The sequence below is a fragment of the Pipistrellus hanaki genome (assembly GCF_964339955.1).
Source record: "Pipistrellus hanaki genome assembly, chromosome: 11".
In the NCBI taxonomy this organism is placed as follows: Eukaryota; Metazoa; Chordata; class Mammalia; order Chiroptera; family Vespertilionidae; genus Pipistrellus; species Pipistrellus hanaki.
The window spans coordinates 4,688,789-4,741,654 of record NC_140513.1 but is presented as its reverse complement, the minus strand read 5'-3'; the positions used below and the strand labels follow the sequence as shown (position 1 = coordinate 4,741,654).

At 59.4% G+C, this 52,866-nt stretch overlaps 3 protein-coding genes across 4 annotated transcripts; all 3 read right to left on the bottom strand.

The window, feature by feature from the left end:
- Nucleotides 1-3,016: 3,016 nt before the first annotated feature.
- Nucleotides 3,017-10,250, bottom strand: PIP5KL1 (phosphatidylinositol-4-phosphate 5-kinase like 1). 2 transcript variants are annotated; one of them, XR_014796295.1, is made up of 12 exons: nt 10,171-10,250; nt 9,174-9,377; nt 7,766-7,816; nt 7,430-7,584; nt 7,126-7,250; nt 6,050-6,084; nt 5,914-5,969; nt 5,578-5,690; nt 5,161-5,285; nt 3,770-4,256; nt 3,472-3,733; nt 3,017-3,206 (listed from the first exon to the last, which is right to left on the bottom strand). XR_014796295.1 is itself a non-coding variant. In XM_084898618.1 (10 exons), exons 1-10 carry the CDS (start codon nt 10,198-10,200, stop codon nt 3,989-3,991), a joined length of 1,191 nt encoding a protein of 396 aa, XP_084754744.1. In that variant the 5' UTR covers nt 10,201-10,224; the 3' UTR covers nt 3,772-3,988. The 2 variants fall into 2 exon arrangements, 1 of the variants encoding a protein (XP_084754744.1); XM_084898618.1 differs by lacking the exons at nt 3,017-3,206; nt 3,472-3,733 and having other exon boundaries at nt 3,772-4,256; nt 5,161-5,314; nt 10,171-10,224.
- Nucleotides 10,251-13,046: 2,796 nt separating this feature from the next.
- On the bottom strand, nt 13,047-16,091 carry DPM2 (dolichyl-phosphate mannosyltransferase subunit 2, regulatory). The gene is made up of 4 exons (XM_084899918.1): nt 15,591-16,091; nt 15,284-15,373; nt 14,436-14,538; nt 13,047-13,696 (listed from the first exon to the last, which is right to left on the bottom strand). The coding sequence occupies exons 1-4, from the start codon at nt 15,591-15,593 to the stop codon at nt 13,638-13,640; spliced, it is 255 nt and encodes an 84-aa protein (XP_084756044.1). The 5' UTR covers nt 15,594-16,091; the 3' UTR covers nt 13,047-13,637.
- Nucleotides 16,092-17,977: 1,886 nt separating this feature from the next.
- Nucleotides 17,978-51,798, bottom strand: EEIG1 (estrogen-induced osteoclastogenesis regulator 1). Its single transcript, XM_084899917.1, has 11 exons — nt 50,731-51,798; nt 29,151-29,271; nt 28,912-28,941; nt 26,537-26,653; nt 24,898-24,944; nt 24,656-24,813; nt 22,742-22,846; nt 22,040-22,235; nt 21,523-21,644; nt 21,345-21,414; nt 17,978-20,613 (listed from the first exon to the last, which is right to left on the bottom strand). Exons 1-11 carry the CDS (start codon nt 50,874-50,876, stop codon nt 20,568-20,570), a joined length of 1,158 nt encoding a protein of 385 aa, XP_084756043.1. The 5' UTR covers nt 50,877-51,798; the 3' UTR covers nt 17,978-20,567.
- Nucleotides 51,799-52,866: the final 1,068 nt, after the last annotated feature.

The window sequence follows — 52,866 nt, the reverse complement described above, 5'->3', positions numbered from 1 at the left end:
AAGTTCCGGTGGAACTGGGTGTCCTGCATCTTCTGGGGCAGCCCTCCTGGCACGGTCTCTGATGGCGTAACCTTCCCCGGAGCATCAGCACTTCTCTGAGAAGCGGGGTAACAGCACTTGCCTCCCTCCTCGTGAGGGGGTGCAGGACAGCTTGTGGCCGTCAGATCCACCCTCTGGGCAGTCTCACTCCAGATCCAGGGCTCCGACCACCATCTTCACTTCCCAAAGCGCCCTCCGAATCCAACACAACTCAGTGCAGGCCCCGGCGGGTGCTGAAACATGTCCCATCTGAAGGCTCAGGTGGGGTCCCTTAGAAATTTCAAACTCAAGTGCCTTCAGGGGTCAGATATGGGACAATGGGGAGGGGTAGGCCCATGGTGATGTGAAAGCATACTTTCCCTTTAAAGTGTTGTTTTTTCAAAATATTTCATGGTCCAGAGAGCTCACCTTACCACCCCACCACACCCACCACCCTCTGTGGGGCCTGGCCTGGGCATCAGCCTGTGCTCTGGCTCTGCCCCCATTCCAAAGTCCAGGTTCCTGTTTCTCAGAGGCTCTGGTGTGGGCACAACCGCAGGGTATTCACGCTGGGTGTCTGCACTCAGCTCGGTAACCTCTCCAGGCTCCCCTGCTCGGGGTGCCAAGCCAAGTGGCCCGAGCTGGGGTTCCAGGCCTCTGGGTCTCTGCCCATCCCGCTGAAGCAGCTCTGCCCTCCTGCCTCCCCCGCCCCGCCCCCGCCCTGGGCACCCCTCTAGGGTAGCGGTCCAGGCTCAGCCTCTCTCTGGGGCCTGTCACTCGCACAGTGAGTCCCCAAACCTGAACCGGCAGCCTCCCCAGGGTCCTCATCGGCCCAGTTTCTGTTTTCACAGACCCAGCCCCTCGGGGGCAATGGTGAGAAGTTCGCTCACCACCCGCTCTGGCTGGTGAAGTGACATCTCCTCCAGGGAAGAGGCAGCTCCCTCCTCGCGAGGGCTGCGTGGAGGCGGGGACATGCCCGGATGGCCGGCTCCAGAGCAGGTGAGGATCCTGCACCTACAGACGGACCCTGGCAGTCCCGCCCCCGTTTCAGACACAGCTCTTCAGTTGGGTTTTGACAAAAGCCTACACTCCTTCAAAGGCTCTGCAGTTTGAGCTCCTGCCTCCCACATGCACCCACCTCAGTCACCTCTCCAACCCCCGATCACACTGAGCTCAGGGACTTTGCATGTGCTTCATCCTCTCCCGGGGCGGCTCTGGTCACGGGGCCAGCTCCTTGTCACTCAGTTCAAATGTCACCTCCTTGGCAACCACTCTGTCCAACACTGAACCCCATCCCTCCTGACCCACCTTGGTTCATCTTTTCCAAGTACTTGTCACACTCTGAAATCATCCTGTGTGTTAACTGGTTTTCTTGCTTACGGTCTACCCCAGTGGTCAGCAAACTCATTAGTCCACAGAGCCGAATATCAACAGGACAATTGAAATTTCTTCTGAGAGCCACATTTTTTTTTAACTTACACTTCTTCTAACGCCGCTTCTTCAAAATAGACTCGCCCAGGCCGTGGTATTTTGTGGAAGAGCCACACTCAAGGGGCCAAAGAGCCGCAGTTTGCCGACCACTGGTCTATCCACCTATTATACTACTCTAAGCTCTGTGTGGGCACTCAGGTCCGCCATGTCCTCAAGGCATTTCTAGCACCTGCACAGAGCCCAGCACATACGATGTCTGTGGAATGAGCAACTTAGGGGAGTCAAGAGTCTGGGCCCGGAGAGATCTTGGGCAGGTCATTTCCCTGCCCAGCGCCAGGCCCTGCCTCAGCTCGCTGCCAGAGACCCAGAGGGAGTGGGGGCTGAACCATCCTTACCTAGGAGCGCAGGACTCCGGGGCTCAGACTCAGCCGTCTGGATACAACCCCCTGGGACATGTGGGGCCAAACCCGTTTCCTGCTGTGCAGCCTCACCACCAGGCGTTTCCACAGCCCGCCCGCCTCCGGGGGCAATAAGCCGCACACCCGCTGTCTCAACTTCCTGTGAGTCAGAACCAGAAGTTCTCACGGCTTTGCTAGCTCAGACAGATTGTCACCCAAGGCCACCCAGGGATCTAGGGGATGTCAATTATATACCGAGACCTACATCTGAATCTGTGTTTCTAGATCTGTACCTCCAGGACCCACACTCCAGGTCTGCAACATAAGCTCTCCCTTTCCTTGTCCTCCCTCATCAGCGATTCTTCTTCCTTTTCTCGGAAGGCCAGTGGAATGGCAGTGTTTGAGAGGCTTTCCCGAAATCCAGAGTCATCCAGTCCTGGCAACCAGCTCTTGGCCCACACAGCTCCCCACCCACCACGCTGTCCCCACCCACTCAGCACCAACCACTGGGAAATGTTTTTTTATTTCAAACTAGAGGCCCGGTGCATGAAAATGTGTGCACTCAGGGGGGGTGTGTCCCCTTCAGCCCGGCCTGCGCGCTCTCTCAGTCCAGGACCCCGGGGGGATGTCCACCTGCCAGCTCCCCAGGGGATCAGGCCTAAGCTGGCAGTCAGACATCCCTCTGGCAGCCTGGAGCGCTCAGATGTCAGACTCGCTCCTCACGGACATCCCAGTTGGACATCCCAGCTTCTGGCTGAGCAGTGAGAGCGCACTGACCACAGCTCCTGCATTGAGTGTCTGCCCCCTAGTGGTCAGTGCGCGTCATAGTGGCTGGTCCCTCCAGGTGGGGGTCCCCCCTCAGGGTCAATTTGCATATCACCCTTTTATTATATAGGATGTCACCGTGCTCTCACCCTAGCCCTTTGCTGTGCCCTTAGCTGTGCCCAGCGCCTGACATTTGGCTCTTGTGGTCTCAGTTTATAGGTTAGAAACAACCCCACCCATCAGCTACTGAGGTTCCCCTTCCCTGACCTCCGTGGCCCCAGGGTCCTTCACACCCGCCGCCTCTGTCACCGCCTCCCCCGCCCCCACCCCAGCCTGTGAGCTCTGTGAAGGTGGGGTCTGTGCTCCACTCCCAGCCCCCCGAGCCCAGCCCGTCACACAGCAGGAGCTCAGTAAATATTTAATGAGTGAATGAGGTCCATCTTCATCCTCCCACCTTACAGATTAGGCCGCCGAGGCACAGAGAGGGTTAACACCGTGCCCGGTCACACAGCCAGGCCCCGGAGCAGCACTAGAGGAGAGGCCTGCCTGGGCATGGTCGGATTGGGCTGAGGTCAGAGGCCGGGCTGGAGTCTCCTGGAGGAGGGAGAAGGGATGGTCAGGGGCTCTGCAGACACTTCGCTTCTCTGCTCCTGGGGATGTCTGTCTGGCCAGGGCCCTCGGTCTGCCCACCGCCCCTGCCCCCATTTCTCCGATGAGAAAAGTGACTAGCAGGGCAGCGCCTCCCGGAGCTGCAGGCCCCGCCCTGCCCACCTCTCCTACTGCACCCTCACAGGGGCCTCCTTGAGCCGGGGCAGGGGGAAGAGAGGCCTGGAGTTCTGGGGCTAGCCTTGCCACTTACCCGTGCATAAGCCCCTGAACATCTCTGGGCCTCAGTTTCCCCGTCTGTAGGACAAAGGGCCTGGGCTGGCGCCGTCAGCCTCCCCCCTTTCTGAGCCTGAGGACAGGGCTGTGGGAGCTGGTGCAAATACAGGCTCCTGAGTCCAAGAGGCACAGTCGAGTCCTGGCTCCAGCATTTATTGCTGAGTGATCCTGCTCAGTCCCTTCACCCCATGAGCCTCCATCTCATGGTCTGTAAAAAGAGGATAATAGCTTTTTTTTTTTTTTTTTTTTTTTTTTTTTTTTTTTTTTTTTTTTTTAGGATAAAATGAGCTAATATGGGGAGTCCCTGGCAAAATACCAGCCAGGCACAGCATCGCCATTAAATAAGGTGGTGATATTAGTTGGAGAATGCTGCCCTCTGGAGGCCGGCTGGAGGAACAGCAGGCTGGGGGAGCCCGGCCCAGCTGGCTCCTGCAGCCTGGCCCGTGCCCACTGTCCAGGCGGGAGGGCGAGCCCCGCGCCGGCCGGCCGGCCGGTCACTCGGTGTGCGCCTCCACCCACTGGCAGAGGCGCCGGGCGTACAGCGCGGGGCTGACGGTGGAGAAGGCCCGGTTGGGGTAGCGCAGCGCCTTCCACAGGTGCTCCAGCCGCTTGCGGAGCCCGTAGACGGTGGCCAGGTCCACGAGGCCCAGGAAGTAGCGCTGCTCCGGGCCGTCCACGATGTGAAGCGCGTTGGGGCCCTCGGGCAGCAGGCGGAGGTTCTGCGCTCCCGGCTCCGCCAGGCTCTGCAGCCCCTGCACAGACCTAGGGGCCGACAAGGGGCGGGGCTACCACCTCCCTCCGGGCTCCAGCCGCCCCGGGCCGGCACTCTGCCCTCACCCTGTGCTCTCCTTGCTGATCTTCCCGCCTCTGAGTGCCGGGCCTGTGGGGTCAGGTACACTGAGGAAAGTGTAGCTATTGGCCTAGAGTGGCACTGGCCACTATGTAGCCACCAGCCAGACACGCGTGGCCTTAAACGTGGCCAGTCCCAACCGAGATACCCTGTAAGTGTAAAATGCATTCCCAATTTCTGGGACAGGGGGAGCAAAAGAATGTGAAAGATCTCATGGATGTTTGTGTTGACTAGATGATGAAATGCTACAAATGTGAAAGTATGGAGTAAATGTATTTAAATTCCTTTCTACCCGTTTCTCTGTCTTTTAAGGAGGCTGCTAGAACATGTAAAACTCCTGTGTGGCCCTCTTTATGCTCCTAATGGGTCGCCCTGGTCCGAGCAGCGGGGCCACACAGACCCTGGCTCTGCAGGCGGTGCCACCTCACTCCGGGGAGGTCCGGGACTTGGGTATTTCCTAAACTTCCGTTTGGGGTCGTCCAACCCTGAAGTTTCAGTGTGGCAAAGCGGAAGCCTTGGGAACAAAGTCCGACCCCAGTTTGCAGATGGCATGCCTCCCCCACCCCCAAATCAGAAGATGCCTTGGACCGGCCGCCAGTCTCCCAGCCAGAGCAGGCTCAGGCCCCTGACTTTGCACTCCCGGGGGCGGGGAGAGGTGAAAGCGGGGAGCCGCTGAGGGGTTCTATTCCTGCCCCGCACACACGCACACCGCACCGTCCCGTCTTCAAGTCCTCGCCTGTTCCGCCCCCTCCTCCCCCACCGCCTGCCGGTCCCTCCCGCTCCCACCACCGCATTCTCGCCGTGCCCGGGGCCCACCTGGCCGAGCGGAAGAGCAGGCAGCCGCCCGGGCCCCGCGCGTCCTCCTGCAGCTGCTGGGAGGCCATCAGCAGGCTGTAGTCCAGCAGGTTGAGGTCCCGGAGGAAGGCGGTGTCCAGCTCCATCTGCCGGAGGAGCCAGCTCCGCTGGGGCCCTGCGGGAGCATCAGCACCGCCTGAGTGCCCGCCGTGTGCCGGCGGTGCTCCACCGCGTCCGCCCCCAACGTCAGGCGTGAGGACGCCCCACTTCCCAGACTCGGACGCTCATCCGTCACTGGCCGTGGCCAGCCAGCCGGTCAGTTGTGAGGCCGGAGTTTGAACCAGAACCTGGGTTCTTAGCAGCGTGGTCAGAGGGCGGTGCCAAGGACACCGGCTAACGTCACCCCGAGGGCGAGACAGCGTGTGGCCCGGGGCTCACCCAGGTCGATGGTCTTGCCCTGGAAGTTGAGGTCCTTCAGCACCAAGACCACGGGGCTGCCCTCCGGGGCGGGCTCCACCCAGCGGCTCACCTCGCAGCCCTTGATGTCATACCTGGAGGAGGGATGTGGGGGACCCGACAGAAGTCAGCTTTCCCTGGGCGTGAGACACGGGGACTCTCCAGGGTAATAACAAGACAGGGGCTCCCACTGGTGAGTGCCCGAACCCCAGCACACCCCCAGCCCCTGGCCCCGGGCCTCTGCCCCAGCATCTCTGCGAGTGTGGGCCTTGGGGCACATTCCCAGCGGGACGGGCAGGCCCTGCGCGGCCGGCTCACCTCTGGGCGATGCGGCCGGCGGGGTAGAAGACGCTCTGCATGATGATGAAGTATTTCTGGGGACAGCAGGGCGTGAGGAAGGCCAGACCTCCCCCTGCAGCCACCCCTCCGGCCGCCCCGCCTCGGCCTCACCCACCTTCTTGCCCCGGGCCACCCGCAGACTGTGCACTCCTGGAAGGGGACAGGGAGCCGGGTGAGGGGCCCCAAACTCTGCAGTCCGGGGTGCAAGGGGCCCTGGTCCCAGCTCCAGGCCGCGCCTCCTCAGTGCTGTCACATCCTGAGCCCATCCCTCCAGCTGAGCCCCCAAGCCCCATCCTCAGCATGGGCAGTGGTGCCCACTCGATCCAGCCCCAGAGATGCCGGGTCTGGCATGGCCTCGCCCACATGTCCGGCCCGGACTGTCCAATCCCAACCCCACCCTTTGGGCCCCGCCCGCCACCCCACCTGCCCACCCCTGTCCCACTTAGGACCTGCCCTGCAATGAACCCTGAGAGCAGCCGGATCTGCCTCTAGTCCAATCCCAGCCACCTGGCCAGGCTCGGTACCCCCCACCCGCATCCTGGAACACCCCACTCCCTCCCCCCCTCCCTCTCCCCTCCCCCTGGAACACCCCACTCCCTTCCCCCCCCCTTTCCCCTGGAACACCCCACTCCCTTCCCCCCTCCCCCCTTTCCCCTGGAACACCCCCACTCCCTTCCCCCCCCTCCCTTTCCCCTGGAACACCCCCACTCCCTTCCCCCCCCCTTTCCCCTGGAACACCCCCACTCCCTTCCCCCCCCTCCCTTTCCCCTGGAACACCCCACTCCCTTCCCCCCTCCCCCCTTTCCCCTGGAACACCCCACTCCCTTCCCCCCTCCCTCTCCCCTGGAACACCCCACTCCCTTCCCCCCCTCCCTCTCCCCTCCCCCTGGAACACCCCCACTCCCTTCCCCCCCCTCCCTTTCCCCTGGAACACCCCCACTCCCTTCCCCCCCCTCCCTCTCCCCTGGAACACCCCCACTCCCTTCCCCCCCCTCCCTTTCCCCTGGAACACCCCCACTCCCTTCCCCCCCCTCCCTCTCCCCTGGAACACCCCCATTCCCTCCCCCCCCCTCCCTCTCCCCTGGAACACCCCCACTCCCTTCCCCCCCCCCTTTCCCCTGGAACACCCCACTCCCTTCCCCCCTCCCCCTCCCTCCCCCTGCCCCCCAGGGCCGGTCCCTGGCCGCCTACCCAGCAGCCGCGCCAGCAGGGAGTGCGGGTGCCGCTGCAGGTGCTGCAGGTAGCGGGGCAGGTGGGCCAGCAGCACCCGCACCTCCCGGCGCCGCTGGGTCTTCAGGAAGAAGCGCTGGTCGTGGCTGGTGCGGGGCAGGGGGGGTCACTGCCTGGGCCCCGGGCCGGGCTGGGGGGGCTCCCACAGGCTCCCTGGCCCCTCTGTCCATGCGTGGCTCCGTCCCCCCAGGGCCAGGCCCTGCCCTCAGTCTCTCCTCTCCACCCCGGGACCCCACGCCCACCCTGCCTCCCGCTGCCCGCTCACGACAGGAAGAAGCTGGCGCTGCTCTTGGAGGTGCTGAGGAACTGCAGGTAGGGGCCGCCGGGCCCCAGGGCGGCCTGGTAGTCCTCCTCGGCCAGGCCCAGCGAGTGGCGCAGCCAGGCGAAGGCAGGGCCAGCCAGCGTGCCCAGCTCGAAGCCCTGCGGGAGAGGAGGAGCCCCAGGAGTGCCCGCCGGGGGCCCGGGGTGGGCACTGGCCCCAGTGGGGGACGGCCAGGGGAGCCACACCCTCTGGGAGGCCTTGAGGCTCCGGACCCGTGGGGGAACCGAGGAGGGAGAATGAAGGTGGCGTCCGCCCTCCCTCACAGGCTGAGGCTCCTACCTTGTGCACCTGGGTCAGGACCTCGGAGAAGTCCTCCTCCGTGGGCAGCCCCTGCGGGGAGGGCAGAGGGCTCAGAGCGAGTCTCAGCCGCCATTGCCAGCCCCAGTCCCGCACCCCTTCCCCCAGTGTGACTCCTGAGCTGGGCAGATGGGGCTGCAGACCCTCGCAGGCTGGAGGAGGAGGAGGGTGACCTGAGGCAGGTCCTGGGTGTGACGGCTCCCCAGCTGGGTGCCCAGCACCTGGCACACACATTGGCTAAGGGCAGCTGGATGCCATCTGAATAGAAGATGATGGCCTTGCCAAAACCGGTGTTGCCCAGTGGATAGAGCTTCGGCCTGTGGACTGAAGGGTCCCAGGTTCGATTCTGGTCAAGGCATGTACCTTGGTTGTGGGCATATCCCCAGTAAGGGGGTGGGGTTAGGGGTGGGGTGTGTACAGGAGGCAGCTGATTGATGTTTCTCTCTCATCGATGTTTCTGGCTCTCTGTCCCTCTCCCTTCCTCTCTGTAAAAAAAAAAAAATCAATAAAATATATATTTAAAAAAAAAAGATGATGATGGCCTTGAAGCCTGGGAGGGGCAGGATCAGAGAAGGCTCCCTGGGGGCAGTGACCTGTTAGCTGAAACCTGCAGGGCAGGGGCGAGGAGGAGGAGGGTGCCCAGGGCAGTGGGGGCTGCATGGTGGCTACCCTGAGGGGAAGGAGGGCCTGAGTGGCCCAGCTGAGTCAGGGAGGGAGGGCGAGTGAATGAGGCTGGACAGTTGGCCCTTGGGCTAGAACAGCAGGACCCCGAGGCCACGATGAGGCCTGGGGAGCACGGAGGTTGTCAGCAGGTGCTGGGGTCAGACTGTGATTTCCAGCAGAGGACGAGACTTAGAAGATGCCCTGTGGCTCCTCTGTTCTCCCTGGACCTCTAGGTCCCTGTGCCTCTGGGATGCGGTCACACTGTGCGCACACACACACACACACACACACACACACCCGGCCCGGCCAGCTGCTGAGCCTGCAGTCGGGCCCCGCTTTCTGCTGAGCCAGCCTGGCCCCTGCCTGAGCTCTGGGGAGGATGGCCGTGCTGGCGGAGTGGGGCCCCTTCTCAACCATAGCCCCTGGCAGAGCCGGGGGCTCAGACTAAGGCGTGCAACCCCCGCCCCCAAAGTCACATGACACACATGGGGACCCTGATGCCCAGAGAGGCAGAGGCCCATCCAGAGCCACACAGCCACCCCCGGGGGAGGGGTTCTCACATCCCCAGCACCCCCTGCACTTTCTGGCTCCCGGCCTCAGCCCCAAGCTTACCCTGTCCCCTCCCTCCCTGCACCCAGCCCCTGGTTTTCTCCCCTGATCGCCTTCCGATCCCCAACTCCGCAGTCCAGAAACAGGCACCGGCCTGCCCTTGCCATCGGCCACTCACCCTGGGCGGGTGGTCCATGGAGACCTGGGTGGCCGCCCACAGCCCCACTTGCATCATACACGTCAGCCGGTGCAGCTCGTGGCCCGGGCTGACCTCAAACAGGCCGAGGCGCAGCTGCTTGTCTCGGAGACGCCAGAGCAGGCCCCGGCAGCCAGAGCGCGAGGCGACTGCTTTGCATCCAGCCTCCGGGGAGGGGGCCAGGACCTGCTGGCAGAAGGCACAAGAAGCACCAAGCTGGTGGCAGCGTCGCAGAGGGGAAAGGCGTGGGCGTGAGCCCCGTCTTCACTACTCTGAGCCCTCCGCTCAGCTCTCTCTGCCTCAGTTTCCCCAGCTGTAAAACACGGCTGATGCTGGTGCCCAGCTCACGAGGTGTTAGGAGGGGCCACCCAGCCTCTGACATGCAGTCAGCATCCAACACAGAGGGACGGATGGTTGTTATTAGCAGCAGGTCAGAGCACGCAGCTCTGCAGCCAGCCCCGGCCCCAGACATCCTCTCACCAGCTGTGTGGCCCTGGGTAAGTCACCTAACCTTCTGGGCCTGGTTTTCTCATCTATACCATCTCGGCGGATATTAGCTGCCCTCACTGTTGAGTCTGAGCTCTGGGCACAGGGACCCTTGATAGGAGCTGTGATGCCAAGGGATTCGGCCAAGCACCAAGCACTCATCTATGCTGAGTCCCTCCCGGCCAGCTCGGAGGAAGCTGAGGTCAGCCGCTGACCCGTCCGCAGTGGGCACCCACTATGTGACCAGCCCTGGCTGAGAGCTTGACCTCCGAGCAGCGCTGTGAAGGAGAAGCTTCTAGTATCGTCTCCGTTTTCCCTGCCAGACTTTGCCTTCGAACCTGCGGTTCCCGCGTGGGGCGTGTCCTGGTCCCCGCCCAGGGCAGGACCCCTCCTGAGCGTGGATGGGGGTGTGTCCACCCCGCCCGGAGCGGGGAGGCCCGGCTCCTACCCACGAACCCTTCCTTCTCCTCTCCTCTCTGGGGTCCGCACCTACCTCGCGGGGCCCCGGGCTCGGGGCGGCCATGGCCCCCGCAGCAGCTCCCCGGGCTCCGGCCGCATCCCCGCCGCCGCCCCGCTGCCCCGCCGCAGGAGCCCGGCCCCGCCCCTGCTCCGCGCCGACCAATCGCGCGCTGCGGCTCACGGCGGCACCCAATCGGAGCTGGAGTCTCCGGCAGCCGGTCCCGCCCCCGGGGCTGCAGCATCCTTCGGCCAGCGGCGCAGGGCGGGTGGGGCTAGGGTCCCAGGGAGGGAGGCCCCCCCCCCCCCCATTCTCCCAGGGGTGGTGGCTCGGGCGCCGCTTGGGGAGGTGGTAAGCTAAATGCAATCCACCTCATTTCAATCCACGGTGAAATTCCCATCCGCCCGTCTTTCGGCCTAGAGAGAGAATGACTACCAGCACTACAGGTCACACTCGAAGTCGGGGGCATGCATTTAATCAACACGAGTATTTTAACACACATTATGGGCAGGAGCGGTGCTAGGCCCCGGGATTTAGTGGTGAATGAGAGGAACACAGCTGCCAGCCAGAGCTTTTGAAAGCATAACATTGGGTGATGTCACTCTCTGCTTAAAGCTTTCACCCCGCCCTGTGGTCCCAGGCCTTCTGCCCACCCCCAGCCCCGTCCCAACGTACTCTCCCTTCCCCGCCGCACAGCCACAGGGACTCCCCGCTCTTCCTCAGCCCCCCAAAGCTTCCACACCTCCGGGCTGTTGCAAGTGCTGTTCCCTCTGCTTGAAAACCTTTTCCTCAGACTTCCATTTCCTTATTCCTTCCTGTCACCATGGTTGAGATTTTATTTTATTTTTAAATTAAAAAAATATTTTATTGATTTTTTACAGAGAGGGAGAGGGATAGAGAGCCAGAAACATCGATGAGAAACATTGATCAGCTGCCTCCTGCACGCCCCCTACCGGGGATGTGCCCGCAACCAAGGTACATGCCCTTGACTGGAATTGAACCTGGGACCTTCCAGTCCTCAGGCTGACGCTCTATCCACTGAGCCAAACCGGTTTCGGCTTGGTTGAAATTTTATATAGTTGATTTCAGAGAGGGAGAAAGAGAGACAGAAACATCAACGATGAGAATCATTGGCCGCCTCCCGTATGCCCCCTACTGGGAATTGAACTCACAACCCGGGTATGTGCCCTGACCAGGAGTTGAACATTGACCTCCTGGTTCATAGGTTGACCCTCAACCAATGAGCCACACTGGCTGAGCCCCTCTCCTCATTCTTGATCACATGACCTTGTTTTATTTTGTCAGAGACTGTCTTGTCCACTTGTTTACTAAACCTCCTGGAATGGGGTACCAGCGCCAGGCAGGAACTGGTGTCTGCTAAGTATAGGTTGAACCACTGTGGTATGATGTGTACAGGACCTTGGTGAGTCCCAGGAAATGAAAGGCCAGCACGATAGTGGGTGGAGTGAGTGAGCAAGCAATGCAGATCCTTGTCGGCCATGTAGGGAGAGGGCTGGGGGCCTGGAGAAGCATTGAGTGAGAGAGATGCTCAAACGTTTTTAGGTTTTTTTTTTCTAAGAACAGTTTTTATTTTATTTTTTAAAATATATTTTATTGATTTTTTACAGAGAGGAAGGGAGAGAGCTAGAAACGTCGATGAGAGTGAAACATTGACCAGCTGCCTTTTGCACACCCCCTACCGGGGATGTGCCCGCAACCAATGTACATGTCCTTGACCGGAATCGAACCTGGGACCTTTCAGTCCCCAGTCCGTCGCTCTATCCACTGAGCCAAACCGGTTCTGGCCAGTTTTTATTTTTAGAGAGGGAGAGAAACATCAATGTGAGAGAGCAACATCAATTGGCTGCTTCCTGCATACCCACCAGAAATTAAGCCCACAACCTGGGCATGTGGCCTGACTGGGAATCAAACTGGCGACCTTCTGGTGATGGGATGATGCTCGAATGAACCACACTGCCCAGGGCGGCTCAGAGCTTTTGGAAAGGTCACTGGTTGTCAGTCAGCCAATTTGGAGGGAGCGGGGAGAGGGGCAGAGAGGACAGGAAGCCCTCTGTGATTTAGGGCAGTGGCGGCTTTGCACCCAGGTGTCTGGGTGTGTTAGAATTGACAGGATTTGGGGTCTTGTGGATGGAGGTGGGGAGGAAAGCCAATGCTTCTGGCTGGGGTCAGGGGCACAGGATAATGCGTCATGAGAGGGAGCTGGGCATGGGAGAGCCAGGTTGGGGGTGCGGTGTCAGAACTCAGATGACAGGATGAGTCTGAGGGGCCACTACCTTTGATGGTAATGTGATGTGGGTGGCTGGGGCCAGGTGAGCAGCTCTTCCCGGTCTGGAAGGTGAGAGGGTGGGACAGGTGAGCCTGCAGTTGGCCTTTGTCCTGCCAATGACACCACCACCAACTGGAGGAAGAGGGGAGGTCCAAGGTTTGATGGCCCAGAGACTGATGGAGGCACTGTGACGGGAGAGCTGGCTGCCGAGGGCTCGCTGGGGAGCCAGGGCGGGGCCTGTGCAGACTGATCACCCTGAACACCGCGGAGCCAGCTCTACTGCGGCTCAGCGCTGCACCAAGCTGGGCTGCTGGTGCAAGAGCTGGACAACAGGTCTGGGCTCTGAGGCGCCTGGGCTGAGGGCCCCTAAAACACTGGCGCATGCTGGCCGGGCTGACCCAGGGAGGTGTGCTGAGGCTGCTGTGGGGTCTGGCATGAGCTGCAGGGGTTGGAACCACGCCTGTCCCAGTTCCAGCTGTGCCGTGTGTCCAGCACAGGGTGACCCAGGAGGCAGAGGTGCTTCACTGCACAAACCAGCGTCTCCTGCCCTGAGACCAATGCAGGACCAGCGCCCAGCCCCTCTCCTGCCAGAGCCCGTTCCCCTGGTCAGGGATGGCACAGAGGAAAACACACCAACAACATTTATTGATCAGTTCTCCCCAGGAGGCCAGTGCCAGGGCCCAGGGGCTGGGACTCTATGAGAAGATCTGGGGCCCAGTGTGCCCCGTGGTCCCAAGGCCTGTTGGTCCTCCCGCTAAGCTTCCCAGGTCAAGTCCTGTGGAGTCCCTGGCTGTGTCAGACCGGAAAGCTGCCTTCGCGGAGAAAGAGGACATGTGGGGAGAGGCCACATGCTGCCTTAAAATGTGCCCATTCCAACATGAGCATGAGACGGGAGGGAAACTGAGGCAAGAGGGTAGAACCCACAGGAAAAAGTGACAGGGGGTCTGAAAGTGAGGTAGGGAGGACCAGCATCTTTCAGGCCCCGAGACAGAATGGGGAGAGAGGGAGATTTCCAGCTCCTTCCTCCTGGCTCCGGAAGAGTGAGCAGAAGAGAAGTGGGGGTTCTGGTCAGTCAGGGGTGAGTCCTGAACAGCTCCATCCCCAGGGGTGTCTGTGGGGCAGCCATGCTTGAGGGGCCGCAGTGCCTGCCCCGGTCCTGTGTGCCCCCGCCCGTGGCATGCACCAGAGGGGAGGCGGCCGCATCCTGGCTGGGCCCTCACTGAGCCTTTTTGGTCACCTTCTGGTTCTTCAGCATCACGTAGGTGATGAACAGCCCTGGAACACACAGACCAGGAAGGCCAGGTAAGAGCGTGGCAGTGACCCATACAGGGGGCCAAGGACCTCCCAACCACCCTCCAGCCACCTGGCCATCTCCCTAGTCACCCATCAAACCGCACCTCAGCCCACATTAATTCAACAAACATCACTGAGTGCTCACCACGGGCCATTCGCTGCATTTAGTGTTTCAGATTCTACAGGATACAAGATCCACCCAACTATCCATCTCACCAGCAACCACCTGTCCCCCTACCTACCTGTTTCCCACCTGCCCACTCAACATCCAGCACCCACTCACCCCCCTCCTCCATCATCCAGTCCTCTGATTGCTGACTCACTTAAACCACTTTCTTAAGCATCAGCTTAGTGCCGTGGCCTAGGTGGGAGCTGAGGACACAGTAATAATGAAGACAGTCCGAGCACACCCACACACTAAACCAGGGAGGCAAGAGAGGTACAGGAATTATGCACCAGGCTGACAAGGGGTGAGAGGTGGTTGAGGTGTGAGCAGTACAATGATGGCGGTATGGAGGGAGCAGGAAAGCGGGAGACATCCCAATAGAGCCCAGTGAGCCCAGGCATGTGGAAGGCTGACTGTGGCCCTGAGGGATGGACAGGGAAACCCCCAGGGTGAAGTGAAGGCAGAGAGCCCTAAGCAGATGTCCAGCAAGTTCAGGGGCGGGAGAGGATCATGGTTCTCTCCCCAAATGCCCTGTTCACAGGAATGATGACTTACCCACGAACAGGAGCAGCAGCAGGCCAGCAGCTAGCGGGATGGCAACAGCATAGGCTCGGGGCAGGAAATACTTGTGGATGACATGCTGGCTGTCGATGAATGGCTGGCATCCAGGGCAGAGGGCTGTGAGCATTCCCCAAGCCCAGACACCACCCCCCCCCCCCCATCTCAGGGGCTGGCCCCACCCAACCACTGGGACAGCATTTGCTTTTCTTTAAGGTGATGGCTATTGGGTGTCTTGGTTTGCTCCCTTCCTGCATTTATTTAATAGATGTTAACTGGGCACTCGCCCTAAGTTGGTGCTGGGGACCTGGCAGGGAACAGGAGAAAGGACTTGCTCTCAGGCCCTCACAGCCTATCAGGGGAAAAGCCTGGAGTGATCCCCAGCCTGGGCTCCAAGCTCCTCCTTACCAACATTTTTCTCCAAAGGACACCAAGTTCTGCGAGCCCTTGCCTCCCAGACACGCTGCCCTTCTTAAGCAGTAACAACAGACCACTGCCACCCCAATCCTAACGGCCCTCACAGAATCCATCGGGTCCCATCATGCCCAGGCGCCAGCAGGATGACCAGAAGGACTAGACCTCCCATCAAAGGCAGAGCAAACCAGGATCAGCGTAGCAGTTAAGGACATGGCCTTGGCTCAGCCCTTCTTCCTGAGCCTCAGCTTCCTCATCTATAAGATGGGGACGGCACTAGCATCTTCCTCATAGGGCTATTCTGGAGATTTCATGAGATATTTCATGAGGCACCTCGCACACTTCCTGACACGTAATAGCTGCTTAAGTGACGTCAGGGGTCGGCTGCAAGACGCACGCGTGGAGGCGAGAGGGGGCGGTGAGTCACATACCAAGAGGATCACCCAGGCGGTGTAGTAGGTGAAGATGATGAGGCTAACGGCGACGAGGCCGAGTCCCACCACCTGGTCGGTCCCCGTGGCCTGGAGAAAAGGAAGGGCTCAATTGACGAAGCGACTCCGCTTAGGTGTCATGGAGGGGGCGTCGCAGCCTGATTACGCTGGCACCGAGCGTGCCGGGCCTCGGCGTTTTCATCCGTACAATGGGCCGGCGGGAGAGCAATCCGGCTTCCGATTGCCCAAGCCCCGTCTCCAGAACAGACCTGGGGTCCCCAACCCCAACATCCCACCGCAAGCTCACCATTGCCCCACGCTCCTCTCCGGAGCACCAAGCCACATCCGGTTCCGGATCCGGGCCCTTCAGGCCTTCGGCCGCGTGGCACGCCGGGAATCGTAGTCCTTACGCCGGCCCGCCCAGGCCCACAATGTCCAAGAAAGGTAGGCACCGCCTCCCCGCTTTGCATGTCGGGAAATGTAGTTTCTCAAGAGCTTTGGGGGACAGGTTGTTCTTGAATCTTCCTAGGTAAGGGGCCGAATTGAGAATCCAGACTGAGTGGTACTCGTGGCCTCAGCCCTGCCGAACCCGCCCAGAAGAAAAGTCCATTTCTAAAGATCCCAAAGTCCCAAGGCCGGAGCAGGGTGGGGTTGGGGAGGGGTCAGAAGTCTCATTTTCTTTTCAGATGGGGAGAATGAGGCTCAGAGATGGCCGAGATCTTGCAGGAGATCACATTTCGAGTCGGTGGCGAAGCCAACACCAGAACCTAGGGCCCTACGTGCTGGTCCCGGGACCCTAACTCGGTGGAAGGGAGGATGCAGAGAAGGTCACACCCCGGCAGGGGGTGGGAGGAGGAGGGGCTGGCCCGCCCCGCGGGATGGGGAGGGTTTCGATCAGCTGTCAGGAGGAAGTGCTCAGAGGAGAGGCTTAGTGGGGGGCAGGGGCAGGAGCAGAGCCAGACAGCTCCCGGCCAGAAACCCCCAGGAAGGACCCCTGGCGTCCCTATCCTCCTTCCCTGCAGGGATGAGGCCAGGGTGACCCTCCCTCGCCTCACCGCCGCCTCTCCTGGTTGTCCCGACCACCCTAGGCAGCAGCTGACAGGTTTTCGGCAGCGTCTGCAGGCCACCTCCTCCCCCACCCCCCCTTCCCCGTCCCCGATTTGGAGGCCCTTTCCTCGGAGAGCAAGGGGAAGTGGGGCCTCATCATAGATCGTGGCCGGGCCCTCCAGTTGTGGGGTCTGGAACTCTGCCTTCCCACACCTCGGGGGCTAGCTGCTCCTCACTCAGCATGTCTCACTGGGATGCCGCCCATCACAGGGACACACCTTCACAGCTGGACAGGGTTCCTTCCCTCCTCTGTGCTCCGCAGCCCATGTGTCTCCATGGTGACTCTTGTCACCGCATTTTTTAAAATATATTTTTTATTGATTTTAGAGAGGAAGGGAGATGGAGATAGAAACATCAATGATGAGAATCATTGATCAGCTGCCTCCTGCACGCCCCTCTACTGGGGATTGAGCCTGCAACCTAGGCATGTGCCCTTGGCTGGAATCGAACCTGGGACCCTTCAGTCCACAGGCCGACACTCTATCCACTGAGCCTAACCAGCTAGGGCTGTCTCTGCATTTTCATTAGCTGATTAACTTGATCTGGCCCACTTGACTACGGGCTAGCTGAGGATAGAGTCTGTGGTCACTGCTGTATCCCCAGTGCCTAGAATGGGGCTTCGCACATAGCTTTGAATCAACCAACCAGCTTTAAGATTCCGTGGCTGTTTGGACCTTGAAATATAGCATCGGGGAGTGGGCGTGAGGCACCTAGATATGGCCTGAACCTGGCATGTTCCTTCCAGCTGCACCTGTCTCTGGGCTGAGACCACCTCTGACCGTGGGGACTGCCCTCCCAAAGCTGATAGAGCAATCTGATTTTTCACTTGGCAATACCGCGTTCCAAAGGAGCGACCCTTTTTGGCGAATAGCCCAGTTTCTTCCCTTGCCGTCTCAGGACAGACTCTGGGCTCAGCTGAGAGCCAGTGTTTCCTTCCCCAGGCGAGCACTGAGCAGGGGAAGGGACCGAGAATCAGCCTCCAGGGCTTCCAGGGGCTATGCCTGGGCACCAGCCCTGAGGGGCGGGAACAATGCAGTGGCAGCGACGAGGCCTGGTAGTCTGGTTCCTTCTGGCCTGTCCAAAGCCAGTGAGGTTTCCTGCCACTTCTGAGCTCCTAAAAGGTCCAGGGTGCCTCGTCTTTCTCAGAGATTGGTGCAGACTTCTCTGTAACTCTAACCCGGGCAGGAAGCGAGGGGCCCAGGCCTGGAAATTTACACAGGGTGGGGACATGCTTGGGACCTCCCGTAGGTCAAGCTGTACGCCCACTTTCTCATTTGCAGCGGAGAGAGACTCCAGCTTTCTGTCTCCGGGCACACTTGCTAGAGGACACCTGCTGGCTGGTTAGAACTGGGCTGAGGTCAGAGTGGCACTGCCTAGACCTGAGGCTGGCAGGAAACCACACCTGTGGGCTTCACTCCCTCCCCAGCCGCTGGTGTGAGAAAGCTGGTAATAACCGTGACTTCAGCCAGGACTTGGAAAAGTCCGGCCACTTACTTTGTCTCCAGCCCCGGAAGCATCACACTTGGTTTCCATCTGCTGCTGCCTTTGACCCCAAAGTCAAGTGGACAAAACAAACAAGAACCAATATGCCATAACAAACAAAAATTGCAACGTTTAATTATTCCCCCAAACCAAGACACTGACACTAGGCTGATTCCCCTTTACAATGTTATTTTCTACGGTAGAAGCTGGGACAGAGATACAAACACAGCCCACTGAATCAGGGTGTGGTGGTGGCAACATTCTGTTAGAAAAGAGGGGAATTAAAAAAAAAAAAAAAAAGGAAAAAAAAAAAAAAACCTCCCTCCACCCCCCCATTTCCCTGCTCTCCTCCCTCAAGAGGATGCGGGCATTGTCCATCCGGCAGGTTGTGCCATGTGGTCAGTTTGTGGGGTGACCAAAAATAATGACCTAAAAATATTGTAATTTTTATTTTCTTTAAATCTCCTAGTAAAAACGTTAAACTGTCTTCCAAGATTCCAAACTGACATTGCATAGACCAATTCCTTTCCAAAAAATATCTCTAATATATTCCTCTCTATCTCTATAGAATTTTAAGCCTAGGAGCTGCGGGCGCCTAGTGGGAAGTCACTGAGTTTGAGGGGACGGAGGGCTCCCCCGCGGGGCGGGGCCGGGGCTCGGGGCCCCCAGCCCCAGCCAGCGGGAATTTGGTCACGGCCGAGTGTGCAGTCCGATCACCCTGGCCCAGGGCCCGGCCTGGGAGGATGTGGCAGGCTCGGTCTCCTGGGGTCACTGTCAAGTTCAGACCTCATCTGGAGTGGGGCTGGGGTTCCCAGTTTGGGGAGTCTGCCACCAGCACCAAGGCCAGCTGTTTTATGCCCCACAGCCCCAGAACTGATTCAGACTTCCCGCTGGGCTGCAGTCCTGCAGACACAGGGGGGAAGGGCGGAACCCCATCTTCTGGGGTCACTACCTGTGGAGACGGTGCAGCCAATCCCCTTTTAAAGTGCCAGGTGTCCACGGGACGGAAGGGACCCACAGAGCCGAGCAGAGCCTTCTCCAGCCAGAGCAAATGCTCCAGCCTGCCTCGGCAGGCACCTTCTAGCATTCGTTTTTGAAAGGGTTAGGAGATTAAAAACAAAAAATCCGAGAAATGTTCTGGCCCAGCTGGGAGGTTCTAAGACCAAGACTCCAACTGGTGCCAGCTGGGGCAGAAAGACGGGGCCCTCCCAGCCTGGGGAGGACCCCACTCCCACCCCTGCCAGAGGGAGCAGCAGTATCCCACCCCGGCCAGATCACCAGCGCTGCTGGGACCGGCCAGTGGGCGGGGCAGAGAACAGAACCACCTCCCTCACCTGGAGGAGGAAAAATACCTAACTTCGAACCCAAAAAAGGGGGAGAAAAGGAGAAAAAAAAGAAGTGTAGGGTAAAGTAAACACCAGCCTGCTGGGTTTATACAAAAATGGTTAAATTGAGAGCGGCAGGGGATCTGTCCAGGGCCTGGCTGGCAGCCAGCACCACCTTCAAGCAAGTACTGAGGACAGGGAGGAAAGTGCTCGGAGCAGAGGCTCAGTGAGGGGCGGGGCGGGGGCAGGGCCAGACTGCTCCCCACCAGAACCCCATGAGGACCCCGTGCCCAGAGAGGGGAAGCTTCCAGAGGAGGGCTCAGGCTTTCTGGGCCAGTCCCAGCCCACCTGCCCCTCCAGCAGTGGCCTCAGCCTGGGCCAGCTGACCCTGAGGGGGGGAAAGGGGTGGTGCTCGCCCAGCCCCGTCGGGCCCCAGACCTCCGAGGGCTTGGGAGGCACCTTCCTGGCTTTCTACAAGAAACCAGCTGCTCAGGGCCCAGCCCCGGGCAGAGAGGAACCGTCTTCGAAGCTCAGACCTTTCTCAGCGTGGGTCTCGGGCCTGAGCAGCAGCTAACTAGAGGGAGGAGAGGTGGCGCCACGTGCCAGCCGGGCTGTGAGGGCCGGGCCGCTGGCTGCACAGCAGGCAGGGCCCAGGAATCCTTGGGAAGGGACCAGAGGAAGGGCGGGCGAGGGCCGGTGGGGCTGTGCTGGACACAAGCATGTGCAAAGTGCAGGCTGCCGGGCAGCAGGAGAACATTCGCCGGGGGAAGGAGTCTCAAACTGGAGTGTGGGTGGGGTCTGAGGTCTTGGCCCCCAGGAGGAGGCCGCCAGCAGGTCTCCCAGGGCACAGGGGAGGGGTAGCTGAAGCACTAAGCAGTCAGAGGGCCACGGTGGCAGGGTTCTGGGGGTGAACTGGCCCCCAAGGGCAGGGGGCAATGGGACAGAGCCTGCCAGGGCATGGTTGGGCTGGTGCTCCTAGAGCGAGCGGGGACACAGGGCAAGAGGCCCCTCGGCCACAAGCAGCTCCGTGTGTGTAGGAGCCGCTGCATGTCCTCATCAAGGGGCCAGGTGGGTCTCCAGCAGGGTGTCCTGGCCATCTCTGCCGTGCCCACCTACTTCATGGGCCTGCCCTCTAGTGGTTCAGAGAAGAATATTCACAGTGGTGCCCAGGCCCTAGGCCAGGAAGGTCCCAGCGCGGACAGGAGGACAATGGAATGATGCGGTGGGGCAGCAGTGGGGCTGGAGTGCATGGAGGAGGCACAGATGAGATGCAGAGTGGATGGTGGCCCAAAGGGGAAGGACCCTCGTGGAATGACGCGGACCTGGACGCCCGCGAAGGCAGGGCCTTCCTCCAGCTGGACACCGGCTCCTCAATGGCTTTCAATCACGACTGGCTCGTACACCCCAGAGGAGACCCTGTGGGGAGAGACAGATCAGCTCACCCAGGAGGCCATGGGGAGATGGCAGATGCAATTCTGAGCCTTGGCAGCAGGGGTCAGCAGAGCAATACCAGGGGGCAGGTCTGGGCCCCTGGGCAGCCCAGCCAAGTCTCCTCCAGCTCTGGCCCTGGATGTGAAAGGGGCACTTTCCCACCCTGCCCACAGGAGCCCTGCCGTGGGCATCGCCTCCACCCCTCCGCTCCTTCAGCGAGCCAGGCACACTATAGATTCATGGTTAGGAGGGCACTGGCACTCTATAAACTAGAGTTCAAGCCCAAGTTTGACCCTACCGCCCTTCCTCCTCATCTGGGACTATCACGAGGGCAAAAACACTGCTCACCGTCATATGCCCAGCACCTCACTCAGTGCCTGGTGCCCAGGGAACACCCGTCCATACATCATCACGGTTAAGGGGTTCCCAACCCAGGAGGAAGGGAAAGCAGAGTCCAAAATACAGACTAAAGCTGCCGCCCTGTGCTAGGCACTTTCCAAGGCTGCCTCTGATGCCCTGGGCGCCAACCCCGGAGCCCTGTCCCAGGTCACACCATTGGAGATGGAGAAACCGAGGCTCAGAGGGAGGTGACTGGCCCCAGGCCACTCTGTGGTGACAAGATCAGGCATTCGAAGCCAGGTCAGCAGGCGTCAGAGACCTTGCTCTGGGCACCACGCTCCCATGGCCATCCTGACCACCCCCGAGCCCTCACCTACCTGTTGGCCAGCTGGATGCCGCTCAGCGTGGTGGAGCCGTCGCGGCTCACGAACAGCCGGAGGTTGCTGTCTGCGGGAGCAGGGAGAGGCGGAGGCTGAGCAGGCGGGAGCCCCGGAGCAGGCGGCCCGGCCCCCGGCCCCCGCCCTCCCGCCCTCCCGCCCGGCGCAGGCCGCTCACCCTCCGTGTTGCTGCCGTCGGTGAAGTCCTGGCTCTGCATGATCTTCTCCACGATGTCGTCGGCGTCGATCCGAGTGTCATCCACCCAGGTCGGGTGGCTCTCCACCGAGTCCTTCTTCCGCCTGGAGCGGGGTGGGCGGAGGCACACGGTCAGGGTGGTAACAGCACAGGGACGGCAGCAGTGACCACCTACATCGCTTGGGATGCTCCCCGTGCACAGGACGTGACGCATGCCGCCCGGCTGTGCAGGTGCCACCACCACGGTCTCTCAGAGGAGGACGCAGAGGCTGAGAGGCCTGGCGGGGACCTCTGGCACACTAAGTCACACACAGCAACCGCGGCCGGAGCACGTGCACGCCAGTTAGGTCAGGGCCGACTCATGAACATCAACTGGCTGAGTCATCAGCACCCAGCCCTGAGGCGGGGACTCTGGTGTCCCGTGTCACAGGCAAAGGAGCAAAGGTTCAGGGAGCCCCCGGGAGGGGTCTGTTCTCCGGAAGGCTGAGCAGAGACTCACCGGAACGAGCGGTCTGACAGATGCGCAGGCCGGGGCGGCCGGGGCGGCTTCTCGGGGGGCCGGTGCTCACGCTCGCCCCCCTCGGGGCCCTCCACCGTCATGCTAAGGCCCCCGGAGGCGCTGCTGCTGGTGGACGTGTTGCGACGGTGCGTCAGGTCGGAGAGGCTGGAGGAGCGGGAGTGCTCCGTGCTGTAGCCTGGGGGGCAGGGCGTGCGTTACGAGGCAGCGGGCACTATGGGAGGCCGAGGGCGCGGCCAGGCGGGCACTATGGGAGGCCAAGGGCACGGCCAGGCGGGCACTATGGGAGGCCGAGGGCGCGGCCAGGCGGGCACTATGGGAGGCCAAGGGCACGGCCAGGCGGGCACTATGGGAGGCCGAGGGCGCGGCCAGGCGGGCACTATGGGAGGCCAAGGGCGCGGCCAGGCGGGCACTATGGGAGGCCGAGGGCGAGGCCAGGCGGGCACTATGAGAGGCCGAGGGCACAGGCCAGGCGGGCACTATGGGAGGCCGAGGGCACAGGCCAGGCGGGCACTATGGGAGGCCGAGGGCGCGGCCAGGCGGGCACTATGGGAGGCCGAGGGCGAGGCCAGGCGGGCACTATGGGAGGCCGAGGGCACAGGCCAGGCGGGCACTATGGGAGGCCAAGGGCACGGCCAGGCGGGCACTATGGGAGGCCGAGGGCGCGGCCAGGCGGGCACTCACCAGAGATCTTGGACTGCTGGCTGGCGTAGCTGGAGTTGCGGGAGTGGCCAGAGTGGAACACCTCCTCGGGGCTGGACAGGTTCTGGTCTGTCTCCTCCGGAAGCCCTGGACGGCGGGAGAGGGAGGGTTACCAGGTGTCCGTCCTCGCCCTGAGTCTGGCGGGGTGTCAGCGGGAGGAACACTGTGTAAACTGACGTTAGCAGGAGCGGCAATCTGCTCCCAGCCACAGTGCACCATCTGGACCCAGGGCCATTCATTCTACAAACATCTGCCAGGCACCGCCTCCATGCAGGTGCTCTGCTGGGTGCTCTGAGCAGGAGACAGGGTGTCCCAGGCCGCGGGGGAGAAAGAATATTTAACACACGACCCACAATTTCAGTGAGCGGTGCAGAGCAGTGTGTGAGAGTCTGACCCAGTCTGAGATCAGGGAGGGCTTCTCTGAGGCGGCGGCCTTAACGTGAGACCATCAGGAGGCGTGGGAGGAAGCAAGGCAGATAAGGCATCAAAGGGCCTTCTGGAGGGAACTAGGCAGAGGCCCTGAAGCTTGTGAGCTTCGGTCAATGCAGTTAGAAGAAAGCAAACCGGGGTGAGGGGAACTGGCTGACAGCCATGTCCAAGGTCACCCATAAGCCCAGCTACGGAACTAACATCCCAGCACTCCCAGCAGGAGGTGCAGGGGAACCCCCCAGGGCCGTGGGCACCACCCACCAGGCCTCCCGAGGTAAACACAGGAAGCGAGGCTTGCCCAGCCCCTTTGGAGATGAGCACAGCCAGGCCACCAGCAGGACGCCAGGCCTGACTGTGTCCCCACCCAAAGTCAAGTGGCTTTCTAAGCCAGCAGGTTCTGTGCAGAGCGGGACAGGGGTAGAGAAAGCCAGCCACAGAGGCATTTGGGGCTCCCGCCCCACGCTGCCTGGGAGAGGCATCTCTGCTAGTCTGCACAAAGGCTCATCTACATTGGGGTGGCCTGCTCCCCAGATCTCCGCTCTGGGGACCCACACCCAGAAGCTGCGGACAGTAATGATGCTGCATTCCCCCGTGCAAGCCCAGGCTGATGCAGCAAGCACCCCCGCTCTCCGCTCTGGGCTCACTGGCCGGGTCTCCAGGAAAAGTGCAAGGGAGTTGGCTTTTGAGGTCAGGGGTCCCTCCCTGCTGCCAGCCCCCGAGGGCAGAAACCAGCAAACATCTGCTGAGCCACCGGCTCTGTGCCCTAATTGCTCTTGCGACACAAATTAGGGCCAGCACGTGCTGTGCGGCCTTGCCAGAGCCTCCGCTCCTGGTGGCGCCTGCTCTCCTGCTGGCACCCCCTCTCCTAATCGCCAAGCAGCGCTTCTGGGGATGCAGGTTGGTCTGAAGTTTGTATAACATTAGTAATAGTGATAACTTAGTAGAAATACACAGAGTACATACTCTGTTAAGGCGAGGCGCACCCATTTGCTCAGTTCATCCCCCAAGCAACCCAAGATGTGGTTACTACTGCTGACCCCATTTTACAGGAGGACACTGAGGCCCAAAGAGGCAAAATGGCCAGCCAAGGTCACGCAGCACATGGGGGAGAACAAACGCTCACAGCACAAGTCCCTCTGCCAGGACACTATGCCCCGTGCCTAAGATTCAGCTCCAAGGCCATCACTTCAGGGAGACTTCCCTGACCCAGAGCTGCCTTCCGTGTCTCTCACGGCTCCTTCTCCGTTGGTAGACATGCCCCTGACTTAGTTATCGTCTGATTGACGCCTGTCTCTCCTGCTAGATGGGGAGGGCCCCGGGGTCAGGGACACCATGTCAGACTCTGTCCAGGGCCCCGCGTGGTGCTGGCACACGGTAGGGGCTTCCACAATGCCCGCCGTGGAAGCATGGACACCCCGGAGGCAAAGGGATGGCAGGTAAGGCGGGCAGGCAGGCAGGGAACGGTACCTGAGCTGAGAATGGTGGGCCGGGCCTTATGGGGCCGGGACCCTGTCAGGGAGCTGGTGCTGCTGCTGCAACTGCTGCTGGTCCCGCCTCCCTTACACGTCAGCTGCAAGGAGGAATCCTGGCCGGGGATGGAGATGGACTTGGCAGTGGACGGCGGCCTTGGAGGACAGAGAGGGGTATGACTGTGTGCCCCAGGCTTGGGGCCAGCTGAGCCCCACCCCTCAGCCTGCACCCACACTCACGTCTTGAAGCAGGGGTCTCCAGAGAGCAGGAACATCCCGATGGTGACCTGGGAGACAAGGAGAAGTCAGCCATACCACGTCCACTCACTCAGCCCAGGCGCCTGCACTCCTGTGGCCTCCCTGCTCCGGCTTCAGACAGGGCTCGGAGTCTGATCCTATCTCTGCCCCCTGATGGCCCCGGGGAAGCCATGCAGAAGGCAGACCTGAGCCTGACATCTGCTTCATGGGACAGTGAGAGGATGCAGCGAGGTGAGGGTCACTTGGCTTAGCACCTGGCTGGGAGTGACCAAGCAGCAGAAGCCAGCTACCACTACCTCCAACCACAGCCGGCCCGGGAGCCACTCTCCACCCTCAGCACCCAGGGGGCGTGGGGAGGGAAGGAGGCTGGAGAAGCTGGCCCAGTGAGTAGGGGGTTTGTAGTCCACACAGAGGGCAGGGCTTAGTGAAAGTGTCTTGAGTAAAGCACAAACCCATTAGAAACTTAAGGATTTAACGTCCACCTGGACAAAGGTTTTGGCAATGGCCCACACAAGGCAATGCTTGGCTTCCCAAATCTGGGCTGAGATGGAACGACGGGTGGGCATGAGGCTCAGATCCAAGGCACCATCAACAAAGAGAAGACCACTGGGTTAGGAGCTTTTTAAAACATTATGGATTATTTTTTTGGCCACGATAGCAGCCTACAAAGGAGGTGACGGTGCCAGGTTGTAGAGGAGGGACGAGACCCAGACTCGGAGGAAGTGACTGCTCAAGACAGGCTGAGGCCTTGGGGCCAAGGCCATCTCTCTCCCTCCCCCCGGTGCCCCTGCCCCGGCCTGAGGTGTATGGGCCACTGGGATGCGGCTGAAAGCTCCCAGCTCCCACCACAATCAGCCGATGCTTTCTCGGTGCCTCCGACTCCCTCTGCACAGGGTCGGGGAGACCCCGGAGCCTCTGCCCACCACTTCGGGCCCAGCTCCGCCTGGCACAGCGTGCTCCCCCTGGGTCAGCCGGCAGAGGTGCAGCTAGGGCAAGATGTTTGCTCAGCCAGGTGGGAGGGTGTGGAGACAAGGAAGAGAGGTGAGCGGGTGGCAGATGCCCAGATTATCTCTGTCCCGGGAGGCCACGGAGGCAGCTGCCCAGCCACAGGAAACCAGCACGTGGGTCCCTGGATCAGCCTTCTCAGCCTGCCAGGTGGAGGGGTGGGAGGTGCCGGTCACATGCTTCACCGGGACCTCAGGCTGCCTCGTGTCAGATGGGGCAATGGGAGGGCCTGAATGTGGTCTCAGTGCCAGCTTCGCCGTGACCCAGGCTGATGATCTAACCTCCGTGCCTCATCTCCTTCCTGTGCAAAACGGGGACTAATAACACACCCCAAACCCCACGGGGCTGTTGTCAGGCATCACAAGACAAGAGGTGGCCACACTCAGCAATGCTGATCTCACCAAACCCTCAAAGAGACTGTTGGGGTCCAGCCCCTGACTATGGATGGGGAAACTGAGGCCAGTGGCCGAGCCAGGCCTTTGGTGGTGGTTTCCTGACCCAGGACCCACATCCTCCCAGCACCCCTCACTGCTGTCTACAACCCTCAGGGAAGCTGGTGAGGAGCAGGCTGCCCGGTCCCCTGGTGAGGGCACAGAGGCGGCGGCAGGGCCAGTACCTTGAGGATCGAGTTGTCCTGGCGGGTGTTCTTCGTGTCATACCCCTCCAGCAGGCAGCAGCGCACGGTGGAGCCCGAGCCTGCAAACTCGGCCAGGTTCAAGTCGGCAAAGCCCAGCTGGAGGGAGAGAGGGGAGGAGACTGTGGACGGCTGCAGGGAGTGTGGGTGCCGGGCTGGCAGCACAAGGGTTAACTTGGCGGAGGGGGAGGGGGACGCACCGCAGCCCAGACGGCCTGTTGCATAACCTGCACCCAAGGACAGAGGCCGGGCTGGTGGCTGAGGTTGGCGGCTCCGACGTGGCAGAGCCAGGAGCTCACATCCCTGAGCCACACAAAGCGCCCTTTGTGCCGTGTCCCAGAGTGCACCGGGGCAGCGCCCGAGATGAAAGGACATTGTTGTCTGTGACACAGACACATTGTTCCCCGGGAAACAAGGCTGCGCTGTGGGAGCCGCCGGACAGCGGGCAGGGGAGGAAGTCCCGTGGGAACCTGGCGTTGGGCTGTGGGCGGGGGGCACTCTGCGGGGTGCGAGGAGCCCCTCCTGGAGCTGGAGTGAGGGTCCTCAGACACAGAGAGAGCAGCGGGGATGGGGAAGGAGGTGGAGAGAGTGCCAGAGCAGGGTCTGTGAGTTAAGGCCTTCTAGGTGGAAGCCGGTTCTGACAGGCCCGAGGGGCAGCAGAGGCCCAGGTGAGGGAGGCTGGGATTGGAACAGGGTGACCAACCCCACGCAGGACCCCACGTTTACCGAGCACCTGCTGCTGCAAGTCGGACTTCGGGGCGTGGGAGCCAGAATCAAGGACTAAGGCCACACTCCCGCCCCGCCACCAGCTCAGTGACCCCCTCTTACAGACAAGCAGGCCGGCTCAGAGAGGAGGCCACAGGCGCAGGCCCCGGAGGGCGTGACCAGGACAACCAGCCTGGACTCGGCCTGACCAGCCCCACGTCTGGCCACCTCTTTGGGCCTCAGTTTCCCCCTCTGTGTGAAGGAGCTGAGCCAGCGTGGACGTCTGATTGGAGATCAGGGAGGGAAGGGCCTGGCGGGTCTGACAGGTGCTGGGCGCCTGACCATCACTGCCGGGTGCACAGAGGATGCTCCAGCTGTTTGCTGGTAGTGTCTGTCCTGGCTGGGCAGCCGTCCGCACCCAGTGAGCCAGCGGGAGGGAAATTTCCACTCCGAGCACCTTCCCCAGGCCGGCTCTGGCCACCCTGCCCTCTGCCCCTGCGGGCACGTGAGCAGCAGCCGGGGCAGCGCACAGGGCCGAGCTTCCTGCCTCCGGTGGGTGGGAGGGAACCCGCCCTGCGCTCAGGGTGAGGTGAGGCAGAGGCATCTCCCCTCGGACCTCACTAAGCCCCCCTTCTCCAGCGTGCGACCCCCCGGAGCCCCCAGGGGGAGGGGCTCTAAGGGCCGAGCAAGCTTATTCACAGCCAGAGGTAACCCGCTTCTCCTGCCTTCCCCAGGGGAATGTGGGGCTGAGATGTGGGGGCTGAACCCTCTGTGGGCGCAGCGAGAACCTAGCAACGACACACATGCAGCAGCGGCACTGGCTGAGTCACCGTCCCCCAGCCACATAAAGGGACCTGCTGCTCTGAAAGCAACAGGGAACTGGTGATGACATGAAAACACGCCCATGACGTATTGGCAAGAACAGCAGCAGGCTGCAGAATCCACTCAGTGTGGTGAGAACAAGTCCCTTTTGTGTAGTGAAAAGTCACACACACAGGACTGCACACACCTCAGGACTGCACACACACACAGGACTGCGCACACATACACAGGACTGCACACACACACAGGACTGTACACACATACACAGGACTGCACACACCCCAGGACTGCACACACACACAGGACTGCACACACACATAGGACTGCACACACACAGGACTGCACACACCACAGGACTGCACACACCACAGGACTGCACACACAGGACTGCACACACCACAGGACTGCACACACACACAGGACTGCACATATCAGGGCTCATGTAAGATGCTCATTCTACGGTTCTCTACACTATATCGAACATTTTACTGACTGCTCTGTGTGTATATATTTCATAATACTTTTTCTTAAAAGGTCTGGAACAATCTAATGAATCCCAATGCTGGGATGGGGGAGGGCCTGGAAAGGAAGGGGGCATAAACCACCCTCTGCAGTCTACGGACGTCCACAAACATGCGCTGTGTGTCTGTGAAGTGTAAAGACAGTCAATAGAAATATTTCCAAAAAGCGATATGTCTCCTGTAGGGCTGAGTGTCTCCTGTTGGGGCAGAAATGGGGCTGGAGGTTCTTCTGGGAGCTTCTTTCATGCCTGGGCCCCCCATCCCAGCTCTGCACCCCCATCCCACAGCCCTTCACACCATTCCACTCACCTTGGAATAAGTCTTCCCGCCTTTCAGCTCCTGCACAGGGAGACAGACATAGCAGGTGACTAGGAAATCCAAGGGACCTCAGATGTCTCCCCATTTCCCCAATCCCCAGCCCCCCAAAAGTGACTACAAGCGGAGCGACTCACCCCATTATCCCTGAGGGGGAGAGGCCAGGGGATGGGCCTAAGGCCACCGGAGCAGTAGCCCACGCCCATCCCGCCCGGCCCAGAGCCCGGCCTCACCTTGCGAACCGACACCCGGAAGACGCAGGGGTCCAGCAGGCCGGTGGCCGGGTTGGCGCTCATCTTACACACGAAGGTGAACCGCTTCCGCCAGCGCACACAGTTCTCCTGCACCTCCTCCCTGCGGGCGGACGGACAGGTGAGCGGGGTGCAGGCCATCGCCTGGGGACTAGGAGGGACGCTCACCTCCAGGGAGGCAATGACGGAGGGGGGAGGAAGGAAGGCAGCGCTGGCTTTTCACTTTGTATCACAAAGTGACTGCAGTTTCATAACGAGAATGTGCCTGTGTGTGTTGTGAACACAAAATATGCAACAAAAAATGAAAAACAGGGCGGGTGCGGTCAGGCGGGGGGCAGCTGCCCCTCCCTCTGCTCCCAGTGCTGTGCACCCACCCCCTTGTCCAGTGGCCTTGGCTGACTCCGCCGCTGCCATTACCTCCCGCTGGCCATGCCAGGTGACCCTCCCAGCAGTGCTCCCAGCTGGACCACCTGCCCATTTCACAGGTGAAGAGACTGAGGCAGGCAAACTGCCCGGTCCCACCCAGTCAGGAAACAGCGGTCCTAAGCCCAGTGCCGCCGGCTCCAGAGCCCCTTCTTCACCCCCAGTAACAGCAGTAACAGCTAATGCTCACACAGCCCTCCCGTGTGCTTTACAAACCAGGGCCGGCCGGCCATGGTCACGCCGACCCTTCAGATGGGGACTCATTAATCCAATCCTACGTTCAAAGAAACCAGAGCTCCGGGGCGGAGACCCTAGCCCCGAGGCCCGCAGGTGGCAGAGCAGACCAGGGTCTGGAGCCCAAGCAGCCTGGCTCAGGTGCCACCCGTGCAACCCTCACCACCCCGGGCCTAAGACGCTCCTCGGGGCCCTCCGCTCTCCCGACAGGAGATGGGGAAGAACTTGCAGCCCCCTGAGTTCTTCCTGGGCCGGGGGGGGGGGGGGGGGGGGGGGGGCGGGGCATGACCAAGCCCCAAATTCAGAATCCACTTAAGAGGGACGCGCTCTGTGCCCAGGAGTGGGTGGGATTGGGGGAGCAACTCATCTGAGCCTTTCCCAGCTGCTGCGGGGGCCTGGCAGGAGCTGGGGCGGCGGAGGCACATGTCACAAGATGAGCTCTGCACCCCTGTGCTCATCTCCTCCACCCACCCCAACCCGCCCCCCACAGCCTGGCTGGCAGAACCGGTGCGCAGGAAGGGAGGGGCCGGCAGGAGAGACGTTATCTCCAGCCGCATCCCACCTAACAGGAGTGGCCGAGGGACAGTGAGGAAGTGACCGCACCACGCCCGGGTCCCGAGGAGTCAGGGCACTGCCAGGCTGGGGCCCGGGGGTGGAGGCTGGGTGCAGGATGCTGCAACCTCGGAAGGCAGGCTCTATGCCACCCCCCACCCTGCAGCTGAGGGCACTGAGGCAACAGACCGCCCAGGTCACACCCCCAGGGACTGATGAAGCAGGATTCAAACCCAGGACAGTCCGACTGCAGAGCCATGGGCCACGGAGCCGCAAAGCCTGGCAGGGACTGGCCCCGCAGTGGACTTACAGACCGACACCTGCCAGTGATGACTCAGTGTCACCGGAGAGGGGGAGGGCGACTAGGGAAGGTGACTGGCTGCAGGGAGGTGACATTCAAGCTCACACCCAGCTGCAGAATGAGGCGCAGCCAGTGGGGAGACAGTTCCAGGCTGCAGGGACAGACTGCGTGAGAAGCAGACGTACTCAGGTCTCCAGGCTGATGCAGGCCTGAGCAGAGCTTCTGTGCGGGGCTCCCTGCTCTGAGGACAGGCCAAGGCTTGTCCCACATCCGGCCAGGTCTGTGACCGGGGCAACAGGACTCAGGGCAAGCAGTCTTGGGGCACAGCCCTCACTCTCTGAGCAACTCAGCTGGGACTCGACCTCTCCACCCTCATTAGTAAACAGGTGCACCAGCCGCTCACTCGTGGGCACCTGGGAGCATTCAGTGATGTGAGCCGGGTGTGTGTGTGTGTCCATGAGATGTGTGTTATCTGGTGAAGGCACTCGGGATCTAGAGAGACTCAGTCACCAGAATGCTCCAGCCCAGTACAAAAATTAATTCAAAATGAAACGAAGACCTAAATATAAGATCTGAAACAATAAATTACATAGAACAAAACTATGGACTTTGGTCATAGAGAACATTTTATGAATTTGACCCTATGACCCCAAACACAGGGGAAGTAAAGGCAAAAATAAATGAGTGGGACCATATCAAACGAAAAAGCTTTTGTACAGAGAAGAAACAGACAACAAAATAAAAAGGCTACCAACCAAATGGGACATATTTGCAAAAAGTAGCTTCAGACAAGGGGTTAATATCCAAAAAATATACAGAACTCATACAACTCAATACCAAACAAACAACCCAGTTAGAAAATAGACAGATGGCCTCTCCCAAGAAGACATACAAACGGCCATCAGATATGTGAAGAGATGTTCAACTTCACTAGCCATTAGGAAAATGTAAATCAAAACTATGAGATACCACCTCACACCTGTTTGAATGGCTACAATCAACACGACAGGAAATAAGTGTTGGCGAGGTTGTGGAGAAAAGGAAGCCCTCATTCACTGCTGGTGGGGATGTAAACTGGTACAGCCACTATGGCAAACAGGATGGCGGCTCCTCAGGGATGAAATACTGCCATTGCGACAACAGGAATGCACCTTGAGAATGTTATGCTAAGTAAAATAAGTCAGTCAGAAAATGCTAAGAACAGCCGAAACCGGTTTGGCTCAGTGGTAGAGCGTTGGTCTGCGGACTCAGAGGTCCGGGTTTGATTCCGGTCAAGGGCATGTACATTGGTTGCGGGCACATCCCCGGTAGGGGGTGTGCAGGAGGCGGCTGGTCAATGTTTCTCTCTCATTGACGTTTCTGGCTCTCTATCTCTCTCCCTTCCTCTCTGTAAAAAATCAATAAAATATATTAAAAAAAAAAAAAAAAAGCTAAGAACAATCTGATCTCACTCATGAGTGGGATATAAAACTGAAACTCAAAGACACAGAGAGAGATCAGTGTGGTGTTTACCAGAAGGAGGGGGGTAGTAAAGAGTAAAGGGGACCAAAAAAATCTAAATAAATGAAAAGACATCCTGCCATCATGGATCAAAAGGTTTAACATTGTTAAGACACCAATACTCCCAAATTGATTTAAAAATTCAACATAATCATTATCAAAATCTCAACTGTTGTCTTTGTAGAATTTTGACAAGTTGAGCCTAAACATTGAAAAATCAAAAGACCAGAATAGTTAAAACAATCTAGAAAAAGTAGGACATAATTAAGGAATTCATATGTGTGAACTGCAAAACTTTTACAAAGCAACAATAATTAAGACAGCGTGGCTGTGGCATAAGGACAGACACACAGGTCGATAGGATAGAATTGAAAGTCTAAAAATAAACTTTCACATTTATGGTCAACTATTACAACAAAGGTGCCTGTGGTGGGGAACAGTCTTTATCTGGGACAACTGGATATCATATGCAAAAGAGGATCCCTTTCTCAAACCATGTAAAATAACTAGCTCAAAGTCAATCAAAGACCTGTGTTTAAGAGCTGAAACTATAAAATTCTTAGACAAAAACACAGGGGCAATGCTTTGTGATGTGGGATTAGGCAACTGTTTCTTAGTTATGACATCAAAAATACAAGTGACAAAAGAAAGATATAAATGTATTGAACTTCATCAAAATTAATAACTTCATCAAAATTAAACTCACAAAATTAAAAATGTTTGTGATTCGCCCTAACTGGTCTGGCTCAGTGGATAGAGCGTTGGCCTGCAGACTGAAGGGTCCCAGGTTTGATTCCGGTCAAGGGCATGTACCTTAGTTGCAGGCACATCCCCAGGAGGAGATGTGCAGGAGGCAGCTGATCAATTTTCTCTCTCATCAGTGTTTCTAACTCTCTATCCCTCTCTGTAAAATATCAATAAAATATATTTTTAAAAATGTTTGTGATTCAAAGAACAGCATCAAGAAAGTAAAAAGACAACCCACGGTTTGAAGGAAAATATTTACAAATCAAATGAATGATAAAGGACTTGTAACCAAAATATATAAAGAGGACTGACTTACAACTCAATAAAAAGACAAAAGCCCAATTAGAAAATGGGCAAAGGATCGGAATAGACCTTTCTCCAGAGACGATATACAAATGGCCAATAAATAAGCACATGAGAAGGTGCCCAGTATCATTACTCATCCGGGAAACACAAATCAAAACTATAATGAGCTACCACTTCACACCCACTAGGATGGCTATCATCAGCAGATAATAACAAGTGAAGTGCCAGCAAGAGTGTAAGCAACTGGAACCCTCATATACGCTGGTAGGAATGTAAAGTGGTGTAACCACTTTGGAAAAACAGTTCGGCAGATCTTCAAAAGGTTAAATATGGAGTTACCATGTGACCCAGCAATTTTACTCCTAGGTATCTATCCAAGAGAAATGAAAACCTACATCCACATAAAAACTTGTACATGGCCGAAACCAGTTTGGCTCAGTGGTAGAGCGTCGGTCTGCGGACTGAAAGGTCCAGGGTTCGATTCCGGTCAAGGGCATGTACATTGGTTGAGGGCACATCCCCGGTGTGGGGTGTGTAAGAGGCAGCTGGTCGATGTTTCTCTCTCATCGACGTTTCTAGCTCTCTATCTCTCTCCCTTCCTCTCTGTAAAAAATCAATAAAATATACTTTAAAAAAAAAAAAAAAAAACTTGTACACAGCAACATTATTCATAATAGCCAAGAAATTAAAAGCAACCCAAATGTCCATCAACTGAGGAATGGATATATATATATTGGAATCTTGTTCCGTAATAAAATCGCTTTACATGCTACAATGTAAATTAGCCTTGTAAACATTATGCTCAGTGAAAGAAGCCAGTCATAATGAACTGTGTATTATATGACTCCATTTACATGAAATGTCGAGAATAGGCAAATCCATAAGAGATAGAAAGATTAGGAGATGGGACAATAGGGAGAAATGGGGAATAACTGCTATGGGTATGGGGTTTCTTTTGGGGTGACGAAATGTTCTAAAATTGACTGTGCTGATGGTCACACTACTCAGAATATACAAAAATCACTAAACTGCCCACTTTAAATGGGGGGATTATGTGGCATGTGAATGACCTCTTAAAAAAAAACTGATGCAAACACACACACACACACACACACACACACACCAAAAACCCACCCATAAGTCAGATCAAGAGAGAAAAATAGAGAAGACAGATCAGGGAAGGGGTGTGGGTGGGGAGTGCTGGGTAGAGGTGAGAAGGTGGGGGCTGCTATGTCACGTGCATAGTTAGGGAAAGCCCTTAAGGCAGTGACTTCTAAGCAAGGCCTGGAGTGAAATGAGGCTGAGGGCTAAGCAAACACTGGGGAAGAGCTGTCCAGAAGCGTGAACTCCAAGTGCAAAGGCCCTGAGCAGACACATGCTTGGCACAGAGGTCTGCAGCTCATGGACGGGGGAGGAGGACAGAGGGGATGAGGCTGGCAAGGGAGCAGAGGTCAGGCCCCGGAGGGCCATGGTGAGGACTCTGGACCTTATTCTGACAGCGCTTCTGTCTTGCCACTACGGAGTCTGGCTTTCGGCCCGAGCAGCCCTGATGGAGCGGTAGAAGGGCAGAAAGTGGGAACACTTCCCAAGCAGCCGAAGTCCCCAGTCTAAAAGGGGGGGCAGCTGGGGCTACAGCTCCCACATGGACCCTCAGATGTCCTCCCTCCCCCTCTGCGGGACCCAGCCCAGGAGCTGGACGCAGCTGGAGACCTGGAGAGGAAGCTCAGTGCTGGGCGTGTTGGGACACCCGGAGGAATTGGGGATTAGTGTCTGGAACAAAAACTGATACCACACTGTGGGCTCCCTCTCCCTTCCCCTCTGTGAGCCTGCCAAGGAGCACCAGCCAGGAGGCCTGGGCCCCAGCGGTTCCCGGCAGCCCGGCCAGAGAAAGGCGCGTGGGGCCCTCCCGGCTCAGGTGACAGCGTCTTCCGTCTCCCGGGCAGGGCTCACCGGATCGGGTGCCGGCCCCCCTCTTGTTTCCACGGGGCTCAAACACACCGTTAAATGCCACACTCCCCAGGGAAGAGCTCCCACCCTTCCTGGGCCTCCCCCAGGAGGTCACAGCAAGGACAACACACATGCCCCAATGGTGGCCGTTTCCCAAGGCCTACTGTGAGCCACTGGAACTCTTCAGCACTGAAAGCTGGGTGCTACCCTGGTTCCCTGTACAGACGGGGAAAGTGGGGCTCGGGAAGGCTGAGTGACTCAGAGCCGTGAGCGGAGTGTGGTCTCAGCCCCGGGCCCATCTGTGCGCCAGAGATGGCACAGCCAGGACTCAGCCCTGCCGCCTCCTCAGGGCCCCTCAGTGCACACCCAGTGCGCGGCACGGGGTCCCAGGCACAGGACAGGGATAATGAGAAGGGAGGAACAGGGGTGGGGGGCAGATGTTCATTAAAAAAAAAGGGGGGGGGGCATGAGGATATCAAACAGGTGGCCATGAGCCCGGGGTGAGAGCTGGCCAGGCCAGGTTTGAGGAAATCTCAGAGACTCAAGTCTCTGAAAGACCTCTTATTAAGCACTTACTAAGTGCCCGGCACTGCCGAAGGCCCTAGCGACTTACACAGTAACCACAACAGACAGAAATGCCTGCCTGCAGGGGGCTTGTAGTCCGGCAGTGGGTAAGAGATAGACAAAACGAGGCGAGCACACCTCAGATGGTGAAAGTGCCGTTAAGGACGAGGAGCAGGGAAGGAGGCAGGCTGTGTCCAGGTGTGGGCTGAGTGAGGAAGAGGTGGTCAGGGGAGGCGTTACTGGGAAGGTGAGCACAGAGCTGGAGGAGGGGGAGTGGCCCGTGCAGATAACTGGGAAGAGCCCTCCAGGCATGAGGAACAGAAGGTGCAAAGGCCCTGAGGTGAGCACATGCCTGAGGTGCTCAGAAAGCCCAGGAGGCCAGTGTGGCTGGAGCAGTGAGGGGTGTGTGTGTGTGTGTGTGTGTGTGTGAAGTGGGGTTGGAGAGGGAGGTGTGTGTGTGTGTGTAAAGTGTGGCTGGAGCAGTGAAGGGTGTGTGTGTGTGTGTGTGTGTAAAGTGGGGTTGGAGAGGGAGGTGTGTGTGTGTGTGTGTGTGTAAAGTGGGGTTGGAGAGGGAGGTGTGTGTGTGTGTGTGTATGTATGTGTGAAGTGGGGTTGGAGAGGGAGGTGTGTGTGTGTGTGTGTGTGTGTGTATGTATGTGTGAAGTGGGGTTGGAGAGGGAGGTGTGTGTGTGTGTGTGTGTGTGTAAAGTGGGGTTGGAGAGGGAGGTGTGTGTGTGTGTGTGTGTGTGTGTGTGAAGTGGGGTTGGAGAGGGAATCTTGGCCCAAGCTTACAAAGTGGCCATATGAAGGTGCTTGAACCCCAGCGTCCACCTGTGTGCAGGCAGGTCAGGAAGAACAGAGGAGAATGAGGAGACAGAGGGGGAGGGGGGGAGTGTTGGACCCTTTCTGAGCTGGAAATATCAGTTGTGACTTTTTCTCGAAGCATGCCTGGGGGGAATCCACTCCTCTTGGAGTCCTCTGATGGCAATGAGGTCAGAGGCCAAAAAGCCACGGAGGGGACCCACTCGCAGAGCAGCACAGACCACGGAAGCAGTGCAAGGTTAGGCTGGGGTGAGGGGCTGCATTTCTGTCTAAAAACTGTTTCTGAGTGACATTTAAGTTAAAAGATGAAAAGAGGTTGTGAGGTTAGAAGGGCTGGTCAAAAGCAAAAGAAATTTGAACCTCCACCTGCCTGAGCCCAGGACCGGGCCCACCTGGCCCTGCCCTCTGGGCAGCACCGGGTCCCCCCGGGGAAGAGATGGAGGAGGCCGGACACTCCCTAGCCCGGGGCTCCAGGGCCTGAGCCTCCAGCTCCGGGCGCCTGCCAGCGACAGGTAATTACAGGTTTTCGGGGCAGCTTCAGGGGAGTCTCGTTTTCAGCTTTAAGATATACAATTAGACATCCAAACACCAGAGGCAGGGTGAGCCCTCCACCCTCCACCGCGGTGGCCATCACAGCAGCAGCATTCAGCTATTTCTAGGCTGTCCTGAAATAGAGCAGAGCACCCACAGACCAGCATCCTCAGGCCAGAGCTCCCCGGAGCACCCACGGCCCCAGACCCGGACCTCTATTCCGCACCCACAAACTGGGCACTGGCTCCATCATGCAGGTGACACGGGTCAGTCCAGCGGGAGCCGCCTCCTGGCCACGGCTGCCACGCCCGCAGACAGGCACCATTCAGGGCCCCGCCCTGGAGTTCACACGGGAGCACAGGCTCAGCATGGCAGCAGCGGTCAGGGGCCGGGGACCCAGTGGGACAGCCCAGGACACAGGCTACAGGGAGGCCCCACACCCACACTTGGCACTCCACCTCCCCCGCTGCCCGGCTACAAGGACTCTCTGCATGTCTGCCTTGTCACCAAGGCCAGAAAGGGAGATCAACCTTTTTGGCATTTCTCAACCTGGGCACCCGTGACGTTTTGAACCAGATAATTCTGTTTGTTTTTCCAGGGGTGCCCTATGCATTGCGGGATGTTTAGCAGCACCTGCCAGCTGTGACAACCAAACATGTCTCAGACATCGCCGGTGTTCCCCTGGGGAGGGGTGGCGGCAGAATCACCCCCTGTTGGGGACCAGCGAAGCAGGCCTTTGACTAAACAAGCTCCCAGGTGATGGAAGCAGGGGCTGGCACCAGGACTGAGTAGGACCCCAGGGACTCCAGCCCCAGCTGTGCTCTGGGCTCCTGAGAAGGCACCCTGCTTCCTCCCATCCGGCCCCTGTAATGAGAGGTAACCAGAACGAGGCTGCATCAGGAGTCCCTCCTCCCGGCTGGTGGGCCCTGGGGGACTGCCACAGCATCCAGCCCGCACCCCCACCCCCGCCACTCTGTGATCTCCAGTCCTCGGCCAGGTTCCTAGAGAAGGGAGGGGTCCTGATGATGCAATCAGAGTTCCCGGCTGAAAAAACTCAGCCATGGAAAGGCAGGATTCTAATAAGGAAACAATTTAAATTGACAACATCTGCCTGTGCTTCCCCGAAGAGAGGCGAGCACGGCCGCCTGGGGAGGGGCCCGCCAGGGGACCAGCCCAGGCGTCCATCCAGGGGCCGCGGGGCAGGGCAGCCTCAGCTGGCGACGTGGCCAACGTGGCAGCCCGGCAGTGTCTGGCTCCTGCCAGGAATTCAGGGCCGTGTGCAGGGGAAGCAGCTTGTTGCAGCTCTGACACAGCCAGCCAGCACCCCCTCCTGCAACACCATGAGGCAGCAAGACGTTCCTCGAAGCCGAGCCGCTTGTGCTGGAGACTGAAGGAGCCGCCTGGCGCCCCAAGACCCTTCTCTGTTCTGTCAAAAATGTGAGGCCTGAGGGTGGCCAGGGGGTTGGCAGGTGGGCTGGGAGGAAAGGCTAGAGGCAGCAAGTGACCTGAGAAGGACACAGTGGACAGCACACTGAGCACTTCAGATCGCTCGGGCTTGGTGGGGAAGCATCAAGATAAGCAGGAAGGATTCTAGAGTGATATGCACAGGGGTTCAAATCCTGCAGTTCACCAGCCCAGAAACTGAGATGGATCAAAAACCCCAGGGAGGGCAGGTGCCAGCTTCCTGTTCCACAGACACAGGCACACCGCCTCCCTGCTCTGCCTTCTGCACCCAATCAGGCTAGGAGGCGGCTTCCCACCACCCAGCAGAACGCATGGGTGCCCTTCTGACTCGGTGACCACGGGAACCCCTCTTGCTCTCCCAGCCCAAGAGCAGAGCAGGCCTTTGAAGAGAACCAGAGCAAGCTGCTGGCTGTGCCAAGTGCTGGTGCATCCCAAGCTCCCGGCGAAGCCCACCCCCACGTCACGTGGCCAGCCTGGCGCCTGTTTCCCAGGCACCCTCCCGGGAGCCAGGTGCTGCCGAAGCGTTAACTCCCTGCAGGCACAGCCATCCCCACTTCGTAGATGAGCAAACTGAGACTCGGGGAATCCACAGGTCAACCCAGGAGGCGAGGGGAGATGTGCACCCTCCCCCGCCCTGCAGGATGGCTGGGAAAATGCACCCAGACACAGAGCCATTCTCAGGGGCCTGTGGCATCAATGGTTTTGTGCTCTGTGAGCTGACCCTTCACCATGCGTCTCAATACCAGGGAAGAGGCAGCCCTGAGAGCAGGCTTACGCTAAAGGAGGGGCGGTGGTTGGGTCAAAGGGCACGGTCACGGATATGGCTCTTGGCCAAATCCAAGCCAAGTCAATCCAGGACCGGAGGGAGAAATGGGAAAATGCTCCTGTGGAAGTTCTCCCTGCCTGACCCCCTGGTATCCAGAATCCAACCCTGGAAGGTAGGTACCATCATCTCCAGGTCATAAGCAGGGAAACTGAGGCCCAGAGAGCAGAAGCCACCTGCCCCAGGTCTGGTTGGAAAAGGCTATAACCTGAACCCATCGCTGTCTGACCCCAGAATCTCAAACTGGGCCCCATGCCAGAGATGGGGCAGGCTGGAGGGTAGAAATTCAAAGGGACACAGCTGAGCTGTGGCAACAGTTTCCTCCCCCAGGACACACGACCAGAGAAAACACAGAGCTTGGGGTTGGCTGTCCTCAGGGAACTGCCCTTCCTGAGCCCCTGAGACGCCCAGCAGGCCTCCTCACAAATCGTGTGTGCGGGAAACAGAGGTCGGGGGCCACGGCCAGTCTCTGCACCACTGGACACTTGTCCTCTCTGCCTCAGTCACTGTGCTGCCCTCTCTCATGGGGCTGATGAGAGGCTAATGGGAGAACGGGGCCAGGCGAATGCCAAAGGGGACTCGTGCTGGGTGGGCACATGGCCACCACCGTCAGCAGGGACCCTGGGACAGGTGGTCCAGCAGGAAGCCAGGTGTGCCAGGCCCTGACAGAGCCCCCATTTCCCACCCCAGGACCTGGATCAGGACGTTTCCCCAGGCCTTGAACCTGCTGGGACGTCCAGAAGGTGGACTAACAGGTGGCCTAGGTGTGCCGGTGCCGCTCCTGGCTGACTCATGCCTGGTGCTGTTTGAATCATCCCAAGAAGGAAGAGATCAAAGGGAGGATCCATATTCCCAGAGCCCAGTTCCTCAAACAGCTAGACTCAAGCAAGTCACGGGATGTCCCCGAGCTCCTGAGCCCCTTCCCAGCTCCACAGCCTCTCCTGAAAGCACCTCCCCCATCTACTGCGGCTGGACAAACTGCTTCCTCTCTGGGCCTGGTCTTAGGTGTGTGGGAAACGGAACGAGGCTCCTGTGTCCCAGAGCACCAGGGTCCTAGAGGCCTTGGTTTCCTTACTGCAGGATGGGGTCTAGCACATAGTAGGTGCTCAGTTAGTATCTGATGACTCAGTGACCTTCACAGCCCTGCTCTCTACCAGGGCTGCGTTAGACCTCCTTGCACTCCCAGCCCGGATCAGGCATGTCCTCTGGCTCTCTGCAGAGTCTGAGGGGTCCGGGGTCACTGCTATCTGGATCTACCCCCCGGTGTTCCCACTGCTCCACACAGCTCTCCCCATGGCTCCCGGAACTTCAGAGGTGACCAGGAAATCACCAGGCAGAGTCACACCTCACAGAGCCCGCACAGACTCAGGCCTGTTTTTCCAGCCATCCCCCGAGATTCCAACCACAGGATGAAGGGCTCGGGGTAAGGTGGGACCATGAGGCTCTGACTTACTAAGCTCCACCTTCTCTTTGGACACCTGATTCTCCTGCAGACTTACAGACCAACTCTGGGCCGATCATGCTTCTGTCATTCACTCACCCCACACACACACAAACTGAGCACTTACTACAAGCCAGGCCTGAGTGGGGACACTGGGAATACATCCAGATTAAGCCTGGGCTTCTGTCTTGCCTGCATCCAAAATGGGTGTGGCCATTCCCACCCAGGTCCATGTTGATTCCTCATTAGCTGACATGAAACCCTTGAGAGGTGCTGGGACCAGGGTCAGGCCTTCTCCTGGCATCAGGGGAGTATCCAGCTATCCAAAGGCCATCCCCAAAGTGCGGGGTCAGGGCCCTGGCAGGCAGAAGAGGGTGATGCCTCCCTCCCTGCCGTGCTCAGCACTTCCCTGAGAACTGATGTGTCCGATGGTGTCCCCGGCTCATGGGCCCCAAGTCAGAGACCAATGGCCGAACTGGCCATTACTGGGCCCACTGCAGGGCAGCAGCCTGGCTCTAATCACAAATGTCTGCTGAATGTGACGCACGGGCAGAGAGAAGAGAACCAGTTAAAGGCAGAGAGGGAGGAACATGGACCTCCTTTCTGCTTCCACCACTGGATCCCCTCCAACAATTGCCCTAGATTAATACCAACCTCTGCCAACCGTTACTGAGCACGTACTATGCCCAGGGCTACGCTGGGTACATAATGGGTGTTAACTCATTCAATCCAAGAACCAAGAAGGAGCTTATTACCCCATTTCGCAGATGAGGAGAGCAAGGCTCAGACAGGTCCTGTGGTCTGGCAGCCTCGGAGCCCGCCCTCTCTGAATGGCCACGCTCCACAGCCCAACAGCCCCAGCAGGGTTTGCAGGAGACAGAAGAGCCCCAGCCAGAGAAGACTGCTGGCAGCTGCCAAGATGACTTACGGTCTCATAAACAGGTCTGATGGTTTAGGCTGCCCTGCCAGGAAGACTCTGGGAAGGCCCACGGGCTTCCTCTAGGCCTCTGGGCACCCAAGAAGGATTCTCACTTTTGTCTGGAGAACGTTGGCACCGGCACCAGCACAGGTGTGGGCGTCTCACGGCCGTTTCTGACACAGGCATGTGCAGACAGCGTCGCTGCACAGCTTGCAGATAGTCAAACGGTCTCGGGTAGCCAGCCCCCACGAGGCAGGACTTCACAGGCCTTAGAGGCCCCTTCCAGACAGGGCTGCCTCCCCCTCAAAGATGACATCATCCTGACTGGTACCAGGACGGGTGCGTTTTAGGGGACTGCTCCTGAACTTTATGCAAATGGCACCCACAGCACGTTCTCCTCTCCAGCATCCTTTCCTTAACGTTGTTGGTGACACTGGGCCCTGCTGTGAGGAGCAGCAGCTTGCTCACGCCCACCGGGCACAGCAGGCGCCAGCTTTGTTTGTAATCGTCCCACGGTGGCGGAGGTGGGAAGCCACCCATCTCAGTGACAGCCATCTTCCCTTCCACCACCTGGAGCCCCAAGGGGTCACCAACCCCCTGGCTGCCCTTGATGGTTCTAAAATACAAATCTGATTCTGGTTCACTTCTTTCTATATCTGCCCTCAGATAAGGTGCCAGCCCCTCCCAAGGCCTTCCGGACTCCAGGCCCCCAGGCCAGCCCCCAGGCCACTGGCTCTCCCTGCTCAGCACTCTTGCCGTTGTCTGACCTAGGCTGCTCTTCTCCTACCAACCTCTAACCTGCTCATCCTGGGACCAAGCCTCCCATCATTTCTTGGGGAGAGGACTTGCTGGGGCAGGGCTGTGTCCCCAGGAACAGGGCCCTACATACAGAGGTGCTCAGGAAATTGCCCCTGGGGACTGAGGTCTGGGGGAGCTACAGGTGTGCTGCCTGGGTCTGCAGACAAGTCCAGCACTGTCAGGGAGGAAGTGGTGGGAGGTGAGGGCGCCTTGCGTGCGAACAGGACCCAGACTTCCGCCCTCCCCAGATCCTTCCCCAGCACCTCTCAGCAGGTTCAGTCTGTTTTCAGCTGCAGGTGCCTGGCCCTGTGCGGAGCAGGTGCCCTGATCTCAGTAGCTTTCCTGCCTCTAGATGAGTACCCGCGCCCCGTTTGTTGGAGGAGGAACACAAGGCTGAGAGGACAAGACACTGGCCATGGTCACAGAGTCATAGGGCAGCTGCCAAGGTCCAGTTGCAGAGCCTGGGGCAGCCTAGCTCCCTCCTCCTCCCCATCACCCACAGATGGTCCATCCAACACATCCCAGCGGTGCCCCAGCTGCCTCGGACTTAGGCGAGGGCTGCTCCTGACACAGACTGACACCTCTGGCACCAATGGGAGGGGCTGGACCCCAGCAGCTGGCAGTAGCCAGCACACAGCACAGCACCATCAGTGCCCATGTGGTTCAGTGCCAAGGAAAAAGTGCCCCAGCCCTGCAAAACAGGGCCTACAGTGAGTGTGCAAGGCCAAAGGAGCCAGGGAAGGCTTCCCAGGTGAAACGGGGCTAGGGAACCTGAGGACAAGGCTACTGAGAAAGCCAGAATAGGAGTACACGGTGTGGTGGAGGCAAGGGGAGCGCCAACAGGGCAGGGGCCTCCCCTCACCTGAGGGACCCTTGTCTGTCTCCCTCACTCCCCTGCCCCCTCACACACCTCATGTGGGAGCTGTCCTCTGCTTGCCAGAGTGGGTGCCAGAGCTGAATGTGCAGAGGCCTCCCCCAGCCCAGCCCGCCCAGCGGGGACACTCCAGCTCGCACTGGCTCAGAGCCTTGCCCCCCAGGGCAGGGTAGGGGTGCCAACAGACCCCACCGGGGGCCCTGAACTCCAGCATGAGCCCCTGCTCCTCACCTGCCCGACCCCCCCCCCCCCGAGGGCAGAGAGAGCCCCATTTGGGAAGTACCCTCTCCCCACAACACCCCAGTCAGTCCTGGCCCACAAGCAGGGGCAATTGAGGTGCCCCATCCAGCCCATTGCCACGGTTCAGCCCAGGGACCAGAGGGCGGACTGCAGTGAGCACCGTGCTTCTGCCATGTGCCAGGAGCCCTGCTGGACATCTGACAGCCATTATCTCCCTGTGACCTCCAAGAACACTGGGAGGCAGGCACTGGCAGCCCTGCTGGGCTGAGGCTTTGGGACTAAGTCTCTTGCCCAAGGTCACACAGGCAGCGAAAAGCAGAGCGAGGATGGGAACATTTTGCCTGAGTGAATACACAGAAAGTCCTCCACTGGAGCTCCTTCCTCCAGTGCTAGAATAATCTGACTAGAGAGCCTGTGGCTGGCTGCTACCTGTTGATGTCTGGGAGGGGGGGTTGGATGGAGACGACACAACAGGTGGGTCCAGCCTGCGCTTGAGATGTGTCCCAAGCCCAGGATGCCAAAAGCTCAGAGCAGAGACCCAGGCCAGGCACAGGCTGGGCAGCTTCAGGCCTCACTGGCCAAGGCCACCAATAGCACGCTGCGACCTCGTGGTCACAGACCTCAGTGACAGAGCACATCAGGGGCCCCGGGGACAGGTCTGGTATCCCCACAGCCCAAAGCACCTGCCAGGCAAGGCCCTCAATGAGAGAGATACCCTTCCCCCCACCGCACCTTTGTTCGGGGTCTCTCTCTGCACATATCTGATGTCTCTTCCCGGCTCAAGCCTTTCTGTGGCTGTCTGGGTGAGCTGAGGCTAAATCTGTACTGGTTACCATGGGCGTTAGACTGCAACAGGCGAGTGACCACAGGTTTCGCCACATGGCAGTCACCAGACACCACACACTGAGTCCCCGGATTCCTCAGGCCCAAGAACAGGCACACTAGTAGCAATCACAAGGCCCAGGCAGAGCTTCCTGCATGTAAGTCAGGACTTCCAGGTACTGAGCAAGCGGAGTTCAAAGGCACTCGGGGCCCCTGGCCGCCCACAGGCACACAGCGCCCACGGACTCACAGTGTGGCCGCTGCTAGGAACCCCTGGCCTGAGGAACTTCCCGGACAGGCCCAGGGAGCTCCACGGAGGCAGATCACCTCGGGTCAGGCCTCTGCCAGTGCCAGGCTGCAGGGCAGATTACAGGGGCTGCCACGCTGGCACCTGCAATGCTGTGGCCGGTGGCTGCGAAGGCCAGGTCCAAGGAGCAGATACCAAGGCCAGGCGCAGGCTGGGTAGCTTCAGGCTTCACAGGGGCGCCAGCGGCATGGTCTGGCCCCAAGGGAAACCAGTAGCTGGCCTGGTGCCACCGCCTAGCTGGCAGGGGTGGCCTCTGTGCCTGCCAGCGGGACTTCTCTCCAAGGGGTCCACCTTTTGCCTCCCCAACTGCACATGGAAGGCCTTCCACAGGGACCAGACTGGCCCGAGTAAAATGAAGGAGGCAGACCATGGTCAGGGATCTAAGGGTAGGCAGTGGGGTCAGGAGAAGCCTAGAGCAGGCAGCCACAGAGGAGGCAGCTGCAAAGCCCCTTGGGCCCAAAACTGCCAGGTTTCCCAATTTAAAAGACACCGAAAGTCTGGATTTTTGTGTCACAGAAACTATTAGAGCACTGTAAGCGGCAACAGACAGCCCGGCTACTGTGCACCCTCTGAACTCCCATCTCCGGCATCTACCAAGTCAGTGGTAGATGTGGTGCCAAGCACCCCAAGAAGAGGAAGCCCCCCTGTGCACTCTGCCTGCCACTGCCCAGCCAGCTCCACTGTCCCTTCCTGAGTACGTCAGGCCTTCTCCCTTCCATCTTCTCCACCAGCAGCCGAGAGCCAGCAGCCTAATTGGCAAACCCGGCCACATGCTTCCTTGCCCCTTAGATAGGTCCCCAAGGTCAGGGACCGTCCAGCGAGCCCCGCCCCCCAAATATCTTTATTCACCCCAGCCCCTTCTGCCCTCTTTGCCCCCTACCATGCCAGCCCTTTGCCTAGACCACTGACCGAGTGCTTTGTAGCCGAGGGCCTCGACCCTAAAGGCTCTTCCCAACCTCTCTCCAATCCAATTCTCCTCCCAGGTTCCTCCTAAGAGCCAGTTACTCAGGGTGCCCTCCTCCCACTGCAACGATGTGCCCCATCATAAAACCATGAGCTCCATGAAGTCAAGGCTGTGTCCAGCCTGGGGCAGGTGCCCAATCAGCACGTGTCAAACAAATGCCTTCCCCAATTGGTCCACCAGAATCGAATGGAATTCTGGGGAGGACCTGTCCCAGATCTACCTGCCTCTGATGTCTCTGGGATGCACTGCTCCCACTCCACGGGGAGTTTCATTGAAGGGGGCTGTCTGGTCCCACAGGACACCAAGGGGTGCTCAATAAACATGCCTCTTCCTCCCTCTCCACACTCGGTCTCCAGTGCTCCTGCTCTGGGACAGAAAATGAAGGCCCCGCCCTCCTTGGGATCCCACAGCACCTCCATATCCCAGCCCCCTCAACCCCAAGGGACAAACCGTGTCCCTTCACACCAAGATGTACGTGAGAGCAGGCATATCAGGCAGTTTGCAGACCACTAGCAGATTGCAGCGGCGTTCAGCAGCCTTTTCCAAGAGGGAGGGAGAGGGAGCCTTGGGGAATCGGAGGCCGGCCAAGCCTGTGGTGTATGTGCAAAGACCTGGCTGGGCCAGACCTGGGCACTGGCCTCCAGCTGCAGAACTGACCTGTCCGAGGCCTCCTTCATGCCCCAAAAATCTCAAGCATCCCTCTGAGGCCTCCATTCCAGCTGGTTCACAGCCCGGCCCACGGCGGGAAGGCGGTGCCGGTGCTGGGAGCAGGCGTGCCCTCTTTCAACAGGTTCCCACATAGAACCCCACTGAGGAGACAACTGAAGGTGCAAAGCTGCCAAAAAGAAGGGAAGGGGGGGTGGTGTCTCCCCAAGTCACACAGTCTGCTTCTTGGGGAGCCTGGCACCCGAGTCCAGAGCAAAGGAGCCCTCCTCCCTTTCTGGCCCTGCCTGTCCCCTTCATACAAGAAGGGTACTGAGGCACAGGGGACAGAGGTCAGGGCCAAACCAGAATGCGCCCAGCGGTGCCCTTAGCTCCTGCCATGAAGTGACCCAAAAAAGCCATTTCTCCGCCCCAGGCCTCAGTTTCCTCTTGTGTTGGCTGAGGAGACACTCTGCCTGTCTCCTCCAGAGAGGACTTGCTGTAAAGTACATCCCTCTCACTCCTTTCCCTGATACCACCCGCCACGTGCACGGAGCAGGCCTTAGGATGGTTGGAATTCTGCCTGCCTGAAGGGCAGACTAGCTTGAGGCTGGGAACTGGCTCCCAGACCACTCTGAGGAGACCACAGCCCAACCCACTGCTTCCAGCCTCACCAGACTTGGCTGGGACCGCTGCATAGTCCCCACCCCTGGGGACCCTGGAAGAGCCGCCCAGATGCCATCTGGATGCACCAGCTCAGAAGACCTCCCTCGGGGCAGGGTCCTTGGCACATGCTCACCATACCAGTCTGTGCCTGGCTCCAAATCCATGGCAGCGACTTCAGTCCCGCCCCATCTATGTCCCCAGGGCCCCATTTCCTCACATCTCACAGCATCTAGCTCAGTGCCTCAAAATTATCCACATCTGGATTTTCCTAGAACCCCCAACCCACTGAAAAGCATCTTCTCCAAAGGTCTGGGGACATCACATGGGGCCCGAGCTGCTACAGTCCTCTTGCCACCAAGGCGAGACAGGACTTCCTAGCTGGATCCGCCCAAATGTAAACCACAGTCCTGCTACTCCCCAGCTGGGTGACATGGGCCAGTCACTTTAGGTCTCCTGGCCCCAGCTTCCTCATCAGCTCATGGGGTGGCCTGAAGATCATGCGCTGGATGTGCTCCGCAGGTGCCTGGCATACGGTAAATGAACAACCAAAGGCGGTTTAAATCCTAATGCTAAAAGGGTTCTTTTCCCAATTAAATTACCAGCCGAGTGACCTACAGCATGTGGCTTCACCTCTCTGGCCTTGGTGCCTCTCTGCATGGCCAAGAGGATTACCGGGCGTACCAAGGTCCAAACTCTGCAAATGGACCTTGGCAGCTGCCTGTGCCTCTCAGCACAGCACCTGGCACACCGCACGGGCGCTCAGAAACACGGTCGCTGTGAGGGCCATGGCTCCTAAGGAGGCGTCGGAAAGATGACGCTGGGAACAGCGCGACAAACCACCTGCTCTACCTGCTCAAAATGGGTCAGGCGCGAGCTGTGTACCCGGCTGTTGCTATGGCACCCAGCACATAGGAAAACACTCCAACCAGGAAGGCGGGTGCTGCATGGGTGGGGCCTCGGGCCTGCTTCTCTCAGACACCACCATGCGGCTGCCACCGGTCTCTGGGCTGTCTGAGGGGTCCCTGGGGTTGAGGCAAGTATGCTACTGGATTTGGGTCCAGGAACTGAGCAAGACTCATCACCCCTAACCCTACCCCAACTCCAAAACGCTGGAGCCTGTCCCTTGGAGGGGTAGGCTATGAGATGGGGCTCTCGCTCACAGACCAGCGTGGGTGGGATTGGAGTGGAGGGGTTAATTAAAAAACAAAACAAAACACCAGAAACCCCTATCTCCTGAGCAAAATCCAAAGCTCTAAAGCAGCCTCAGATCCCAACCCTGATGTCTGCTCCCTCCAGCCACACCTCGCAACAGCAAACAGGAACCCGGAGTCCAGCTTTGGGGGGCTCCCTGTCAGCTCTTCCCCCCTCAGCTCCACTCAGGTTTCACCCACAGTGAGGCTGGGAAAGGCTGTGAGGGCTGGGCCCGGTTCAGGGAATCCATGGCCTGCGGCCAGGAGGGAAGAAGGGAAGGCAGAGGTGAAATCCAGCAGCTGTGGGCTGAGACCAGGAACTTTCCAGATTTTCCCGGATGAGGGGGCAGGTTTTAGAGCAATGGAAAGGCAAACAGGTAGGGTGACAGTGGCCCCAGGGCCTAGCAGGCCAGGAGAGACCTCAGCCTGGGACTAAATACCAGTTCCTCAGGAGGACCCAAGACCCCCAGTTCACAGGTAGGCCTCCTGCTGACTCTAGCTGGTCACCCTAAGACCTGGGAGGGGTGAGGGAGGGGCCCCTCTGCCATAGACACAACTGATGCAACCATTTGCTGAGCTAGACATGGCATGTACATTATCCATCCCCCCTCACAACCCCAGGGGTGAGCGTGACCTCTCCCACTTCACAGAATAGGAAACTGAGGCTCAAAGGCAGGACAGATAATGGTTAAAAGCACCTCCTGAGTTTGAATCTGGGCTCTGCTGTATTAATTCAAGCAAATCACTTCCTCTCTGAGCATTAGTTTCCATCTCTATAAAATGGGGATAATAGCCCTGGCTGGGTGGCTCAGTTGGTTGGAGTGTTGTCCGTACACCAAATGGTGGTAGGTTCGATTCCTGGTCAGGGCACATTAACCCCTCTCCCCCCTCCCCACCCCTCCCAGCCAGGTTTCGGGTTGGATCCCTGGTGGGGGAGCGTTCGAGTAGCAACCAATTGATATTTTTCTCTCACAACAATGTTTCTCTCTCTTTCTAAAATCAATCAATAAATAAAATGGGGATAATAATCTACAGTCCCACCCCCAACCCAATCTCCACCCTATTCCATGGAGTAATCCAAGAACTAAGTGAAAGGTGCTAGTACAATGGAGAGCAGAGCACCCAGGACTGCCGGTTGCCGGAATGACGGAGGTTAGGTAACTTGCCCCAATTCACCCCCAGGCCCCAGCTATGAGCACAGCCCCTTCCCTGAAGCCTGGGGCTGTGGGTGGCCCCGGGATCACCTGCGACCATATATCCACCACCCAACCCACTACCCACCCCTCAACAAAGGGCAGCTCTAGTCGGAATTCCTCAGATCAGCAGCTCCCCGTAGGCTGGACAGCCTCCAGGCCTGAGTGGGCCCACACGCACCAAAAAGGCACCCCACCCCGTCCACACCAGAGATTCCTCAATCTGGGTTAGGCCGCCGGTTCTCCTCCCAACAGATCATTCAACCGCCAGAGACATCCAACAGGTCTGCAAACAAGCCAAGCTCCCCCGCCGCGGACGACTGCCTACCGACATGTCCGGCCAGCCACCGACTTCCTTTTCCTGGGCCTCAGTTTCTCCCTCTGTTTACGAGCACCCGGCCTCCAAACCGTGGTGCGGCTCCGGCTAACCGGGTCCACAGGAGGCCCCAGGGGCCGAGGGACAGCCCAGGGAAGGGAACCAGGGGGTCCTAGGCACTGGGCCAGGCCCTGCACCGCCGTCTATCCGCTGAACCGTCTCCACCACACTCAGACACCTGTACTGGCCCAGAGAGTGACACAGCGAGGACTCAAGCCCCTCTCTGTCACACCCCCAGGCACGCCCCGTGGGCCAGGACTATGCGACCCAGCCAGCGGCAGTTGCCCTCACCTGCAGGACGGGGAAACGCAAAACCAAAGTTGGTCAAACCTCTTTCAGAGAGGGCTGCAGCCTCCTTGGCAAGGGCATTTGCAATGCAAAGCACCCCGGCTGCAGCTAGACCAGGACTGTCACTCAGAGGGGGCTGCGCATGTCAAAATCCAGCCGCCGCCCCCCAGCGGGGGAGGGGGTGGTCCCCGGGGGCTGGCCTTCCCAGAGCTGGGAGCGCCCGGGAAACTGTGGCTGCCCCGGGCTCTGGATCGGAGGGACAGCCCGAGTGGCCATCTGGGTGCAAGGTGGCCAGAACCAGCCTCCCCATCTCGGCCTCTCATGGCACAGACCCCTGGGCTCTGTGCAGGTCTGCAGAATGGAGGAGCTACATACAGCAGGCTGCATGGACGCCCCGAGAGAGGGCTGAAAACAGACTCCCTGCACAGGGGGTGCGGGCACCCCGTCAGATCCCTCAGGCCCAGACCTCCTAGGTCGCTCAGCCCTACCTGCTCTGTGCAAACTTGTCCAGGACACACATAACCTTCAGGACTCTCTGGGCCCCAAGGGGCGCTCCCACACTCGCCAAGTGACTAGATACGGCTTACCACCCCGCTCCCCTGCAGGCGAGGCCGCCCCAGCGCCTTACCTGGACGACAAGCTGACAAAATCCCCGCCATCCAGCAGCCGGACCTTGCAGAAGAGGACCCCGTTCACGAAGGGGACCGCCGTCAACTCCTCCAGGGTGAACGTGGTCTGGAATTTGAACTTCTTCTTCTTCATCAAGAAAGCCATGAGCGAGTTCCCTGAGTCTGCAGCCCCGAAGGCCAAAAAGAGGGGGCGAGCCAGAAATCCCCAGGATTCCTTTCCCTACACCACACCCCCCTCCTCAGCACACCAGGGCCGGAGCCCGCCCAGAGGGTGGCGGAGGCGGCGGGCAGGCAGGCGGGGAGCGGAGTCCGAGGGCCCGGGTCCGGGCGGACAGTGCGGTTGGCGGGTCGGCCGGCCTCAGCCTCGGGGAGCTGGGGCTCGGCGGCGCTCGGCGGGGCCGGGGGCTGCACCGGCACGGGAGACGCGGGGCATGGCCCGAGGAGCGAGGACCGGGGCGGCGCGCGGCGGGCGGGTGGCCGCGCTGGCGGGCAGCATCCCGACCCCGCGGTCCCCGAAGAGCTCACGCCGCGCGGCTGAGCGAGGCGGGCGGACCGGTGAGACTGAGGGCGGCGGGCGGCCCGGGAGGCCGAGGGCGGCGGGCGGACCCGCCCCCGCCTCGCTGGCGGCCGGGGGAGGCGCCCGCGCTGCACACGCCCCCGCGCCGGGGTGCCGGGCGGCCGGCGCAGGTGAGTCCGCGGAGGTGGAGGGCACCCCCGGGGGCGGCCGGGAGCTCTCGGGGGGCCTCTCCGGGAGGCGCGCTGGGGGCGCTCCGGGCTGGAAACGTCCGGCCGCGCGAGACCCCTCCAGGCGCCCCTGGGCCCGGCCCCAGGCAGGGAGGGTGCCGCCTCCTCTCGGTCCTGGGTCCCGCACCGCGGGCCCCGCGGCGGAGCGGAGGCGCCCTTCCGGCCGGCCGGCGGCACCGCCTCTACACAGCGCCCTGCGAGCAGCCGCGCCGGCGCCCGCGCTCCCGACGCCGCGACCTCTCACAGCTCAGGCTGCGCGGCGCCGCGGCGGCGAGAATGCCGAGGCCCAGCTCCGCCGCCCGCGGAGCCCCGGCAGCGCGGGAGGGGGCGGGGCGCCGGCGGCCTAGCTCGTCCGCGATTGGGCGGTCCGGCGGAGCGTGATTGGTGGTTGGCATCGTGGGGCGGGACTTAGGGAGGCAGAGACGGAACGGGGCTCTCGGATTGGTGCACCGCGAGGCTGGGCTCCCGCCTTCTCGGTCTGGGCGGAGCGGAGCGAAAAGAGAGAGGGGCCGCGGGAAGGCGGTGGGAGGTCGCAGGGCGGGAAGCCGGGGCTGGCGGAGTGAGGAGGAGGGCAGGAGCGAAGAAAAAAAGAAACAATGAAGAGAAGAAGCAATAGGAACACTATGGCTAGAATGGCCCCGCTAGTGTCCCCCGCGACCTGAGCTCGCTGATCCTTTAATTAGACCCAGAAGATAGCAAGTCCCATTCTCCCCCCCCTCACCCAAAGCACACCAGAGAGGTGGGGGGACTATCCTGTTTCCCCGAAAATAAGACAGTGTCTTATATTAATTTTTTCTCCCAAAGTTGCGCTAGGTCTTATTTTCAGGAGATGTCTTATCTTTCCATGCGCTAGGTCTTATTTTCGGAGGATGTCTTATTTTCGGGGAGACACGGTAGATCAAGCTGGTCTTACAGCGTCTTTTCTCCAGTTCTCGCTCTGAGGAAACAAGTGTCTGCAAATGCTTCGCGGGGGGTTGGTTTGGAGCTTCTCCCATCCCAAACTGCTATCTAAAGCCTTTTATCATGGACTAGATAAGAAAGAAGCCAACTAGATTAACTGCCCTGGGTGCAGAGACGGCTTCCGGAGCCTTGAACCTCCCAGGCCTGCTACACACTGCAGTTCATTCATTCCGTCCCCAAATGCAGTGAGTCTGGTAGGCCTGCACTCTCCATCCTCTCCAAGTTCAAGGACAGGTGAAGCTGACAGCGACAAACTGGCGGATGAGAATTGTAATAGGGGGCTTTCAGGGAACTGGGGGTGCTCAGTGAAGGCAGGGTGGTGGGGATGGGGACTCAGAAGGCTTCTGACACAAAGTAATCCAAGCCACCCATGCGCTGGCTTAGACAGGGTCCAGGCCCGGGGAGCCTCCAGAGGCCCAGCGGCCAGAGAG

Excerpts from the sequence above, each read along its gene's own strand:
- PIP5KL1 (XM_084898618.1), bottom strand. The coding sequence starts at position 10,200 with ATGGCCGCCCCGAGCCCGGGGCCCCGCGAG. Across the intron at positions 9,378-10,170 it reads CGAGCCCGGGGCCCCGCGAG|GTCCTGGCCCCCTCCCCGGA; the intron begins GTAGGTGCGGAC and ends TTCTGCCAGCAG. Across the intron at positions 6,085-7,125 it reads CCTGCTGGCGCGGCTGCTGG|GAGTGCACAGTCTGCGGGTG; the intron begins GTAGGCGGCCAG and ends GTCCCCTTCCAG.
- EEIG1 (XM_084899917.1), bottom strand. The coding sequence starts at position 50,876 with ATGGCTTTCTTGATGAAGAAGAAGAAGTTCAAATTCCAGACCACGTTC. Across the intron at positions 26,654-28,911 it reads GCGGGAAGACTTATTCCAAG|CTGGGCTTTGCCGACTTGAA; the intron begins GTGAGTGGAATG and ends CTCTCCCTCCAG. Across the intron at positions 22,847-24,655 it reads GCCCACCATTCTCAGCTCAG|GGCTTCCGGAGGAGACAGAC; the intron begins GTACCGTTCCCT and ends CCCGCCGTCCAG.
- DPM2 (XM_084899918.1), bottom strand. Across the intron at positions 14,539-15,283 it reads CCGCCTGGGTGATCCTCTTG|CCATTCATCGACAGCCAGCA; the intron begins GTATGTGACTCA and ends CCTGGATGCCAG. Across the intron at positions 13,697-14,435 it reads GCTGCTGCTCCTGTTCGTGG|GGCTGTTCATCACCTACGTG; the intron begins GTAAGTCATCAT and ends TGTGTGTTCCAG.